At 44.8% G+C, this 72,089-nt stretch overlaps 4 non-coding genes and 1 pseudogene across 4 annotated transcripts; all 5 read left to right on the top strand.

Moving 5' to 3' along the window:
- The first annotated feature begins 11,617 nt into the window (after positions 1-11,617).
- Positions 11,618-14,881, top strand: LOC149157389 (25S ribosomal RNA). Its single transcript, XR_016262143.1, has one exon. It is a non-coding gene; the product is annotated as a 25S ribosomal RNA (ribosomal RNA).
- Positions 14,882-15,054: 173 nt separating this feature from the next.
- On the top strand, positions 15,055-18,385 carry LOC149157390 (25S ribosomal RNA). The gene has a single exon (XR_016262134.1). It is a non-coding gene; the product is annotated as a 25S ribosomal RNA (ribosomal RNA).
- A 23,369-nt stretch (positions 18,386-41,754) lies between these two features.
- Positions 41,755-43,564, top strand: LOC149157391 (18S ribosomal RNA; annotated as a pseudogene).
- A 10,598-nt stretch (positions 43,565-54,162) lies between these two features.
- On the top strand, positions 54,163-54,316 carry LOC149157392 (5.8S ribosomal RNA). The gene has a single exon (XR_016262175.1). It is a non-coding gene; the product is annotated as a 5.8S ribosomal RNA (ribosomal RNA).
- A 247-nt stretch (positions 54,317-54,563) lies between these two features.
- Positions 54,564-57,954, top strand: LOC149157393 (25S ribosomal RNA). The gene has a single exon (XR_016262123.1). It is a non-coding gene; the product is annotated as a 25S ribosomal RNA (ribosomal RNA).
- Positions 57,955-72,089: the final 14,135 nt, after the last annotated feature.

Below are 72,089 nucleotides of genomic sequence, written 5' to 3' on the forward strand. Positions count from 1 at the left end.
AGTCTTCGCCAACTCCAAAGTTTGCAGGGGAAAGCAAACTTTTTACGACGATTCATTCCTAACTACGCCGAGGTTACAAAGGGTTTTACACGGTTGTTGAAACAAAACGCTCAATTCTCTTGGGATGAGATAGCTCAGAAATCTTTTGATGCACTCAAGCACGCGTTGACCCATGCACCATTGCTGCATCCTCCCAACTACAACCAGGATTACCTTTTGTATCTCGCTGCCTCCCATTCCACCATTGGAATGGTCTTAGTTCAGGAAGATGAATTCGGAACAGAACATGTGATATATTACCTTAGTCGGATGTTAAATCCAACTGAGCTCAAATATTCACATGTGGAGAAATTGGCATTGGCAGCCGTTCAAGCTGTCCAACATTTTCGTCACTACATTTTACTCCGTAAAACTACAGTCATTTCGGATTGCAACCCTATGATCTACATTTTGACTAAACAATTGCTAGGGGGCAAGTAATCTAAATGGATTGTTATCCTGCAGGAGTTAGACTTGGAGTTTGAGAAATCTAAGTCTAAGAAATATTTAGCTTTTGCAGAGTTAATGTGTGACTTCCCGCGTGCTGACACGGAAACTGTGGCAGAGGAGCCCATTGCGGATGAATCTTTGTTTCTAATCAGCACTTTAGATCTGTGTTATGGGGATATCATTGTCTATCTCCAGACCCAATCCTTTCAGCCCGAAGTTTCAAAGCCGGAACATCAGAAAATTCGATTCCAGTCCCAACAATACAAAATTATTGGAGATACTCTTTATCGCCATGGGGCGGACTTGGTTTTTCGACGTTGATTAACACATGAGGAAGCTGAAAGGGTTTTGAATGACTGTCACTCTGGAGCGTGTGGCGGTCATATGTCAGGGTATGCCACAGCCCAAAAGATATTGCGCGCTGGCTACTTCTGGCCGTCCTTATCTAAAGATTGTATTACTGCGGTCCGAAAATGCCACAACTGTCAAGTGTTTGATCGAAAGATGCGTGCTCCACCTGCTCCTCTCCACCCTATAATTGTCGTTGGTCCTTTTGCCAAATGGGGTATCAATTTTATTACATGTTGTTATAGACATTTTTGTGCCTTACAGCTCTGAGCATGAAATGTCCATAAACCAAGGGATCCAAAGTCCCTAAAAGTGTTTTTCCTACCCCTAAAGGAACAAGTTCAGCAAACTACAGCTTCTCCCAGAAGTTCTCCACCAGAAACTGCTCAGAATCAGTCAAATCAGGATCATTTCAGTGGCTCCACTAGCTGCCTGCGTTGCATAGTACCCCAGTACACTAGCTAGGTGCGTTGCAAATGCACTACCAGCGTGCGCTGAGTGGGAAATGACAAATGGCAGTGCCATTCCGTGAGGTGTAAAGACAATGGAAGCTTCCAGAATCTTCCTCCATGACACTTGCCTCACTGAGTTCGACCAAGGATGAGTAAGAGGCTCTTAGCCTCCAAGTGGAAGCAAGAACTGACAGAGAGAAAGGACACTAGTCAGATGACAAGCTGACTCATCCTCTTTGCATACATCTATATATGGATCCCTCATCCTAGAGATCCGGAGGTTGGAATTTTGTACATTGCAGAGAATTGTTGTTGGTTTGAGATTGAGATTAGTGAATTGGGTGATTTATGCTTTGTTGGAGGTGAAGAAGGGATTCCTTTGCTGGGAGGTTGGTGCTGGATCGGGACTCACTTGGTTGTATCTCCTCCTGGATCTTCTTGTTATATCAATAAAACTATTTGAGTTTCTCCTACATGCTTATGTATCATTGATGTATGTCGCATTAGTATGTTTAGCTTAAATCTGATCCTAAGCTATTTATGAATATGAATCCATGTCTTTGTGTAGTTTTCCTCTTCTGTGATCTTGCAGGAACTTGGTGAAGCTGGGCAAGTAAGGGAGAAGGTAGCTGGAAGCTGTCAAAGAGAAGAGAAACCGGATCAAAATATTAGCGCAAGACACAGGTTGGTTCATCTCATCTCTCTTCATTTGTAATTCACAAAGAAGAATACACAAGTAGTTTTCTCTGTTTGTTTCTAAGGCACTATCACACCTTAGGTGGATAGGCTCGTCCTGAATAGGCACTTTTCCCCACAACACATGTAACCCTCACTCGGCCGGGGGGCATGTGTATATCATCCTTGCGGTAGATTATTTTACTAAGTGGGCCGAGGCGATGCCTACATTCGAGGCAGATTGCAAGACAGTTGCAATTTTCATGTTCAATCATATAATTGCTAGGTTTGGTGTCCCACAAGTGATAATTACTGATCATGGGCGCCATTTTCGAAACTTATGATGACAGAACTTACAGGCCAGCTTGGTTTGCATCACGATAGCTCAAATCCTTATTATCCACAAGCAAATGGTCTGGTTGAGTCCATCAACAAAGTTTTAGTTATCATGATCCGACGAATCATTGGTATTCATCGGTCGAATTGGCACAACATGTTATTTTCAGCGCTTTGGGCGTACCGAACCTCAGTGAAAACATCAACAGGGTTCACTCCTTTCCAACTAGTTTATGGTTTGGAAGCTGTGCTACCCATTGAATGCGAAATCCCGTCACTGCAAATGGCCATCGAGTTACTTCCAACTACTTCTGAAGAGGAAAAGCGTTTATTATACTTAGCTCAATTAGATGAGAATCGATGTGATGCTACATTGGCTATCGAGACTCACGCAAAACGTATGAAAGCTCAGTATGATCGAAATGTAACCCCTCGAAATTTTTCGGAAGGAGACCTAGTGTTATTATATGATCAAGCTAATGATAAATTAGGTGCTGGCAAATTCATTCCTATGTGGCATGGGCCCTATATTGTCAAGCGAAAGCTAGCAAAAGGGGCCTATGAGTTGGTAGACTTTGACGGGGACTCTTTGGGTAAACCTAGAAATGGACTTTACCTAAAGAGGTATTATGCTTAAAATATGGGTATGGAGATTTTTAGTTAGGTTAGTTTTTCTTTCTAGCTGGTGTGTTTGTTAGTTTAGACAGTGTGCTTAGCTCAGAGAGTGTGTTTTTCGTCGTTATTCTGGCTTATTTTGGTTTTACTCTTGATATTGCAGATGTCGATGCCTCTCCAAACATACATTGGTTTCGCTGATGGTGCTTGTCGTAGTACATGGAATATCTCTTCCGCAACTTGGGTTATCTATTCGCCCTCTGACGAGTTAGTTTCTATGCATGGGGTAAGCCTCGGTCAAACAACGAACAACATTGCTGAATACAGTGCAGTGATTGAGTTATTGTCTGAATCTATTTCATTTTGGATTCGGAGTTTGATAGTGAGGTTAGATTCTGAACTCGTTGTATTACAGCTTAATAGAGTGTATGCCATTAGAAATCCAGTGTTGTTAAGGTTATTTTTGAGAGTGTGTCTCTTGGAACGTGAATTTGATTACATTGAATATCAGCATATTCCAAGGTCTTTAAATACATTAGCAGATGCAATTTCTTCTCGAATGTTAAATAGACATTTGCAATAATCATACATGTAAATTTAAAATCATTTCATCACACATGTTTAACAAGATAAGCCTGTAATAATGATATATATATATAGGAGTGTGTCAAAAAATACATCGTCTTCGATCATAGGTTGAAAAACACCTTATGATCGGCAAAAATGATAAGTACAAAAAAACCAAAATGTCACATGTGTCTACAAAAATGACCATCCAATCACTGGTGATGATCTCTATATGACACCACTGCACGGGCCACCCTACACAAGAACCTCCTAAAAGGTCCTGGGACCCCGACTACATAGCGCTTAAGCCTGATAGGAATATCATCTATGGTAGTCTCCGGTATATCTGCTGTAAGACGCTCTAGGTCATGTTCCAACTCAGCTAAAGTCTTTGTGGCCTCGTCCGGTGGGGCTAGTGCTGCTGCAACTGGTAGTCTCCTCTCGAAAGGCCGGAGATTGGCTGGACGACGTGGGCCTACATCTGCATTTTGAAAATTATTACTATCAGTTTTGAGACGATATAAAAACAAACAAAAATATAGATAGTTTAAAAAATTTGTGGAAAATGAAGTTACTTGTATCATCCCATTGTTCTCCTGGTGGAAGAACCATGTCCGGATCTCCACGAAAATCAACTCCGGCATAAGGAAAATCCTGTATAGAAAAGACCTGGTCTTCTAACCAGTGAAAGTACTCCACAGTAAATCGAAAAACCTCCGTTCCCTCATCAGGATGATGGGCCATAACCGCAACCCATCGCATCAATTTGGGCTCTCGAGGAAGCCCAACACCAACAGTGAGCTGCTGTGGGATCAACATCGGAACCCTCTCTAAGCCAAAACTCACAACTAAAGGCCCATAACCAAAAGTCTTTACCTGTCCGTTTTTGGCTCTAGTCAGTTGGCCTTTTATATTGGCCAACACAGCATCACACCAGTTGAAAATGGTACCTCGATAGCAATCAATCGCCATCCGCATCTGGGATCCAGTGGCAATGTGTAAAGCGGCAGCCCCGCAAAGTCTGGTAACTATAAAGGCAATCACCATAAGTTCAAGATAGGATATAGTTTTGATCTCTATCCCCTTCTCCTGAGTCTGAGTGTTACACCATTCTTGTCGGAGACTAGCGATGGACTGGCCACCTGGCCTAGTCCCGAACAGAGTCAAGTGTTCACCTCTCTTGGGAAAACCAGTGAGAAAGTAAATATCTACGGGCTCCATCTCGAGCTGGTGCCCTCCAATATAAAAACACTGGTCCTGAACATTCCATCTTTCTACCAGCCATTCTAGAAATCTCACTTGGGCCCTCATGCCAGGTATGGCCCAGTATTTATAAAGGTCGCATGCCTTCAAAGCATCAATTGACGGTTGATGATTAATGGTGGCCAAATCGACATCTTCGTGCTCTCTCTCACGCCAATCAAGCATGGTGAACAATCTACACACCATAAAACATCCATTAGAGTCCGTAAAATAAAACATTTTTGGTCCATTTTGGAGAATTTGGGGTTTAAAAACTTGTTGTGCAGAGTACGCACCCTGCCTTTAGGGATAGAGCGTGGGTACGCAGGGTCCCTGAAGGCAAGGTGCGTACCCCTGACATTTTGCCAACTGAGAAAATGTCGGGGTACGCAGGTCCCTAGTGTGGTGCCTGCGTACGCCGAGAGGCGGTCTTTGAAACCCCAAAGCCTCCAAAAAATGAAATCTGGGGCCTAAAAAAGAATTCTAAATGGATGAAATTGAAGAGGAGGATGTTGAAGATTACCTGGAAGAGACGGCGTTCGGTTTCGACGGTCGGATTCTCCACAATGTCCACAGGAAGTTTCTTGCCAAAAGCCCTTTTTTCTCTCCTCAACAGTAAAATGGTAAAAATGAATTGGTAAAAGCCCTTTTTATAGGTTTTTTGGGTAAATAAATGGTAAATTTGTTTATTTTTCACCATGAAAAGGTATTTTTCAAAGTATTTTTATCTATCTTCAACAGGTATGAGTAATGTATTGGTTTTTGTGCAGGATAAAGGATTTTCAGGGAAAATTGTCATTTTTTACAAACAAAAACATCAGAGTCATCTTTAAGCCCTTTTCTGACTCCTAAAACATGAAAAGATTGCCAAGTGTTTCTTTCACACTCGTTAAAACGGAATTAAAAGATGGTCCTCTTACAACCCTTTTCTGACCGTAAAAACATGAAAAGATTGCCGGATTTTTGTCGTTTCAAATTCGATATTGGAAATAAAACGACGTGTCCTTGATCGCTTTTTACTTTTCAGGTCAAAGACACTAATCATGAAAGTACTCCTTGGTCGTAAAGATCAAGCAGTTCTCTCAATTATTATTTTATACTTTTTCGGGCTTGGGAGACACAAATTTACGAAAAAGGTCAACCCTAGAGTCTTCTTAAGTTTTTTCAGACTCTCTAAAATTGAAAAACGTCGAGTTTCTCCTATATTGGACTCGTTAAAATTTCACAGTAAAGGACCTGTTCGATTACAAATAGGAACGAACCACTCCTTCTTAGGGTTCGAATCTAAACTAAGTTGGACTCATCCGAAGGATGAACTTATAATCAAGCAAATGTTATCCTCCTCAAGCTTGTAAAAAATAAAGAGGTACTTGCCAGAAATGGTGAGGGAAAAGAGAGAGAAATGACCCTATTTGTTATCTTTTGTCTCAAAAAAAACCTTATCACCACTCTTGAACACGACACTTTTCATTCACCTGGGTTGGGAAATCCTTTGCCTAACAGTTGATCAAACCACATTGAAAATCTTCAACCGGTTTCTGGGTATTAACTTTGGGTCAATTATCACCAATCCATCTGTTGTGTCGTTATGTGTTCAAGAGGTCACTGCAAATAAACCATTCATCTACAAAATACCTGTCATCCATCTTGACCATCCCTGAGTCAGTCCTTACAGCTCCATTTCTTCAACTTGATTTATGATTTCGTGTTGTGGGCTTGCCTGCAACGGGTCGCTTTCTATCGACATCAGCACATTATCTAGAAAGATGATCTAGAAATTGTCAGTACCTTGAGATCTGCATGTCTCAATGGCAGGTTTCTCGCCTTTGAAGACAGTTTACATCATTGACTTTCGATCGAAGGATTCCGTGACATGTTCGACATCAACACATTTATTCACATCTCATGGATTGTACTGGGTACTTTGAGAGCCATTGACATCACTGGTGGTTTCTCTCACACTTGTTAACAGTTTACATCATTGACTGGTAATCAAGTGGTTTCTACCATGTTCGACATCAACTCATTTATTTGCATGGATAGAATCGTACTATTTTGGGAAGTAGAAATGAAGACCCTGGATCTAGTTTCTGCCATCCAGGCTGCAAGGAGTTTTGTATTCATTATATAGTAGACTAATCATAAATAGATGGCTGCGTCCATACTGTGTCTACATGTGTCTATGATTATGATGTATTGCGAAATCATTCCTATATCAGAGCAGTAGTTAGTTTGTTAGTTAAATTTTTTGATCTGAGTATGGGAATGCCTACCTGAGCGATGATATGATCTCATATATGTATTTTGTGTTGAATATTTGCAGGTTCCGACTGGGATCTCCACAATATAATCCTCGAAATGATAAAGTGATTCACCCTTCCTAGATGATATGAAACCCTAATCTACTACAGACTTCGCACTTTAGGGGGCAATCTGTTACACTAAAACTTGTCACCATGAATATTTGCAGTCAGTATGGCTCCATCAATAACCATACTGTCCTCCTTGGCAAGTCTTATACCTCTGCTCCTCATGTCAAACTCCAAAAAGAGAGAAAGCCTTTAAAAGTCAATATAACTCTGGTTACGCAATTTCTCTTACTCTTACCTGCGTGTACACACCTCAAGTACATAATACTTGCGTACTTGCACGCTCTGTCTGTAAAGGGGTGGGTGCATACTCCTGTAAAGGTCAAAAGGCGCAAGTTTTACTTCAAAAAAGTTACTTGTGGTCAATTCTAGAGCATTCTAGAAGATGGTTTGACGTGGATTGAGCGCCTCTAGATGGTTCATGCATCCCAAAGAAAGAGGAACTTATCCCATGAAGAGGGGAGCTATCCCTTTGAAAGAGGGGCTTATCCCATTCATGGTGGACCTATTTAACTTCCTCCAAAGCATTATAAATATAGGCATTGGGCCAGAGGGAGAGGAGGTTGAAAGCTGAACATTCCTAAGGGTAGATGCTGCTGAAATTAGGACTCCCTTATAGAGCTTGAGAGGAAAGATTCCAATCCTTTCTTAGCTTCATTTGGAAGTGGGTGAGCTGATCAAAGTAGAGGAGAACTCTTGCTGGACCCTGGGAGGAATTTGCACAACACCAAGGCACTGGCTGTAAGGTTTCTTTTGTTTCCAATTAATACAATTAAGTTCATTTTTCTCAACAAGTTGTTATATATAATTTGTTTCGTAAACGCCTTGGTCTTTATGATGAATATGTTTCATCATATGAGTTATTCAAGTGCTATGTAATCGTTTGCTTGTTAGTGAATGCAGGCTTCAAGGAAAAGGAGGAGCTCATCTGGATCGGAGAGGCTTGGCTTCTACAAACAGCGTTGGACTAAAGGTATGCCTTAAACACCTCGTTGCTTTTATTTTAAATGCATATTTAGGGAAAGATAGTGCTTGATTGTTTTATTTGTCACTAGAAAGCCTTAACTTCTAGGGAGGTCGGTTTTGTCCGCAAAATTGACTCTTTCCGCATGACAACAAGGTGGTGAAAAACTTAGACCCGGATTTTTTAAAAAGTTGGTCAACGAGATGTACCAAGCATCCCTCCTAGGTGGACTGTAAAATATTGATTCACGCTCCCTAAGTTCTAAAGTTGGTTGATTTTCAGGGATAGATATACCTTCTTCCGGACTAACAAGTTCTTCAATAGAAATAAGTCCAGAGGGAAGATTTTGGGTAATGATCCTTCCTACCCTGGGTGAACCAGGACCACTGGAAGTTGGAGAAGCAAATCCTGACGATGGAGTAGCAGCAGGTTCAATTTCAGGCTCAGAAATTTCAGGTTCTTCAACTAATTCACTAGTAGAAGAAAAACTGCCAGTAACTTCGAAAAATGAAATTGGTTCAGAAATATACTCTGTTGCTTGAACTTGATAATCGGGATGAACAACTAAATAAGATTCTCTTTCTTTCAGTGACCCAACTCTACTATCACTAGGAGTTACAAGAGCTCGTAGCCCTTCAAGCTGGCTTGGTGAATACTCGAGAGGGTGCCCCCGAAGTCTACGGGATTGTCTCGGTAACTCAGCCATGATTAAATATTTTAATTACTTCAAATGTAAACAAAGAAAAATCTCAATAAAACCACCTAAAGTCTCTAAAGAACCAAACAATTTGAATCACATGCCTAAAAAATCTAGGAGTTCAAACCACACACAAATAGTAACTTTCCGTACCGAAAACACTAGTTGGTGATGAAATCCAACATCGCAGAATTCAATACAGAAAGGGAAGTTGGAACAAATACCCCAAAAACCTGCTTAATGAAACAGACTAGCACAAGTTTCTTCACTAAACTGTCTCGAGTGAAGAGAACCCCACAGAGAGTCCAAGTGAGTCTAGTCGATGTCTGCTCAAGGTACAGTTGGATCTTCCCTCCACCGTCACCTTAGTAAAGAATCCTATAGATTATGGTCACTATGGTTACCAAAAGAAACAAATATACCTGGGGGAACAGTCTGTGATCCGATACACACGCAAGGTCAGAGTAACAAAGCTCAATCCCCTTGAAGGCTCCTTTACATAATCCAAGATTTACCAACAAGTGACCCCAGGCTCCTCGACAATGGTCAATCTGAGGTTTACCTTTTTCAATACGTGTATATCTTCTATCGTCCCCAACGAGGAAGGATTGATTACCCCACTGGTTCGGATATGATATCGTGCTTGACTCCTTTAAGAGGAGCTCCCCAGGGCATAGATGTAACAATTTGAATTTATATCCTACCGCAAGATATAGCTACTTTTTTGTTTTAACTATCTTGGAGAGTTAATTACTTCCTACTCCAAAATACTATACTAAGCCATGTTGGTGATAAAGAGCCCTAGAAATAAAAATATTGCTAGATAAATTTTACTTTAAGCATTATTTTTATGGTTGTTTCTTAAGTCAAAAGGTATGGAGATGAAATTTATGGTGTGAAGACTCGACTCCAAAACACTAAAAATGCACCTAAGATGATAAACAATTCTTTTTCTTCAATGAATTTCTAGCTAAAGAAAGAGTTGAGAATGCACTTCTTTGAAAACAAATATTTCTTCAACATCTAAATGAAAAGAAAATATTTTTTGTATTTTTCAATAAATTCAAAAATGAGACTACTAATTATGCTCACGAAAAATATCCCTTTCTTTTCAACACTCAAAAACTACAGAAAACAATTTATTTTTAAAAGAGATTTTAAAATTTCTAGAAAACACTCAAAACTATGAAAAATCTAATCTTGAGATCTACAAATTTCTAAAAACCTAGTTGAAGTAAAAGCTTACAAAATTTCTTTTCGAGGATGTTTTACTTAGTTATTCAGCAAACTAAGGACTAATTTGTTCAGAATAACAAATTAATCAAAAAACACCCAGCTATGTTTTCTTTTTTAAAAATGAAATTCAAAACTTTCAAACAAGTTCTTTCAAAGCTTTGCAAAGAGAAAACGAGATCTATTTCTCACCAAAGGAAGATTTCACAAATCGGTCAGACTCATCAAGAAGACCAAAAAGGCAAGGGTAATTTGAGGTTTCTTAGGCTTCTAATCTCTGAGTTACTACAAAGACCAAACAAAAATCAAACCAGGCACACAAAACTTCTAGAAAATCACCTAAAACCAAAATGCCAATGGAACTCACTAACAAGAAGTTTCTGACAAGACACATGCAGATCTAGGCAGAGGCTAAAAAATGTAAACAAATCCTAAGCTTAACTAGATGAATATATTTTAGGTTTTCAAACATTTGACAGGGTCCGCAGGCTTCCGGTATAACCAGATGCGATACTGCTATGTGTAGTAAAGCAACAGTGCGGGGATGTACGCACTATGGCGGGGATGTCCGCACTATGTTACAAACAGAACGTGCAGTCCTCTTTCAAAAATGTGAAAAAACAAAAAAAAACAATTCAAAATCTAAAAAATTACCCAATCCTGCACACATCAAGCAAAAACTAGAAACAAAGACAATGTTTCTCAAGTCAAAATAAAAGTAAAGGAAAAAACCAAAATTCAAGTCCCCAGTATGGTTTCCAATTTGTCAGCCAGATAAATCGTTCTTGCAGACAAGACTGATCTCCCTAGTATCTACAGATATCTAGCGACAAGCAGAACAAGCAAATCGACCTTTCTCTAAATATTGCGATTTATAAATAAAAACCAAGAGGTGTCTTTAGACCCTACCTTAAGTCCAACGCTAGTTTGTGGCAGCCACGCTTCGACCATCCAAATGAGTTTCCTTTTGAGAACTTGCAAACACAAACAAGAACACATCAAATAACACCTGCATAGCTAATATAATAAATCATATTCATCATGGTGATCAAGGAATTCATGAAATAAACCATAAAAGACAGCTTATTGAGAAAAATAAACTTGATTGTATTAACTTTGAACAAAGAAAAACTTTACAACCTTGGTGCCTTGATGTTGTACAAGCTCCTCCCAGGGTCCAAGCAAGAATCTTCTCTACTTTGACATCTTCCCAATGAGATCAAAAGGTATGTAATCTCTCCTCTCAAGCTCAATTAGGAAGTCTAAATTCCAACAACATTTACCCTCAAAATAATTCATCTTTCAACCTCCTTAGTAACCAACCCAATGCCTCATTTTATAGTGTAGAGGAAGGAAGTTACAGGTCCACGTATGAAGGGATAGAGTCCTCCTTCAAAGGGATAAGCTCCTCACATCAAGGGGTTAGCTCCTTTAGTTATTGGATACATGAACCACCAAGGAGCGAACATGCCACCTCAAGATTCCTTCTAGAAGCTTCTAGAAATAACCGAAAGTGAGTTTTTAAGAATATACTTGTGCCTTTTCTACTTTTACAGGGGTCCGCACCCATTACACAGAAACAGAGTGGGCAGGTCCATAGGGAACTAGATTTTTAGAGATTTTTTAAGGGCTTTCTCTTATTTTTCAAGGCTTGACATGAAGAGCTGAGATTTAAGACTTGCAAAGGAGGAAAGTATGAGTGGTGATAGACTCACACTGATTGCAGAATGTCCTGGTGACAATATTTTGTGCAACAGAAGCATCCTCAGTGGCGGACCTAGGCCAATTCCCTTAGAATGGGACGCTTGAGAGGGTGACAACCCCATTGTTTGGGAATGCAACCTTAATTGGGTGGTAAATTCTGTCCAAGGCTAAATATGGGAAAGAGACTGACAGCGAACAAGTACTGCGAGGGAAAGATGAAAATGACTTTGAAAAGAGAGTTAAAGAGTGCTTGAAATTACTAGGAGAGGAGTGGATGGAGGTTGTCAATGCGTCTCGGTCAGATGTGGAATGGCTCAGGCTGGTCTGCCGCTCAACTTGAGGTGCAAACCAACATGGGCTGCTGCATCATCACAAGCATAGGTGCATTACTACCTATCGTTTTGGTATTACGGTGGTTGAGGAATGAAGCGTGTGCCCTTGTGGTGGGCCGTGTGCACCTACGTGCTCGTGGTGTTGGTTGGCGGGCTTTCCATTCGACCCCTCTTGAAACATGGACCAAGGAGTCTAACATGTGTGCAAGTCGGTGGGTTTTAAAACCTGCGAGGCTCAAGGAAGCTGACGAGCGAGATCCCCTCTCTAGGGGGGTGCATCGTTGACCAAAATTGAGCTTATGTGAAGGGTTCGAGTGCAAACACACCTGTTGGGACCCGATACTAACATGCAAATCATTTGTCTGACTTGGGTATAGGGGCGAAAGACTAATCGAACCATTTAGAAGCTGGTTTCCTCTGAAGATTCCCTCAGGATAGCTGGAGCTCACGCGCAAGTTTTATCAGGTAAAGAAAATGATTAGAGGCATTAAGGGCGTAATGCCCTTGACCTATTCTCAAACTTTAAATAGGTAAGAGGGTGCAACTTCTCCATTGAGTTGCGCCATTGAATCGAGAGATCCAAGTGGGCCATTTTTGGTAGACAGAATTAGCAATGCGGGATGAACTAAAAGTGGAGTTACAGTGCCAAATTGTGCACTAACCTAGATCCCACAAAGGGTGTTGGTTGATTAAGACAGTAGGACGGTGGTCATGGAAGTCGAAATTTGCTAAGGAGTGTGTAATAACTCACCTACCGAATCAACTAGCCTTGAAAATGGATGGCGCTGAAGCACGCAACCTATACTCAACCTTCGGAGCAATTTCCTAGCTCCGATGAGTAGGAGGATAGGGGGGTCATTGAGAAACCTCAAGTGTGAGCTTGGGTGGATCAGCCCCTGGTGCAAATCTTGGTGGGAGTAGAAAATATTCAAATGAGAACTTTGAAGATTGAAGTGGGGAAAGGTTCTATGTCAACAACACTTGGACATGGGTTAGTTGATACTAAGAGATGGGGAAGCCTTGTATCAAGGGTGCACTCTACATGAGCATCGAAAGGGAATTAGGTTAATATTCCCCAACTAGGACATGGCGGCGGGTAGCAACCTTAGGAAATCTGGAGACGTCGTCGGGCCCTGGGAAGAGTTATCTTTTCTTTTTAACAGCTTACCTACCGTGGAATTGTTTCACCCAGAGATAGGGTCCAATAGCTAGAAGATCACCACATTTCTTTCAGTGTTCAGTGTGCCCTCGGCAGCCCTTGAAAATCTAGAGGACTGAGTACCATTCATGCCTGGTCATACTCATAACCGCATTAGGTCTCTAAGGTGAACAACCTCTGGTCAATAAAACAATGTAGGTAAGGGAAGTCGACAAAACGGATCTGTAACTTGAGGAAAAGGATTGGCTCTAAGGCCTAGGCCTAGGTATCTGCACCCTCAACTCGAGGCTATCGGCAGTCTGCCCGAGCTACTCTCATGGCAAGGGTAGGCAGTTGCGTGCCAATTAGGCTATGGGCATGGAATGCCCCCTGCTGGGGGCTTTTCCCTAGGCATTGAACAGTCAATTCAAAACTGGTACGGACAAGGGGAATCCAACTTTTTAATTAAAACAAAGCATTACAATGGTCCCTGTGGATGCTGACACAATGTGATTTCTACCTAGTGCTCTGAATGTAGTGAAGAAATTCAACCAAGTGCGGGTAAACGACGGGAGTAACTATGACTCTCTTAAGGTAGCCAAATGCCTCGCCATCTAATTATTGATGCACATGAATGGATTAAAAAGATTACCATTGTCCCTATCTACTATCTAGTGAAACCATAGCCAAGGGAATGGGCTTGGCATGATCAGTGGGGAAAGAAGACCCCGTTGAGCTTGACTCTAGTCCAACTTTGTGAAATGACTTGAGAGGTGCAGAATAAGTGGGAGTCATTTTCAGCGCAAGTGAAATACCACTACTTTTAATGTTATTTTACTTATTCCATGGGGCAGAGATGGGGCACTGCCCCTATTTTTGGCCTTAAGGCACGTTTCAGCTTGTCGATCCAGGTGGAAGACATTGTCAGGTGGGGAGTTTGGTTGGGGAAACACATTTGTTAAAAGATAGCACGTGTCCTAAGAAGATCTCAATGAAAAGAGAAATCTCAAGTGGAACAAAAGGGTGAAAGCTCATTTGATTTTTATTTTCAGTACAAATACAAACCGTGAAAGCATGGCCTATCGATCCTTTGGATTTTTGGAATTTGAAGCTAGAGGTGTCAGAAAAGTTACCACAGGGGTAACTGGCTTGTGGCAGCCAAGCGTTCATAGCAAAGTTGCTTTTCTATCCTTCGATGTCAGCTCTTTCTATCATTGTGAAGCAAAATTCACCAAGTGTTGGATTGTTCACCCACCAATAGGGAACGTGAGCTAGGTTTAGACCGTCGTGAGACAGGTTAGCTTTACCCTACTGATGAACCACACCACAATAGTAATTCAACTTAGTACGAAAGGAACCATTGATTCACACAATTGGTCATCGTGCCTGGTTGAAAATCCTATGGCGCGAAGCTACCGTGTGTCATATTATGGCTGAATGCCTCTAAGTTAGAATCCATGATAGAAGTAGTGCATGTGACTCTTCGACTGTATCTTGACCCGTAGTAGGGGTGTGGCTTTGTCACCCCCAATGGCCCGTGTCATTTGCAAACCACGACCGTGAAGCATCTCGGTCGGGGAAAATTTGAAGTTCAATTCCAAATGGTTGTTGAGAACAATCCTTTGTAGACAACTTAAATACGCAAAGGGGTATTGTAAGTGGCAGAGTGGCCTTGCTACCATGATCCACTGAGATTCAGCCCTTGGTCACCTCGATTCAGAGCTTTGCTCTTGTCACAAACAAATCCAGACAACCCTCCCACTCTTGTACCTTTTCCTCTTCCTCTAGATGACAATTTTTTATTGCTTGGGGGTGAGAAATTTTGGGTTTCCATTACACGATGGAAAAGGTGTCGAAGCCCAGGAAAATTGGGGTTTCCATGTTGCCCTCCAATGCCCAAAATTTTGGGGTTTCCATGTCGAGCCCCGACATGCAAAATTTGGGGTTTCCACGTTGGGACAAATTGTAGTCTGTAGAAGCATCCTCAGCAATGGACCTAGGCCAAGTTCCTTGGAAGGGGGCACTTGAGAGAGTGACAGCCTCGTCGGGACGGGACCCTGCCGCATCATGAGGCATTGTTGGCGAGTCGGATTGTGTTGTAATGTAGCCCTAATTGGGTGGTAAATTATGTCTAAGGCTAAATACAGGCAAGAGACTGATAGCGAACAAGTACCATGAGGGAAAGATGAAAAGTACTTTGAAAAGAGAGTTAAAGAGTGCTTGAAATTACCGGGAGGGAAGAAGATGGAGGTTGTCGATCTGTCTCGGTTGGATGTGGAATGACTCAAGCTGGTCTACCACTCGACTTGAGGTGCAAACCCACATAGGCTGCTACATCTTCACAAGCATAGGTGGATTACTGCATGTCGGTTTGCTGTTGTGGTGGTGGAGGAACGAAGTGTGCCCCCTTGTGGTCGGCCATGTGTATCTACATGCTCATGGTGTTGGTTGGCAAAATTTCCATTCGACCCGTCTTGAAACATGGACCAAGGAGTCTAACATGTGTGCGAGTCGACGGGTTTGAAAACTTGCGAGGCACAAGGAAGTTGGCAGGCGAGATTCCCTCTTTGGGGGGGTGCATCGTCGATTGACCTTGAGCTTATGCGAAGGGTTTGAGAGCGCGCACACCTATTGGGACCCAAAATATGGTGAACTATGCTTGAGCAGGGCAAAAGCCAGAGGAAACTCTGGTGGAGGCTCATAGCAATACTAACGTACATATCATTCGTCTAACTTGGGTATAGGGCTGAAAGACTAATCGAACCATCTAGTAGTTGGTTTCCTCAAAAGTTTCCCTTAGGATAGTTGGAGGTCACGCACAATTTTTTTCAAGTAAAGCAAATGATTAGAGGCATCAGGGGTGTAATGCCCTCGACCTATTCTCAAACTTTAAATAGGTAAGAGGGTGCAGCTACTCCATTGAGCTGCACTGTGGAATCGAGAGCTCCAAGTGGGCCATTTTTGGTAAGTAGAACTGGCGATGCGGGATGAACCGAAAGTCAAGTTACAGTGTGGAATTTTGCACTAAACTAGATCCCACAAAGGGTGTTAGTTGATTAAGACAATAAGACATGGAAGTTGAAATCCACTAAGGAGTGTGTAACAACTCACCTGCCAAATCAACTAGCCCTGAAAATGGATGGAACTGAAGTGCGCAACCTATACTCGATCGTCAGAGAAATTTCCTGCTTCTGATGAGTAGGAGGACATAGGGGTCGTTGAGAAACCTCGGGCATGAGCTTGGGTGGATCAACCCCCGGTGCAGATCTTGGTGGTAGTAGCAAATATTCAAATGAGAACTTTGAAGACTGAAGTGGGGAAAGGTTCCATGTGAATAGCACTTGGACATGGGTTAGTTGATCCTAAGAGATGGGGAAGCCTTGTATTAAGGGTGCGCTCTGCATGAGCATCGAAAGGGAATCATGTTAATATTCCTAAAATGGGACATGGTGACGGGCGGCAACGTTAGGAAATCTGGAGGCGTCGTCGGGGGCCCCAAGAAGAGTTATGTTTTCTTTTTAATATCTTGCCCACCTTGGAATTAGTTCACTCAGAGATAGGGTCCAGCAGCTAGAAGAGCACCTCACATCTTGCAGTATGTAGTGCACCCTTGATAGCCCTCGAAAATATAGAGTACCGAGTACCATTCATGCCCAGTCATACTCATAACCACATCAGGTCTCCAAGGTGAATAGCCTTTGGTCAATAGAATAATGTAGGTAATGGAAGTCGACAAAACAGATCTGTAACTTCGAGAAAAGGATTGGCTCTGAAGGCTGGGCCTAGGGGTCTGCGCCCCCAACTCATGGGTTGTCAATAGTCTACCTAAGCTACTCTCATGGTCAGGGTAGGAAGTCGTGTGCCGATTGGGCTATGGGTGTAGAATGCCCCATGTCGAGGGATTTTCCCTAGGCATTGAACAGTCTACTCCAAACTGGTACGGACAAGGGGAATCTTACTATTTAATTAAAAAAAAGCATTGTGATGGTCCCTATGGATCATGACGCAATGTGATTTCTACCCAGTGCTCTTAATGTCAAAGTGAATAAATTCAACCAAGCGCGGGTAAATGATGGGAGTAACTATCACTCTCTTAATGTAGTCAAATGCCTCATCATCTAATTAGTGACGTGCATGAATGGATTAACGAGATTCCCACTATCCCTATCTACTATCTAGTGAAACCACAACCAAGGGAATGGGTTTTCCAGAATCAACAAGGAAAGAAGACCCTGTTGAGCTTCACTCTAGTCCGACTTTGTGAAATGACTTGAGAGGTGTAGAATAAGTGGGTGGCATTTTCAGCACAAGTGAAATACCACTAATTTTAACATTATTTTACTTATTTCGTGGGGTGGAGACGGGCACTGCCCCTGTTTTTGGCCTTAAGGCATGTTTCAGCGAGTTAATCTGGGCAGAAGACATTGTCAGGTGGGGAGTTTGGCTAGGGCGACACATTTGCTAAAAGATAATGTAGGTTTCCTAAGATGAGATCAACGAGAACAGAAATATCGTGTGGAACAAAAGGGTAAAAGCTCATTTTATTTTGATTTTCAGTACGAATACAAACTGTGAAAGCGTGGCCTATCGATCCTTTAGATTTTTGGAATTTGAAGCTAGAGGTGTTAGAAAAGTTACCACAATGCTAACTGGCTTGTGTCATCCAAGCGTTCATAGCAACGTTACATTTTGATCCTTTGATGTCGGCTCTTCCTATCATTGTGAAGCAGAATTCACCAAGTGTTGGATTATTCACCCACCAATAGGGAACGTGAGCTGGGTTTAGACCGTTGTGAGATAGGTTAGTTTTACCCTACTAATGAACTGCACCGCGATATTAATTCAACTTAGTATGAGAGGAACTGTTGATTCACACAATTGGTCATCGAACTTGGTTGAAAAGCCAGTGGCACGAAGCTACCATGTGTCAGATTATGACTGAATTCCTCTAAGTCAGAATCCACACTAGAAGCGGTGCATGTCACTCTTCGAGTGTATCTCAACCTGTAGTAGGGGCATCGCTTTGTCTCCCCCAGGGTCCCGTGTCATTTGCAAACCACGACTGTGAAGAATCTCGGTTGGGGAACCTTGAAGTTAAATTCCAAACCGTCATTGAGAAGAATCCTTTGCAAACAACTTAAATACGTGATGGGGTATTGTAAGTGGCAGAGTGGTCTTGCTGCCACAATCCACTGAGATTCAGCCCTTGGTCATCTCAATTCAGAGCTTTTCTCTTGTCACAAACAAATCCGGACAACCCTCCCACTCTCGCGCCTTTGCCTCTTCCTCTAGAAGACAATTTTTTATTGCTTGGGGGCAGGAAATTTGGGGTTTCCATGCCATGATGGAAAAGGTGCCGAAGCTCGAGAAAATTGGGGTTTCCATGCCACACTCCGGCGCCCAAAATTTTGGGGTTTCCATGTCACGCCCTAGTGCCCAAAATTTGGGATTTCCACGTTGTGATGAAATAGGCACTCAAGCATGGGCAAAATTTGGGTTTCCATGCCGCGCCCTAGCATCCAAGCATGGGAAAAATTGGGGTTTCCACCCCGTGCCTAAAATTTGGGCCTTCTGCCTGACGCAAAAAAATTTGGGGTTTCCATGTCACGCCCAAAATTTTGGGTTCCCATGTTGCACCCAAAATTTGGGGTTCCACCCAGTGCCTATTTGGGGCTTCCACCTGGCACAAAAATATTGGGGTTTCCATGTTGTGCCCAAAATTTGGGGTTTCCAAGTCACGCACTGGCAGCCAAACTTGTGGAACCTTGGGGTTTCCATGTCACGCCATGACTGAAACTGATGGTGCCCAAGCCTAGGGAAACTTGGGGTTTCTGTGTCGCACCACGGCTGAAACTGGTGGTGCCCAAGTATGGGGAAACTTGGGGTTTCCATGTCCTGCCTTTGATGGAACCATGGGTTTCAATATTTTACAGCACGATGGAAATGCAAGGTTTTCAACAATGCCCCAATGCAGGGAACATGGGGTTTCCATGATGATGCAAACCAGCTCACAAGTCTGGGGAACTTGGGGTGTTTCGCAACCACTGCCCAAGTCTGGGGAACTCGCAGTTTCCATGTTGCGTCGTGACTGGAACCACCTATGGAAACCACCCAATTTTGGGAAACATGGGGTTTCCATGTCACAACACACCCTGAATCGCCCAAGAGTCTATGGAACTTCGAATTTCCATATCATGGGGTGAGGAAAAGCTGCCAAAGTCTAGGGAACTCAGGGTGTCCATTTTGCGGCGCGATGGAAACTGCTACCCAAGTTAGTGGACACATGGGGTTTCCATTTTTCATCATGACAAAAATTGCTAACCAAGTCTAGGAAACGAGGGGTTCCCATGTCGCTCGTGTCGCTGCTGAAACTATCACCCAAGTATGGGGAGCTTTGGGTTTGCATGTCATCGCGTGACAAGGAACAACTACCCAAGTTTGAAGAGCTTCAGGTTTCCATGTCATCGCGCGATAGGGAACGACTATCCAAGTCTACCGAACATGGGGCTTTCCATTCTGTGGCATGATGAAAACCACCCAATTATGGGAAAATCGAGGTCTTAGATGTTCTGCCATGATAGAAACCATGACCTCGGTGTACGGAACTCGAGTTTCCATGCCGTGAAATGAAAAAGAACCGCCCAAGCCCACAGAACCTGGGGGCTTCTGTTTCATGGCATGAGGGAAACTGCCTAATTCCAGGAACCTCTGGGCTCTCCATCTCCCACCCAAGCAAAAACCGCGGCCCTGGTGTGAGGAACTTGGGTTTCCATTTCAAAACACGACCAAAATCACCCAAGTTTAGGGAACTCATGGTTTCCATGTTGCAGAATGATGAAGAATTGCCCAAGCCTTGTGAACTTTGGGTTCCCATTTCATGGTAGGGTGGAAACTGCTTGCCTGGTCTGTCTCTAGAACATGGGGTTTCCATGTGTCATTGCTACGGGAGCGTTCCAACTGTAGGGAAAGCGGGGTTTCCCTACCCCTCCATGATGATAGCTGCCCAAGTGTGCGAAATCTAGGGTTTCCATGTCCAATCGCATTGGAAACCTCTAGCACGTATAGGGGGGATGTCAGATATTCGATTCGGGAGCACCTGAGAGAGTCAAAAGACTGAACCCATAGTACGGGTGATCGCATTCGGTTATATGTGACTCAAGTGAGCGTTCGGTTATATGCGAAGACTTGGCATGACATTTGCTTATGCACGATGGTGATGGGCGCACTCATAGCGGGGCACCGTGTTGGGCAGGGCACACACCTGTTGATACGTGCACGATGGGTGAGTCACTGGGGAAGGCGCAAGGGACACCCTTGTTGGGTGCCTGGATGAAAGAGGTGACCATGTGTACATGAGATAGGATGCGGGCAGGTGTGCAATGTGTGGAGACGGGTGTAATCAGCTAAGTGTTGGAGTTGACCCATGGGTGCGATGATGCACACGAAGGGACGCAATGGTTCATTGGAATGGGGTGTGTCAAGGTTACGTGGTAGGTTGGACAGGCATGCATGTTGATGGAGCTGATCCTTGTTATCCTTGAGAGACATGACCCTTGGCCAAAAGGATGTGTATAAGTAAAGATGATGGTGTTCAATGAAGGGACATCGAACTGAGACTTCCACGCAGGCAGGCCGCACTACATGCGGGCCATGTGCCCTCACTATGGACTGCACTGATGGGCAGAGTTTGGGCATCGTGGAATGGAAAGTCCAGTGGACAGGTTTGCAGTTCAGGCATGGAGTTGTGTCGTGCAGGCCATGGGCAATGCAGCATGACCACACGACACGATGGGTTGAAAGAATAATTAAATAAGATAAATTGATGGTAAGTTATTTTCGCTGCATTGTTAAGAACACTTATTGGAAAATTGACTAAGTGTTGAAGTAGGCGCAGATCGTGTACTCAAGTATTGGTAGAAGGAAAAAGTACGGAGGTGCCACACTTGCTTATGTGTGGTTGAAATACTATCACTAGGATAGGAGCGTGACATGGGTCTCCTAGTCCCTCCTTGACAAAAGTCTCCAAATTGTGTGGAACCCAGGGATTCCATGTCCCACCTTGTCGAAAGCCTCCCAAGTGCAGGAAATTTGGCGTTTCCATGTCTCTTCATGATAGAAATCACCCCAGGTGTAGTAAAATTGGTGTACATCAAGTCTGAAACCTCACATCAAGAAAAAGGCTCGGTTGGTCAAGACAATGAAGGTTTCTTCATTAGTAAAGGATCTCGCTAAGGATCAAATGTTGGAGTCTCTTCTAGAGCTAGTCCACCAAGGACTATTAAAAGTTGGAAGAAGGACATAGTGCTGGGGAACGAAGTGCCAAAGAAACAAAGTGCAGAGAGGAGGAAGGACTTGACTTGTGCTTGGAGTATATTCTTGTCAATGATCTAGGGCTTCACAATGACCAATAAGAAGCTTCAATAAGAGAAATTTGCGAAAGGTTTTTCCTCTCTGAGAGAGAGAGGTTTTGTCCTGGTAGAGAGCCAACGTCTTGTGTTCTTGTTCTTATTTTTTTGGCACCATTTTGATGAAGTAAACACACATGCATTAATAAGAAGGTGTACCATCTATCATTCATCATGGAAGACTACAAAGCAAGAAGAAACGCCTTGTATAAAGGAACCTAGAATAAGAACAAATCAAAGAGGGACTTACATCAAGCTACACCATATTGAAAAATGAAAGGCACTACGAGTCAAGTCATCAAGCAAGTCCATTTTAAGAAAGCAACTTGAAGAACGTCAAGATCTAAGGAAGGCAAGCCATCAAGTCTTCAATAAGAAAGCAAGTTCACTACATCTCCAACTCTATCAAGTAAGTATATGCCCCCTTCTGAGTATACCTCAATGTCTTTTTGCAAGGAAAGTAACAAATTGGTTGGGACCACTACATGTCCAAAGTCTAACGATTTGGATACCAAGAATATGGATGCTACAAAAGGGAATTTCATAAACTTAAGAAGGACAAAAACAAGAGAAAAAGGGAAGAATCTCATGTAACTCAAGAAGTGAAAGAAGACGACAAGAAGAAAAAGAAGGAAGATCCTCCCATGACTAAGTCAACCTCTTTACTTAAAGTCTTCTTTCAAAGTTTTGAGTAGTATAGGAGAATATAGAAATAGAAAAAATTGCATGGTTAAAGATGTATTCTAGAATATTGGAGCATGGTGTAGATATAGCTCAAGATATTCACATAGAAGGAGCATACCTATTATAGGGTCTCATCCACAATGAAAAAATGATTGATCATGATCAAAATTCTTAGAAGGCCTCCATCATCAAAGGAAGAAACATTTGCAAGGTAAGGGTCTTCAAGATCCTTTGATAGAATCTTCAAAATAAGGTTCGTACATAAGGGGGTAGATGTCTCATTGGGAGTCCCATTTATGGGATTCAAGAAAGGATGATATACAGGCGAGAGCAGATGAAGCAAGAAAGGCTACACCAATCAAGGAGAACTATCAAATAAGGCCAAGATGATAAAAGCATAATAAAGATGAGGTATGTATGCATCAAAGTTTAAGTCATGTCATCATATATATTGGGTCATGGGAAAATTTCTAGAATCATGATCAAGAATAAAATGATTTATTTTTCCAATGATATGCTCAGAGGCATGTACTACAATGGAGTAAAGTTCAACACGAAGAAGTGCTATCATAAGGAGTATAAGTGGCTGAGTAATCAATCCAAGAAGAAGCAAATTAAGAAAGAGATCAAGCATGTGAAGAACATCATGGTCACAAAGAATAACTATTTGACAAGATTCCTCAACATCTCTCGAAAGAAGCCATGAAAACTCTGACAAAGGAAGAAAAAGATCAAAGGACCCTTGACACCTATGAAGGCCTTGGGGATAGTAAGGTGTAGATAACTGATTCAACTCTACAAATATGTCATGATGAAGAGGTCACCCAACAAAAGAACCATTTGATGTTGAAGAAATATCACGATGAAGTCATGAAGGGCCACTAAATCAAAGTATGGGAACAAGTAAGTACAACTAAGCATCCATGTGATAAGTATTATGAAGGATAGAAAAGATGACAAAGGAGTAGCTAGATGACAAAAAGGACCTGATATATATCAAGAAGGCCACTTTCCACGAAGGGAGCAATGAAATTACAAACCAGGAGGGAAAGTGATCGATGGTTGGTAACCTACCAAGAAGAAGTTCAAACAAAGACTTCATGACATCAAAGGAAAGAAAGAGATCAAGCAGTTGAAGGACTCACAAAGAAGATGTTGTTGATGAATGGACAACTCCCTAAATAAGGGGGAGTTCTAACAAGTTCCCAATTACAAAGGAGCTTGGGAAAGTTCCTTGTCAGAGGAAACTTGGGCATGTCTTCCACAATCAAGGGGAAGAGATAAACACAACATTCTTGTCTTTACTTGGAAAGAAATAATGGGAGGATTGGGTAATCATCTGGCATCTGATGCTCTTTGAGGATGTGTAGGGCATCCAAGGCAAGAGTAGGCAAGAGGAGAAATATTCTTTGAGGGCTAGTAACCCAAGACAAGAATTGTCCTAGAAGGTCATACTCAGGGATCACCTGGGTGGGTATGTACCTTGAGAGACAATGACTAAGGTGTTTATAAGCCATTGGCCTGACCAACATTGTGCTCTGATCTTATGAGAGATAAAGCTGTTAGTCAAGGCCTTGGTATGAACAATGTTAGCTAATATGATGCTATAACAGATGGGTTGCCAATCTAGTTTGTCTTATGTGAATTATTCAAGATTGAAAAATAGCCAAACACCTTGTAATGATTTATGAATACCTCCCTAGTTAAGAGGGGGTGTTGAAGAAAGTGTAACTGAGTTCGATCTTCATAAATGTACTTTTGATATTTGTATTTATTCAAGAATATATATATATATATATATATATATATATATATATATATATATATATATATATATATATATATTATATTTATCATTAAGTTTCTTGCTCATTGAAATCGGCCTAGCGCATGTTAAAGTGTTATTGGTGAGTTGAAGAGTCAAAAGAAAATGTTGAATACCTTAAGCGCATGTTACACTAGGTATATTTATGAATTAGGGTCAGAGATATTCCTACCCTCGTGCCTTCGTTCGGGTCATGCGCCCATTCAAACCGCAAATTTTGTTCGGGGGGGTTGGATCATGTCGTGCCATGTGTGGGTGCCCGGGCACACATGGCCATGATGAAAATGCTAAGTCGTAACTGCCCGTGTGTCTTCTGCACGTTTGTGTGGCTCATTTTCCTGACGCTCCCTCATGCCTTTGCTTGGGTCGTGCACCCATGGAAACCCCAAATTTCATTCGAGCGGGTTGGGTCGGCTCACCCAGGGTGAGTCGTGTTATGTCGTGCCATGTGTGGGTGCCTTGGCACACATGGCCGTGCCAAAAATTCTAAGTTGTCACTACCCATGTGTCTTCTGTACGTTCATGTGGCCTATTTTCCTGGCGCTCCTTCGTGCCTTCGTTCGACTCATGAACCCATGGAAACCCCAAATTTCGTTCGGGCTGTGCAGATGTGGAAACCCCAAATTTCATTTAGGCGGGTCAAGTCATGTCATGTGTGGGTGCCAGTGCAAACGTGTTTGGGCAAGTTGGGTCAGGTCATACTGTGCCATGTGTAGGTGCTCGGGAACAAGTGGTCGTGCAAAAAATGCTAATACATGACCACTCGTGTGCCTTCTGCATGTTCGTTCGACCCGTTTGCTCGACGCCCCCTCGTGCCTTCGTTCAGGTCGTGCATAGATGGAAACTCCAAATTCATTCAGGCAAGTCAGGTCGTGCCATGCATGGGTTCTCGAGCACACATGAAAGTGCCCAAAATGATAATTCTTGACCCCTTGTGTGCCTTCTACACATTCGTGTGGCCCATTTGCCCGATGCTCCCTTGTGCCTTCGTTTGGGTTGTGCACCCATGGGAACTCCAAATTTCATTCGAGTTGTGCACCCATGGAAACCCCAAATTTTGTTCAGGTCGAGTCGTGTCTTGTCTTGTGTGGGTGCTTGTGCAAACATGTTCGGGTGGGTCGGGTCAGCGCACCCAGGGCTAGTTGGGTAGTGTCGTGCCATGCGCAAGGGCCCGGGCACACGTGGCCATGCCAAAAATGCTAAGTCGTGACTGCTTATGTGTCTTCTACACATTCATGCAGCTCGTTTGCCCGACATTGCCTCATACCTTCATTTGGGTCATGCACCCATGAAAATCCCAAATTTCATTTGGGTCATGCACCCATGGAAACCTCAAATTTCATTCAGGTAGTTCAGGACATGTCATGTGTGAGTGCTCGTGCAAATGCATTGGGGTAGGTCTGGTTGGGTCGGGTCATGTCATGTCATGTGAGGACACCCAGGGAACATGTGGCCATATCAAAAATGCTAAGTTGTGAATGGGGGTGGGCTTTGTGCAAGTTCATGTAGCCGTTTGCCCAACTCTTCCTTGTGCCTTCATTTCAGTCATGTGTTAGACCCCATGTAAACTCGTTCGGGTAGGTCATTTGACATGTAAACTCATTCAGGAAAGTCATTTGCCCATGTAAAATCATTTAGGTGGGTTGTTTACCCATGTAAACTCATTCGAGCAGGTCATTTTCTATGTAAACTTGTTCAAGCGAGTCATTTGAGGGTACCCGTGTAAACTTGTTTGGGCGATTCGTTTGCATGTAAAATCGTTAGGGCGGGTAGTTTGAGGACACCCATGTAAAGTCATTTGGGAGGGTCATTTTCCATGTAAAATCATTCTGGTGGGTCGTTTGAGGGTTTTTTGCTGTGTAAACTCATTTGAGCAGGTCATTTGCCATGTAAACTCATTCCGGTAGCTCATTTGAGGGCGCCTGTGTAAACTCGTTCGAGCGGGTTGTTTGAGGGCGCCCATGTAAACTCGTTCAGGCGGGTCATTTGAGGGTTCCCGTGTAAACTCGTTCAAGCAGGTCATTTGAGGGCGCCCATGTAAAATCGTTCAGGCAGGTCGTTTGAGGGAAACTATGTAAACTCATTCGAGCAAGTAGTTTGCCATGTAAACTCGTTCAGGCGGGAAGTTTTCCATGTAAAATCGTTTGGGAGGGTCATTTAAGGGTGCTTGCGTAAACTCGTTCGGTCATGTTGTTCGGTGTGAGGGCGCACCCGGGCAAACGAGCCTGTATCAAAAATGCTAAGTTGTGACCCGAGGTGGGCTTTGTGCATGTTCTTGTAGCTCATTTTCCTGGCTGTCCCTTGTGCCTTTGTTTCGGTAGTGTGGGTGCCCATGTAAACCAGTTCAGGTGGGTCATTTGAGGGTGTTTGTGTAAACTCGTTTGGGCATGTCACTTGAGGGCATATGTGTAAACTCATTTGGGTGGGTCGTTCGAGGGTGTTCGTGTAAACTCATTCTGGTGGGTTGTTTGATGGCATCTATGTAAACTCATTCGGGCAGGTCATTTGAAGGCGTCTGTGTCAACTCATTCGGGCGGGTCATTCAAGGGAATTCATGTAAACTCATTCAGGTGGGTCATTTGAGGGCGTCCGTGTAAACTCGTTCAGGCAAGCCAGGCGGGTCAAGTGAGGGTGTCCATGTAAGCTCATTCGTTTGGGTCATTCAGTGTGAGGGCACGCCCAAGCACATGAGCCCGTATCAAAAATGCTAAGTTGTGACCTGGGGTGGACTTTGTTCACGTTCGTGCAGCTCATTTGCCCGATTCTCCCTTATCATTTCATTTCGGTTGTGTGGGCGCCCATGTAAACTCATTCAGGTAGGTCATGTGAGGGCATTCGTGTCAACTCGTTTGAGTGGGTCATTTGAGGGTGTCCGTGTAAACTCGTTCTTGCAGTTCGTTTGGTTGGGTCGGGCGAGGCCATTAGTGTAAATGCATTCAGGCGGGTCGGGCGAGGGCGTTTGTGTAAACTTGTTCGGTCAGGTCGTTCAGTGTGAGGGTGCACCTGGGCACACAAGCCCATATCAAAAATCCTAAGTTGAGACCTGAGGTGGCCTTTGTACACATTCGTGCAGGTCATTTGCCATGATCTCCCTTGTCCCTTCATTTCGGTCGTGTGGGCATCAATGTAAACTCATTCGGGTAGGTCATTTGAGGGCGTCTGTTTCAACTTGTTCGGGTGGGTCGTTTAAGGGCATCTGTGTAAACTCGTTCGGGTGGGTCATTTGAGGGCTTCCATGCAAACTCGCTTGGGTGGGTTGGGCGAGGGTGTCCATGTCAACTCATTGGGCAGGTCAGGTGAGGGCATCTGTGTAAACTTGTTCAGTGTGAGGGCGTGCCCAGGCACATGAGCCCATATCAAAAATGGTAACTTGTGACCCGAGGTGGGCTTTGTGCACGTTCATGTAGCTCGCTTGCCTGGCTCTCCCTTATCCTTTCGTTTTGGTTGTGTGGGTGCCCATGTAAACTCGTTCGGGTGTGTCGTTTGCGGGCATCCATGTCAACTCATTTAGGAGGGTGATTCAGGCAGGTCATTTGAGGGCATCCATGTAAACTCGTTCGGGTGGGTCGGGAGAGGGCGTCCATGTAAAATCGTTCGGGGGGTAGAGCGAGGGTGTCCATGTAAACTCATTCGGTGGAGTCGTTTAGTGTGAGGGCGTGCCCGGGCACACGAGCTTGTACCAAAAATTTTAAGTTGTGAGCTAAGGCGGGCTTTGTGCACATTCATGTAGCTCATTTGCCCGGCTCTCCTTTGTGCCTTCGTTTTGGTCATGTGGGCACCCATGTAATATCATTCAGGTAGGTCATTTTACGACATCTACATCAACTCATTCGAGCAGGTCCTTCGGGTGGGTCGCTTGAGGAAGTTCATGTAAACTTGTTCGGGTGGGTCATTCGGCCGGGTCGAGCGAGGGTGTCCGTGTAAACTCATTCGGGTGGGTCGGGTGAGGGTGTCCATTTAAACTCATTTGGTGGGGTCATTTAGTGTGAGGGCGCACTCGGGCACACGAGCCCATATCAAAATTGCTAAGTTGTGACTAGAGGTGGGCTTTGTGCACGTTTGTGCAGCTCATTTGCCCAAATCTCCCTTGTGCCTTCATTTCGGTCATGTGGGCACCCATGTTAACTCATTCATGTGGGTCATTTGAGGGCGTCTGTGTCAACTCGTTGAGGCGAGTCATTTGGGCGGGTCATTTGAGGGTGTCCATGTAAACTCGTTCGGGCAGCTCATTCGAGAAAGTTGTTTGAGGGCATCCATGTAAATTCATTTGAGCGGGTCGTTCAGGCGGGTCCGGCGAGGGCATCTGTGTAAACTCGTTCAGGCGGGTCGGGCAAGGGTGTCCGTCTACACTTGTTTGGTCGGATCATTCAGTATGAGGGCATGCCCAAGCACACAAGCCCATATCAAAGATGCTAAGTTGTGACCTAGGGTGGGCTTTGTGCACGTTCGTGTAGCTCATTTGCCTGACTCTCCCTTGTCCCTTCGTTTCAGTCATGTGGATGCCCATGTAAACTCATTCGGGCAGGTTGTTTAAGGGTGTCCATGTCAACTCGTTCGGGCGAGTCAGGCGAGGGCATCCATGTAAACTCGTTCAGGCGGGTTGGGTGAGGGTGTCCGTGTAAACTCATTCAGTTAGGTTGTTCAGTGTGAGGGTGCACCCGAATACACGAGCTCGTACAAAAATGCTAAGTTGTGACCGAGGGTGGGCTTTGTGCACATTCATGCAGCTCATTTTCCTGGCTCTCCCTTATGCCTTCATTTTGGTCGTGTGGGTGCCCATGTAAACTCATTCAGGTGGGTCATTTGAGGGTGTTCGTGTCAACTCGTTTGGGTGGTCATTTGAGTGCGTGCTTGTAAACTCATTCGGGCGAGTTGTTTGAGGCCATCCATGTAAACTCGTTCGGGTGGGTCAGACGAGGGTGTCCATGTAAATTTGTTCGGGAGGGTTGGGCAAGGGTGTCCATGTAAATTCGTTTGGGCGGGTCAGGTGGGTCGAGCGAGGGAATCTATGTAAACTCATTCGGTCGAGTCATTCAATGTGAGGTCGCACACGGGCACACGAAGCCATATCAAAAATGCTAAGTTGTGACCCATGGTGACCTTTGTGCACATTCGTGCAGCTCATTTGTAGAAATCTACCTCGTGCTTTCATTTTGTTCATGTGTGCGCGTCCATGTAAACTCGTTTGGGCCGGTCATTTGAGGGTGCCCATGTAAACTCATTTGGGCGGGTCATTTGAGGGCGTTCATGTAAACTCGTTCAGGCAGGTCATTTGTGGGCAGTCATGTAAAATCGTTCGGGCGGGTCGTTTTAGGGTGTTTGTGTTAACTCGTTTGGGCAGGTTGTTTGAGGGCGCCCATGTAAACAAGTTTGGGCGGGTCGTTTGAGGGCGTTCCTATAAACTTGTTCAGGGGGGTCATTTGAGGGTGCCCATGTAAACTAGTTTCATTAGGTTTTTCACCATGAGGGTGCACCCAGGCACATGAGCCCATGTCAAATTTGCTAAGTTGTGGCCCAAGGTGGGCTTTGTGCACGCTCGTGTAGCTCGTTTGCCTAGCTCTCCCTTGTGCCTTTGTTTCAGTCATGTGTGGGCGACCAAGTAAAATTGGCTGTGTCGGGTCGTGTCATGTCCTATGATGGAACCCATGAAAACTCGTTCAGTTGGGTTGGGTCGGGTCATGTGAGGGTGCCCATGTAAACTCATTTTGCCGCGGTCTTGCTTTTCGTGTGAAAAGTGGGCTGGTAATTGAGATGTTTGTTTTTTTTTTCCTGAAGGATAGCCTTGGGTCATTTGTAGGGTGGTTGATTCTCATCTACTCTCCATCCCCACTCAGTAGCAAATGATCGGTAATGTTGGCCATGCTCATCTTTGTCCCTCGGTCAGCTTTTCGTGTGAAAGGTGGCTTGGTAATTGAGTTGTTTTTTTGGGCAGGTCGTTTGAAGGCACCAGTGTAAATTCATTCGGGAGGGTTGTTTTCCATGTAAAATCATTTGGGCAGGTTTTTTTAGGGTTTTTTGCCATGTAAACTCATTTTGGCAGGTCATTTTCCATGTAAACTCATTCGGGCGGGTCGTTTGAGGGCGCCCGTGTAAACTCGTTCGGGCGGGTAGTTTGACGACGCCCATGTAAACTCGTTCAGGCGGGTCGTTTGAGGGCACCTGTGTAAACTCATTTGGGCGGGTCATTTAAGGGCGCCCATGTAAACTTGTTTTGGTGGGTCATTTTTGGGCACCCGTGTAAACTCGTTCGAGAGGGTCATTTGAGGGTGGCCGTGTAAAATTATTCGAGCAAGTCATTTTCCATTTAAACTCATTCAGGCGAGTCGTTGTCCATGTAAAATCATTCGGGAGGGTCATTTGAGGGTGCCTGTGTAAACTTGTTCGGTTATGTCGTTTAGTGTGAGGGCATGCCCGGGCACGCAAGCCCATATCAAAATTGCTAAGTTGTGACCCGGGGTGAGCTTTGTGCACGTTATTGCAGCTCATTTGCCCGGATCTCCCTTGTGCCTTTGTTTTGGTAGTGTGGGTGCCCATGTAAACTCATTTAGGTGGGTCATTTAACGGCTTCTGTGTAAACTCATTCGAGCGGGTCGTTTGAGGGCATCTTTGTAAACTTGTTCAGGCGGGTTGTTCTATGGAATTCGTGTAAACTCATTCGGGTGGGTTGTTTGAGTGCATCTATGTAAACTCATTCAGGTGGGTCGTTCGGGCGGGTCGTTTGAGGGTGTCTGTGTCAACTCATTCGAGCGGATCATTTGAGGGTGTCTGTGTAAACTCATTTGGGTGGGTTGGGTGAGGGCGTCTGTGTAAACTCATTTGGTCGGGTTGTTCAGTGTGAAGGCGTGACTGGGCACACAAGCCCATATCAAAAATACTAAGTTGTGTCCCGGGGTGGACTTTGTGCACGTTCGTGCAGCTCGTTTGCCTGGCTCACCCTTGTCCCTTCGTTTTGGTCATTTAGGCACCCATGTAAACTCATTTGGGTGGGTCATTTATGAGCATCCGTGTCAACTCATTCGGGCAGGTCATTTGAGGGCGTCCGTGTAAACTTGTTCGAGCAGGTTGTTTGGCGGGTTGGGTGAGGGCATCTGTGTAAACGTGTTCGGGTGGGTCGGGTGAGGAAGTCCATGTAAACTCGTCTGATCGGATCATTCAATGTGAGGCCATGCCTGGGCACACAAGCCTGTATCAAAAATGCTAAGTTTTGAGGGCATCCATATCAACTTGTTCGCACAGGTCGTTCATGCGGGTCATTTGAGGGCGTCCGTGTAAACTCATTCGGGCGGGTCATTTGAGGGCGTCTATGTAAACTCACTTGGGCGGGTCGGGTGAGGGCATCCATGTAAACTCATTGGGCGGGTCAGGCGAGGGTGTTTGTGTAAACGCGTTTAGGCGGGTCAAGCGAGGGTGTTCATGTAAATTCATTTAGTCTGGTCTTTAAGTGTAAGGGCATGCCCAGGCACATGAACCCATATAAAAAATGCTAAGTTGCGACCCGGGGTGGACTTTGTGCATGTTCGTGCAGCTTGTTTGCCTGGCTCTCCCTTGTCCCTTCGTTTTGGTCGTTTGGGTGCCAATCTATACTTGTTCAGGTAGGTTGTTTGAGGGCGTCTGTGTCAACTCGTTTGGGCAGGTCATTTGGGTAGATCATTTGAGGGCACACATGTAAACTCATTAGTGTGGGTCATTTGGGTGGGTCAGGCAAGGGAGTCCATGTAAACTTGTTCGGGTGGGTCAGGTGATGGTGTTTATAAACTTGTTTGGTTGGGTCATTCAATGTGAGGACGTGCCCGGGTTCATAAGCCCATATCAAAAATGTTAAGTTATGACCCGGGGTGGGCTTTGTGCATGTTCATGTAGCTCGTTTTCCTGGCTCTCCCTTGTGCCTTCATTTTGATTGTGTGGGCGCCCATGTTAAATTGTTCAGGTGGGTCATTTGAGGGTATCCATTTCAACTTGTTTGGGCGGGTCATTCGAGCGAGTCATTTGAGGGCATCCGTGTCAACTCATTTGGGTGGGTTGTTTGAGTGGGTTGTTTGAGGATGTTCATGTAAACTTGTTTAGGCGGGTCGGGTAAGGGCATCCGTGTAAACTAATTTGAGCGGGTCAGGCAAGGGAATTTGTGTAAACTTGTTTGGGTGGGTTGTTCAGCATGAGGGTGCACCCAGGCACATGAGCCCGTATAAAAAATGCTAACTTATGACCCAGGCTAGGCTTTGTGCACATTCATGCAGCTTGTTTGCCGAGCTCTCCCTTGTCCCTTCATTTTGGTTGTGTGGGTGCCCATGTAAACGCGTTCGTGGGTCGTTTGAGGGTGTCCTTGTCAACTCATTCGAGAGGGTCATTCGGGCGGTTCATTTGAGGGCATCCATGTAAACTCATTCAGCTGAGTCATTTGGGCGGGTTGGGTGAGGGTGACCGTGTAAACTCATTTGGGCGGGTCAGGCGAGGGTGTCCGTGTAAACTCGTTTTGTCAGGTCGTTTAGTGTGGGGGTGCGCTCGGGCGCATGAGCCTGTATTGAAAATGCTAAGTTGTGACCTAGGGTGGACTTTATGCATGGTCGTGCAACTTGTTTGCCTGACTCTCCTTTGTGCCTTCATTTATGTCGTGTGGGAGCCCCTGTAAACCCGTTCGGTTGGGTCGTTTGAGGGCATCCGTGTCAGTTCATTCGGGTGGGTCCTTCGAGCAGGTCATTTGAGGGTGTCTGTGTAAACTCGTTCAGGCAGGTCAGGCAAGGGTGTTTGTGTAAACTCGGTCAGGTGAGGGTGTCCGTGTAAAATCATTCGGGTCGTTCAGTGTGAGGGCACGCCTGTGCACACAAGCCTCTATCAAAAATGCTAAGTTGTGACCATAGGTGGGCTTTGTGCACGTTCATGTAGATTTTTTTCTCAGCTCTCCCTTGTGCCTTCATTTCGGTCATGTGGGCACCCACGTTAACTCGTTCAGGTGAGCCATTTGAGGGCGTCCGTGTCAACGCGTTCGGGCGGGTCATTTGAGGTTGTCTGTGTAAACTCGTTCAGGCGGCTCATTCGGGTGGGTTGTTTGAGGGCATCCATGTAAACTCTTTTGAGCAAGTCATTTGGATAGGTCGGGAAAGGGCATCTGTGTAAACTCATTCAGGCGGGTCGAGCGAGGGTGTCCATGTAAACTTGTTTGGTTAGGTCATTTAGTGTGAGGGCACACTCAGGCACACGAGCCCATATCAAAGATGCTAAGTTGTGACCTAGGGTGGGATTTATGCACGTTCGTGCAGCTCATTTTCCCAGCTCATCTTTTTCCCTTTGTTTTGGTCGTGTGAACTCCCATGTAAACTGATTCAGGTGGGTAGTTTGAGGGCATATGTGTCAACTCGTTCGGGTGCGTTGTTCGAGTAGGTCGAGCAAGGGCGTTTGCATTAAGTTGTTCAGGTGGGTTGGGTGAGGGTGTCCATGTAAACTCGTTTGGTCGAGTTGTTTAGTGTGAGGGTGCACCAGGGCACACGAGCTCGTATCAAAAATGCTAAGTTGTGATTAGGGGTGGGCTTTGTGCACATTCATGTAGCTCATTTGCCCGACTCTCCCTTGTGCCTTTGTTTCGGTCATGTGGGAGCCCATGTAAACTCATTTGGGTGGGTCGTTTGAGAGCGTCTGCGTCAACTCGTTCGGGTGGGTTGTTTGAGGGCATCTGTGTAAAGTCATTTGGGTGTGTATTTTGATGGCATCCGTGTAAACTCATTCGGGTGGGTCGGGCAAGGGCATCCATGTAAATTTGTTTGGGCAGGTTGGGTGAGGGCGTCTATGTAAACTTGTTCAAACGGGTTGGGTTGGTCGAGCGAGGGCGTATGTGTAAACTCGTTTGGTTGGGTTGTTCAGTGTGAGGTCACACATGGGCACACGAGCTCATTTCAATAGTGCTAAGTTGTGACCCATGGTGAGCTTTGTGCACGTTCGTGCAGCTCATTTGCCTGACTCTACCTTGTGCCTTCATTTCGGTCATGTGTGGGCATCCATGTAAACTCGTTCGGGCCGGTCGTTTAAGGGTGCCTGTGTAAACCTATTCGGGCGGGTCATTTGAGGGGGTTGATGTAAATTAGTTCGGGTGGTCCTTTGTGGGTGGTCATGTAAACTCGTTCGGGCAGGTCGTTTGAGGGCGTTTGTGTTAACTCGTTCAAGCAGGTCATTTGAGGGCGCTGGTGTTAACTCATTTGGGTGGGTTGTTTGAGGGCGTTCATGTAAACTCGTTTGGGTAGGTTGTTTGAGGGTGCCCGTGTAAACTTGTTTGGTCAGTTTTTTCAGTGTGATGGCATGCCCAGGCACATCAACCCGTATCAAAATTGCTAAATTGTGACCCGAGGTGGGCTTTGTGCACATTCGTGTACCTCGTTTGCCTGGCTCTCCCTTGTGCGCTCGTTTCAGTTGTGTGTGGGCGGCCATGTAAACTCATTCAGGCGGGTCGGGCGAGGGTGTCCATGTAAACTTGTTTGGTTAGGTCATTCATTGTGAGGGCACACTCAGGCACACGAGCCCATATCAAAGATGCTAAGTTGTGACCTAGGGTGGGCTTTATGCACGTTCGTGCAGCTCATTTTCCCAGCTCATCTTTTTCCCTTTGTTTTGGTCGTGTGAACTCCCATGTAAACTGATTCAGGTGGGTAGTTTGAGGGCATATGTGTCAACTCATTCGGGTGCGTTGTTCGAGTAGGTCGAGCAAGGGCATCTGCATTAACTTGTTCAGGTGGGTTGGGTGAGGGTGTCCATGTAAACTCGTTTGGTTGAGTTGTTTAGTGTGAGGGTGCACCATGGCACACGAGCTCGTATCAAAAATGCTAAGTTGTGATTAGGGGTGGGCTTTGTGCACATTCATGTAGCTCATTTGCCCGACTCTCCCTTGTGCCTTTGTTTCGGTCATGTGGGAGCCCATGTAAACTCATTTGGGTGGGTCGTTTGAGGGCGTCTGCGTCAACTCGTTCGGGTGGGTTGTTTGAGGGCATATGTGTAAAGTCATTTGGGTGTGTATTTTGATGGCATCCATGTAAACTCATTCGGGTGGGTCGGGCAAGGGCGTCCATGTAAATTTGTTTCGGCAGGTTGGGCGAGGGCGTCTATGTAAACTTGTTCAAGCGGGTTGGGTGGGTCGAGCGAGGGCGTATGTGTAAACTCGTTTGGTTGGGTTGTTCAGTGTGAGGTCACACATGGGCACACGAGCTCATTTAAATAGTGCTAATTTGTGACCCATGGTGAGCTTTGTGCATGTTCGTGCAGCTCATTTGCCTGACTCTATCTTGTGCCTTCATTTCGGTCATGTGTGGGCATCCATGTAAACTCGTTCGGGCCAGTCGTTTAAGGGTGCCTGTGTAAACCTATTCAGGTGGGTCATTTGAGGGGGTTGATGTAAATTAGTTCGGGTGGGTCCTTTGTGGGTGGTCATGTAAACTCGTTCGGGCAGGTCGTTTGAGTGCGTCTGTGTTAACTCGTTCAACCAGGTCGTTTGAGGGCGCTGGTGTTAACTCATTTGGGTGGGTTATTTGAGGGCGTTCGTGTAAACTCGTTTGGGTAGGTTGTTTGAGGGTGCCCGTGTAAACTTGTTTGGTCAGTTTTTTCAGTGTGATGGTGTTCCCAGGCACATCAACCCGTATCAAAATTGCTAAGTTGTGACCCGAGGTGGGCTTTGTGCACATTCGTGTACCTCGTTTGCCTCGCTCTCCCTTGTGCGCTCGTTTCAGTTGTGTGTGGGTGGCCATGTAAACTCAGTCAGGTCAGGTCGCATTATGTCCTATGAGGGAACCCATGAAAACTCATTCAGTTGGGTCGGGTCAGGTAGTGTGAGGACGCCCATGTAAACTTGTTTGGGCATGGTCTTGCTTTTCGTGTGAAAAGTGGGCTAGTGGTTGAGATGTTTGATCGGTTTTGCCTGAAGGATGGCCTTGGGTCATTTGTAGGGTGCTTGATTCTCATCTACTCTCCAACCCCACTCAGTAACACATGAGCAGTAATGTTGGCCATGCTCATCTTTGTCCATACGTCATTTTTTTGTGTGAAAGGTGGGTTTGTAATTGAGTTGTTTTTTCAGGCGGGTCGTTTGAGGGTACCCATGTAAACTCATTCGGGAGGGTCATTTTCCATGTAAAATAATTCAAGCAGGTTGTTTGAGGGTTGTTTTCCATGTAAACTCGTTTGGACAGGTCATTTTCCATGTAAACTCTTTCGGGCGGGTCATTTGAGGGCACCCATGTAAACTCGTTCGGGTGGGTCATTTGAGGGTGCCCATGTAAAGTCCTTCGGGCGGGTCGTTTGAGGGCACCCGTGTAAACTCGTATGGGCGAGTCATTTGAGGGCACCCATGTAAACTCATTCAGGCAGGTAATTTGAGGGCACCCATGTAAACTCGTTCATGCGGGTTTTTTGCCATGTAAAATCATTCGAGAGGGTCGTTTGAGGGTGACTACATAAAATTGTTCGGTCATGTCATTTAGTGTGAGGGCGCACTCGGGCACATGAGCCTGTATAAAAAATGCTAAGTTTTGACCTAGGGTGGGCTTTGTGCAAGTTCATGCAGCTCATTTGCCTGGTTCTCCCTTGTGCCATCGTTTCGGTAGTGTGGGTGCCCATGTAAACTCGTTTGAGCGGGTCATTCGAGGACGTCTTTGTAAACGCGTTCAGGTGGGTCATTCGAGGGCGTTCATGTAAACTTGTTCAGGCGAGTCGTTTGAGGGCATCTATGTAAACTCGTTCGGGTGGGTCATTTGAGGGTGTTCGTGTCAACTCGTTCGGGCAGGTCATTTAGGTGGGTCGTTTGAGGGCGTCCACGTAAACTCATTTGGGCGGGTCGTTTGAGGGCGTCCGTGTAAACTCGTTTGGGTGGGTCATTTGAGGGTGTCCTTGTAAACACTTTAGGGCGGGTCATTTGCGCCTGGTGAGGGAATTCATGTAAACTCATTTGGCTGGGTCGTTGGAGTGGGTCAGGCAAGAGCATCAGTGTAAACTCATTCGGGCGAGCTGGGCAAGGGTGTTCATGTAAACTCATTCGGTTGAGTCGTTCAATGTGAGGGCATGCCCAGGCACACGAGCCCATATCAAAAATGCTATGTTGTGACCTGGGGTGGGCTTTGTGCATGTTCGTGTAGCTCGTTTGCCTGGCTCTCCCTTGTCTCTTGATTTCAGTTGTGTGGGTGCCCATGTAAACTCATTCAAGTGGGTCATTTCAAGGTGTCCATGTCAACTCGTTCAGGTGGGTCATTTGACGGCATCTGTGTAAACTCGTTCGGGCGGGTCATTTGGGTGGGTCAAGTGAGGGCGTCTGTGTAACTTATTCGATCGGGTTGTTCAGTGTGAGGGCGCACCTGGGCAAATGAACCCATATTAAAAATGCTAAGTTATGACCTAGAGTGTGCTTTGTGCATGTTTGTGTAGCTTTTTTGCCCGTCTCTCCCTTGTCCCTTCATTTCGGTCATGTGGCACCCATGTAAACTCATTCGGGTAGGTCGTTTGAGGGCATCTATGTCAACTTGTTCAGGCACATCATTAGGGCAGGTCATTTGAGGGCATCTATGTAAACTCGTTAGAGCGGGTCATTTGAGGGCATCCATGTAAACTTGCTCAGGCGAGTCAGGCGAGGGCATCCATGTAAACTCATTGGGTGGGTTAGGATAGGGCATCCGTGTAAAATCGTTTAGGTGGGTTAGGCGAGTGTGTCTATGTAAACTCATTCAGTTGGGTTGTTAATTATGTGGGTGTGCCCAAGAACATGAGCCCATATCAAAAATGCTAAATTGTGACCCGAGGTTGGCTTTGTGTACATTCGTGTAGCTCGTTTTCCGAGATCTCCCTTGTCCCTTCCTTACAGTTGTGTGGGAACCCACGTAAGCACGTTCAGGAGGGTCATTTGAGAGTTTCTGTGTCAACTTGTTTGGGTAGGTCATTCAAGCAGATCATTTGAGGGCATCCATGTAAACTCGTTCGTGCGGGTCATTTGGGCGGGTTGGGTGAGGGCGTCCGTGTAAACTCGTTCAGGTGGGTCGGGTGAGGGTGTCTGTAAGCTTGTTTGGTTGGGTCGTTTAGTGTGAGGGCGTGCTCAAGCACACGAGCTCATATAAAAAATGCTAAGTTATGACTTGGGGTGGGATTTGTGGATGTTCATGTAGCTCATTTTCCTGACTCTCCCTTGTGCCTTCATTTCGATCGTGTCGACGCCTATGTTAACTCATTCGGGAAAGTCGTTTGAGGGCGTTCATGTCAACTCATTTGGGCGGGTCGTTTAGGTAGGTCGTTTGAGGGCATCCGTGTCAACTCGTTTAGGCAAGTCATTTGATGGCGTCCGCGTAAACTCATTTGGGTGGGTCGTTCGGGCGGGTCGGGCGAGGGCATCTATGTAAACTCGTTCGAGCGGGTCTGGAGGGTTAGGCGAGGGCATTCATGTAAACTCGTTCGGGTGAATTTTTCAATGTGAGGGCACAATAGGGCACATGAGCTCGTATCAAAAATTCTAACTTGTGACCCGGGGTGGGCTTTGTGCACGTTCGTGTAGCTTGTTTTCTCAGCTCTCCCTTATCCCTTAGTTTCGGTCATGTGGGTGCCCATGTAAACTCGTTCAAACGGGTCGTTTGATGATGTCCATGTCAACTCATTCAAGTGGGTTGTTTGGGTTCATCCGTGTAAACTCTTTTGGGCGGGTCATTTGGGTGGGTCGGGCGAGGACGTCCATGTAAACTCGTTTGGGTGTGTCACACTCCCAAGCCGGCGGTAGTCTTTCAACCACTCTTAGTGAGGTGCGGCACGACCGAACACTTTCTTTTCACCAATACTTATGTTCGTGCACTACACCTAACCACTTACTCCTACTTAGTTTGTGTTTCGCAACCAAGTATTATTATGTTATCCTTTTTACCAATGAACACCCATACACATTCATTATCAACAACAATTATAAATGAACACAATTGCATAGTATAAAGGGAGGAGCAACTCCCTGAACAATGAGTCTGCCCGAATAATATATTATACAACAGTTTACAAAGCTTTACAAGTATACTTGGAAACCCCAAGTTTCATACTTAGCCAAATTTACAATCTTCAGAAAACTCGGTTGCCCAGCTCGTCGACGCCTCTGCATGGTCACCGCATGACTCACCAACCCTTCGTTCACCCTGTCACACGATCATGTTGTTTTCCCAACTTGGGCACGCCTCCAAGTCACCACACACGGGCGCCTCTACCCGAGACACACCTCTTTTCACAATCTCAACACTTCAACAAGTCACCGTGCACACTTGCACGCCGGGCGGGTGTTCACCCGAGTCGCCAAGACACCCGCGCCAAGTCGTCGCACAAACCGGGTGCCACACACCCGTGCACGCCTTAACCATCCATCGGGCGGCACACACCCGTGCAAGTCCTCACCCAACCACTGGGAATTCCTGTCCACACCTTCACCCAAAACCAAGAAGAACACCTAACTCTGTGCGACCTTTCCCAAGAACGGGCACATCCTCTAAATCTGCGCCTTCCCTCTCTTGTGAGTCCACCTTGTACTTCTACGCCTCTTCTACATGAGGGAATGATGTTGAGTGATTGTGAGATGCTAGAATGAGCTCCATGCTCATCCAATATATACCAAGTGTGGGGCGTAGTCCTGGCTACCCAAACAACTCGCCCAAAGCCCCTTCTCCATCGCAACTCCTTCAAAACGCATGTCGGCTCCCTCATAAACATAGGTCAGCCTCCATACAAGTTAACACATGCTCTCATGCATATAAGTAACTCACCCACCTTTCATTATGCACCTAACACATCACACAACCAAGTCATGAGCTCATCCTCCAACCGAACCGCAGTCACACTGTCCATCCGGATGCACGCATCGTCTGCCCGCGCGCCCAGGAACCGCAGGTTGTTACACCCTGGGTCGGGTGAGGGTGTCTGTGTAAACTCATTCAGTTAGGTCGTTTGGTGTGAGAGCGTGCCCGGGCACACGAGCTGTATAAAAAATGCTAAGTTGTGAACTCGAGTGGGCTCTGTGCATGTTCGTGTAGCTCGTTTGCCCAAATCTCCTTTGTACCTTCATTTCGATCATGTGGAAGCCCATGTGAACTTGTTCGGCTGGGTCGTTTGAGGGAATCTCTATCAACTCGTTTGGGCTGGTCATTCAGGTGGGTCATTTGAGGGAATCCGTGTAAACTCGTTCGAGCGAGTCGTTCAGGCTGGTCGAGCAAGGGTGTCTATGTAAACTCATTCGGGAGGGTCGGGCAAGGGTGTCCGTGTAAACTCATTTGGTCAAGTCATTCAGTGTGAGGGTGTGCCTGGGCACACAATCCCGTATAAAAAAATGCTAAGTTGTGACGGCTTTGTGCATGTTCGTGCAACTCATTTTCCCGGCTCTCCCTTGTGATGTCTTTTCAGTCGTGTGGGTGCCCATGTTAACTTGTTCAGGTGGGTCGTTTGAGGGCGTCCTTGTCAACACATTCGGGCGGGTCATTCAGGCGGGTAGTTTGAGGGTATTTGTGTAAACTCGTTCGGGCGGGTTGTTTGAGGGAACCCATGTAAACTCATTCAAGTTGGTCGTTCAGGCAGGTCGGGTGAGGAATCTATGTAAACTTGTTCAGGCGGGTCGAGCGAGGGTGTCTGTGTAAACTTGTTTGGTCGGGTCATTGAGTGTGAGGGCACGCCCAAGCACATGAGCCTATATCAAGATGCTAAGTTGTGACCTAGGGTGGGCTTTGTGCACATTCATGCAACTCATTTCCCTAGCTCTCCCTTGTGCCTTCTTTTCGGTCATATGGGTGCCCATGTAAACTCATTCGAGCGGGTCATTTAAGGGCGTCCATGTCAACTCGCTCGAGTGGGTCATTTAGGCGGGTCGGGCGAGGGCGTCCATGTAAACTTGTTCGGGTGGGTCAGGCAAGGGTGTCCGTGTAAACTCGTTCGGTTGAGTTGTTCAGTGTGAGGGTGTGCCCAGGCACATGAGCCCGTATCAAAAATGCTAAGTTGTGACTGGGGGTGGGATTTGTGCACATTCATGCGGCTTGTTTTCCCGACTCTCCCTTGTGCCTTCATTTTAGTCGTGTGGGTGCCCATGTAAACTCATTCAGGCGGGTCATTTGAGGGCATGGAGGGGAGGGTTGGGGGGCATTTCTAGGGGAGGTTGTGGGCTCAGTTTGTCTTGTATTATTTCCTTCCCTTGCCTTCTTGTCGAGGCTGCCATAGGCAATCATTTGATCGAGGTCCACTGTTGCCACTCTCTAAGTGGACTCCTAGGTGGCATCAGTGCGGGGCGGGGGGGTTCGAATATAGAGGTTGCATGGTTGGTCATTCTCCATTTACTTCCTTTGCATCAAGGCTGTTGCAGGTGATTGGGATTTCGAGGTCCACCGTTGCTGCTATCCCAGTGGATTCCTAGGTGGCCTCAGTGCGGGGCATGGAGGCTTTTGGAGGAATTTCTAAGAGAGTGGGTGAGTGATCACTCATTTTCTTGTTGGTTGGCACATGGTTGCAAACTCTAAAATGGCTTTGGTTCGTTGTGGCTCGGCATGTCTACCCATTTGTTCTCCATGTGCTTATTATGTTGCGTGTGCTTCCTTCTTGGGATGCAAGAGGTGCAAGGCATAAAAGTTTTACATGATATTTTGATATCTCTTTGACTTGATGGGTGTTTAGGTTGGCTCTTGGTAAGAGGCGCCTAGAATGCCCTTTGAAGTGGGAGGGTGCTACCTGGTTGATATTACTAGTAGTCATATGCTTGTCTCAAAGATTAAGTCATGCATTTATAAGTATGAACTAATCCAGACTGTGAAACTGTGGATGGCTCATTAAATCAGTGATAAATTTTTTGATGGTACCATACTACTCGGATAACTGTAGTAATTCTAGAGCTAATACGTGCACCAAGTCCCGACTCTTTGCAAGGGATACACTTTTTAGATAAAAGGCAAGCGCGGGCTTGCCCACTTCTCTGGTAAATCATGATAACTCGACGAATCGCATAGCCCTTGTGCTGGTGATGCTTCATTCAAATTTCTACCTTATCAACTTTCGATGGTAGGATAGAGGCATACCATGGTGGTGAGGGGTGACGAAGAATTAGGGTTCGATTCCAGAGAGGGAGCCTGAGAAACGGCTGCCACATCCAAGGAAGGCAGTAGGCGCACAAATTACCAATCCTGACATGGGGAGGTAGTGACAATAAATAACAACACTGGGCTCATCAAATCGGGTAATTCAAATGAGTACAATCTAAATCCCTTAATAAGGATCCATTGGGGGGCAAGTCTGATGCTAGTAGCCATGGTAATTCCAGCTCCAATAGCGTATATTTAAGTTGTTGCAGTTAAAAGCTCATAGTTGGATCTTGGGTTGTAAAGGTTGGTCCGGCTACTTGGTGTGCACCTGCCCTTCCGTAGCTTTTGTCGATGGCAAGCTCCTAGCCTTAATTGGCTGTGTCGCGGTTTCGGCGTTGTTACTTTGAAAAAATTAGAGTGCTCAAAGTAAGCTTATGCTCTGAATACATTAGCATGGAATAACGTGATAGGAGTCTAGTCCTATTGTGTTGGCCTTTGGGACCAGAGTAATGATTAATAGGGACTGTCGGGGGAATTCGTATTTCATTGTTAGAGGTGAAATTCTTTGATTTATGAATGATGGACCACTACGAAAGCATTTTCTAAGGATGTTTTCATTAATCAAGAATGAAATTTGGGGGCTTGAAGATGATCAGATACCATCCTAGTCTCAACTGTAAATGATGCTGACCAAGGATCAACGGATGTTGCTCTAAGGACTTTGCTAGCACCTTCTAAGAAATTAGAGCGTTTGGGTTCCAGGGGGAGTACGGTCGCAAGGATGAAACTTAAAGGAATTGATGGAAGGGCACCACCAAGAGTGGAGCCTGCGGCTTAATTTGACTCAACACAAGGAAAATTACCAGGTCCAGACATAGTAAGGATGACAGATTGAGAGCTCTTTCTTGATTCTATGGGTGGTGGTGCATGGCCGTTATTACATGGTGGAGCGATTTGTATGTTTAATTCTAATAACGAACGAGACCTCAGCTTGCTAACTAGCTATGTGGAGGCTCCTCTTCGTGACCAGCTTCTGAGAGTGACTATGGCTGTTTAGGCCATGGAAGTTTGAGGCAATAACAGGTCCGTGATGACGTTAGATGTTTTGGGCCACACGCACGCTACGCTGACGTAGCCAACAAGTTTGTTTTCCTAGTTCTAGAGCATCGGGAAATCTTCTCAAATTACATTGTGATGGGGATAGACCATTGCAATTATTAGTCTTCAATGAGGAATTCCTAGTAAGCACGTGTCATCAACTCGTGTTGACTATGCCCCTGCCCTTTGTACACACCGCCCATCGCTCCTACTAATTGACTGATCCGATGAAGTGTTCGGATTGCGTCGATGATGGTGGTTCGCCACCATCAATGTCATGAGAAGTTCATTGAACCTTACCATTTAGAGGAAGGAGAAGTCATAACTAGGTTACTGTAGGTGAACCTACGGTAGGATCATTGATAGCAGGGTTTTCTTTTTTGGTTCTGGTTGGCTGGGTTTTGATTGCAATGTGGGACTATGTGGTGTGTCTCTAGGGGAGCGGGTTTGGTGTTTGGTAGGAACATTGTCGGTTGCTTATCTTGAGGTAATACTTGTTTTTTCGTGTGTGTGCTTGCAAGCTATGATTGTGCTTGTCCCACCCATCCTTTGTTTTTCTTTCACCCAATGTGTTTCTGTAGGGGGTTCAGAAGCTTGTTTCTTGGGAGCCCTTTCGACAATCTCTTTGGCCAGGCATGGTTGCTGCAGTTGAGGTGCTTGGGAAATATGATGGATAAAATTAGACTCATTCATAGTGGTGATGCTCAGTATTTTGTTTGTTGGAAGGCATGGGCTAAGGGTGCAGGCTTCCATAGTTGGTTCTCTCAAAAATGCAGTGGTGGTTGATGTGTTTGCTTGGGTGAGCTTTTTTGCTAGTGGTTGGGTCAAGGGAGTGGTTGCGCGTGCACCTGGTAGCTCAAACCTTCAGTGAGGGGAAATTATTAGGGTAAGTATGGGATGGATGAAGAGTGGCTCAACCCATTGGGTTGGCCACTGTTCTCCTCCCAACTATTCCTCGATATGCCCTTGCAGAAGTGTTGGGTGTCCAGGTAATGAAAAAACCCTCCCTCAGTCTGAGCTCCATCGAGATTGCATTTTCCTCGCCAATGGGTATGAGGGTCGCAATCTTATCTCATGCCTTTGCCATCAAGGGAATTCCTAGTCCTCTCATGAGCCACTCCCCTTCTAAGGAAAAAAGAAGTAGCAGGTTGTGTCTTTGTTCCTCCCTTTGTATTGTGGGTTTTTTGTAGGACTTGGTCATTTCTTTGTTTCGTGGGGTGAGCTTAGAGGACGTCCCTCTCTTTAGTGGTCTTGCACCATCGATGTATTTGTGGCCCATGGATTTCTCCAACATTGAGTGTTGTCCTGTGACAACTCCTTTTTGGAGTTTGATTCTTGACCCCCGTTGACTTTCTCACTGGAAAGGTTGTTAGGTGTTTTGTACACGGAGGGGTGCAATAGTGGGGTGGGTTTGTTATTAGTATTCTATTTGTCATTTGAAGCCTTGTGACATCTACTTGGCATGTTGTTGAGCTTCTTTCTTTTCTTGGGATCTTTGTTTCTTAGGTGTTGTTTTCTTCCCTTCTTCCTTTAGCCCCTAGCTTTATGGAGAAGAAGTGGGATTGTTCTAGATTGGTGTCTAGGAAGGACAAAAAGCAGTGGGAGTTCCTGGGGTGGCCACCCTAGTCCTTATCGATCGTTGTCCCCTATAGTTTGCCCCTTTTTGTGAAGGCATGGGGTTTGGGAAGCTTGTTCTCTCTTTGAGCCTCCTCTTGTGAGCTGGTAACCACATTTGATATCTCTTGCTTTCATGTTGTTTTCTTCTCTTCTTGCTTTTGGCCCCTAACTTTACGGAGAAAAGGTGGGATTGTTGTGAATTTGTGTTGAGGAAGGATGAAAAGTAGTGTGAGTTCTGGGGGTGGCCACCCTAGTCCTTGTCAATCGTCGTCCCCTGTAGTTCCCCCCTTTTTGTGAAGGCATGGGGTTGGGGAAGCTTGTTCTCTGTTTGAGCCTCCCCTTATGAGCTGGTAGAAACATTTGATATTTCTCCTTCTTTCATGTTGTTTTATTTGCTTCTTCCTTTTTGCCCCTAGCTTTATAGAGAAAAGGTTGGATTGTTGTGGATTGATGTTTAGGAAGGACAAAACACAGTGTGAGCTCCTAGGGTGGCCACCCTAGTCCTTCTCAATCTTCCTCCCCTGCAATTCCCCCCTTTTGCCAAGACACGGGGTTGGGGAAGCTTATTCTCTATTTGAAGCCTCTTGTTGTGAGCCGGTAACCACGGTTGATATCCCTTTCATTCACGTTGTTTTCTTCCCTTCTTCCTTCTAGCCCCTAGCTTTATGGAGAAAAGGTTGGATTGTTGTGGATTGGTGTTAAGCAAGGACAAGACGTAGTGCGAGCTCCCGGGGTGGCCACCCTAGTCCTTCTCGATCATCATCCCCTTCAATTCCCCCCTTTTTGTGAAGGCACGGGGATTGGGAGGCTTTTTATTTGTTTGAGCCTCCTCTTGTGAGCCAGTAGCCATATTTGAGCTCTATTTCCTTCACCTTGTTTTCTTCCCTTCTTACTTTCGGTCCTTAGCTTTACGAAGAAAAGGGGGAATTGTTGTGGAATAGTGTTCAGGAAGTATTAAAAGCAGTGTGAGCTCCAGGTGTTACATAGTAATTTGCCACTGTCTTCACTCCAGTCCTCCTATTGTGTCATGTTTCCAAGTTAAACATGCTCATATTGAACAAATGCTCTCTTGTGTTTCCAAATGACCCACTTTTCCTAAGCGCGACTGTGGCCTTAATATACGTGCTGAAGGGCACTCATAAATGGTCTAGCTATGCTGCCAGCGCGGAAATACATCTGATTCCCGTGATGGTCTGATTTCATGCTTCGTCGCAAGGTTACTTATTATGTTTAGCGATGATCTAACTGGCTACATTGATCACTAGCGATGTTAGCACTATAGCTCAGCTATGCCCCTGCGATGATCCAGATTGGATGAACTTGTTCCAATAGTCGGCCTTCCAGATGACTCCAGGCCTAATTGTTGGCATAGTTTGTATCACCCTCCTTTCTCTGGCACAACAGTTCCATCAATTTTGCCACCTTCCTTTGGGATAATCTCATTATTCAACCTTTCATGGAGACTCCTTCTCCTATTTAAACTCTCACCATTGCTATGCACTACTAGTTTGGATAGTTTCTGATAGTTGGCTAGTTAAGCAGTGCTGTTAGTGTTTGTGAGTTTGCTAGATAGCTGGTGTGAGTGTGACAAGTGTGGGATTTTTGATAGCTTGTGGAAGGTTGTGAAGTGCCCTTAACCTTACGTAAAACTTATGAGTGAGAGAGACTTGTATGTTGGGAGATGCATCTTCAAAGAGTGAATGATCGAGGAACATGGTAGCTAGATCCCTCTGAGAAGGCTTGTGACGTCAAGACTTTGGTTGTAAGCTTACTCTTATTTCATTATTAATACAATCAATGATGTTTTCTTATGTCTTATATGTAATGTACTTGATAGCTCATGATTTCTTGACTTTGTGAGTAAACAGATCATTGTTGTTTTCCAGTTACGTGCTTTGTTGTATTTATTTTTCATTGTTTGAGGTTGATCACTCATTAGGAGAAGGAAGCGGAAGCTGGAGCAGTGCAACAAAACTCCATCGACCATTGGTTGAGGTAGGCCTCCAACTATGACTATTTAGGGAAAGCTGTTGTTGATCTGTCCTTGTTTGTGACTAGACCCACTCTAGGGCTAGAGGGGTTGCCTCTGTCCTCAGATGGAACACTTTCCTACATCACAAATTGGCGACTCCACTAGGGAGCTTGGCCTTTGTTCTTCCTTTGTTTTCTCTTGTTTTGATTTTTGATTTGATCTCTTTTGAAGTTTGGGGATTAGTTATCAGTCTTTTGAGTTTCCTGGCTTGATTTGGGAAGTACCTCTTTTTGATTGAAGGATTGACTACTTTTTATTTGGGAGTTTTGTTTCACCTGTCATTGTTTTGAACATCATCGCAGATTTAAATTTAACAGTCACACTGTCATCACGCTCACCCTTTTGTAATATCCTCTGCATCGTGTAATTACGCCTCATAGTTGCGACAGTTCTGAAAATCCAACCATCGTGGGAAAGTCGTGTACTTCCGTGCTGACATCACTCTGTTGCTGCAGTTAGTTCTTTATTAGCGCTAGTTGCTTGTGTTTTACCCGCGCTGATTGCTGTAGAATTGATTTTCTCAATTTTACCTCTTGAGTCCATCATTCCTGCTGGTCCCTTACTTTTCTCGCCTACTTAGTAGCTTGCTTTTCATTGTTTATGGTTAAGGCACTCTTTTGTCAGCTTTATTGAATGAATCTTGCTTTTTTCCCTGTGTGACCTAATTCATTATTTCAAGTTTCTTGAATCAGTTGGCTTGATTACTTGTTTTCTCAAGGTTCGTTTGTAGCTTTTTGTTGGTTTGATTGAGCCTTCCCCTTTTCTTGTTTTTGGTTGATTGTTTAGTGACGGTTATTGAACCAATATTAGGCGTTGATTCGATTTCTCTTTGCTACTGAACATAGATCACAATTGTTTGGATCAACCAGTGTTTCCCACACTTGCTTGTTGCTTATTTGTTTCTTCTAGATTTAAAGACATCAAAATCAAAAGGATTACATTCATTTAGTATACGAAAGTGAAAGTAAATTTTCATTTCAAGTTTGCATATTAGAAAGTGAATGATAAGATCTCTCATTAGTAGTATCCATGCACTTTAGGAATTGATATCTGTATGCATTGAGTGGCTGTCTTTGTTGTCTTGGTTTTTTTGGTTTGGGAATGAACTCTCTACCCTCCTGTAGGCAGGTGTTCATTGAAGAAAAAGGATATTTTTGCTCATTCTAGCTGCATCCTATGATTTGTTGTATACATACAGTAAATCCTGAAAATTGAAACATAATTCAAGATCAACTTTAGAAGGAACAGAATAAACCTAATAACGCATTGGAACATAACGCTCATTATTTAGAGGTCTAGGCTAGAGATGTGCTCCGACATCGTTAAACCTAGTTGCTATTGCTTTCACTCAAGGTTGGGTGATTCTTCCTTCTGTGACCTAGTAGTGGTCTAGCACGGAATTGTGCTCCTAGTACCGTCAAGTATATGTTGGGAGACCCCACTAGGTTATCATCCTATATCCCTAGGAAGCCGTGTCTGCCGCCTTGCAAACCGTAACGTACCGAACACAGCATTTGAGAAGATGGACTGCCATACAAAAAGTCTTTGGTTTTCATATGATCGCCAAGGTGTATATGCAGTTTTACGGGATGTTTGGTAAACCTTTTGCCTAGTTTCTCTAGAGTAGTCACTTTTGTTCCTTTTCAGACTCCCTAAAAGAAAAGATCCATCTAAGCACTTATCCTTTCAGGCTCATTAAACCTCGAAAGAGATACAGTCACCTTTTCATCATTTTATCGATTCTTGAAACATGAAAAGGTCAAGTTTTGTTCCTGTGTCATAAAATTTACTACCCACAAAATATTCTTGGTAACAGTTAGAGTTCTTCATTATAGTTCGAGTGTTTTCAAGATCGTTCCTGATGGCAAAATTCCCTGAGTCTACTAGCCAAGGTCTTTCCCCAGATGGGAATCCTAGTCCATTTCCTTCTTTTGGAAATGCCAGTGCTACATATATGGAAACACTGTCCTTGCTTGGGTTAACCATCAGTTTACACATTTGGTTGTTTTCAATCTCAGTGGTCTTGAGTGCCATGACTCATATTCCACCATCTCCTTTATCCGAACCATGACATGTTGACTCCAAGGTTGAGCCTATGCCTTCTTCCCATGTTTCTTCCTCTTCCTCTCCTCCTTTTCCTGGTGAAAGTTTCACATCTAGTAACCAGGAGAATAAGAAGAAGAAGATGAAAATGAAGAAGAAGAAGAAGTCCAATAAATGTGAGACCACCTGTGCAGCTATTTCTCTGAGTACATCTCAGGTCAGAACACCTTCTTCTCCTCTGCAGAAGGTTAAGTTGCCTTGTAAATTGTGCAAGGGTGACCATATTCTTCGTGATTGTCCTAGTATTCCTAGGATCTTAGAAGTATGGTCTCATGATCTAGCTCGTCCCTCATCATCCTCTGAAGCTCATGATGATGCCACCCTATCAACTGGAAGTGGTAAGAAGAAAGGGAAGATTCGATTCCCCTGTAGGCTATGTGAAGGCCACCATCCCCTTCACCTTTGTCTGCTCATGGATCAAGCTTCTGCCGTTTTGGAAAGTCTTACAGCTTCTTCCCCCAAACTTCCCGTTGGCTATCAGAGGCTCTCTTCAGACCCTCTCCCCATTGACAAAGAGATTGACTTAAATTCTTCTCTTGTCTGTCCTCCTCCTTCCGAGCCTGGCTGTGCTAAGCCTGTTCCAGACCAACCATTGGTTGGAGAGAGTTTCGACTTGGGTTCACCACCTGTTGATCACTCTATTTTGGAAGAGAATCATGCTCATGTTCTCCTCATCTCATCATATTCTCCAGGGCCTGAAAACAAACCTCCTATCCCTGCTAATCATGAGAGTCCTTCTTTGGTTCCTGTAGAGCAGGGGGGAAATCATACGATTCCCCCACCAAGTAGTTCGGTCGTTTCCTTCAACTAGAGTCATTTGACTGCATTCCACCTTCCATCCTATGTGCTTTTCCAGATTACAGTACATGCCTATGATAAGGCAGTACCTAGCACTATCTTGGATGAGGGTGGGTTTGTTAGTCTTATGCCTTCCACTACTTCGCAAGCTTTGGGCTCCCCACAGCTTGTGCCAGTCACACAGAATCTGTTGGCGTTTGACAGAGGAACCAGTAAACCTTTAGGGAACCTCCCAAAGCTTCATGTTACTTTGGGGGGAAAAACCATCTATATAGACATCATGGTTGTCCAAGGTGCTTTGGATTTTAGTCTTCTCCTTTGTCGTGACTATGTTTATGCCATGGGGGCCCTCGTCTCTTCACTTTTCTGTGTGGTTTTTTTTCCACACAACAGAAGAATGGTGACCGTAGATCAATTATCATTCTTTAGTTCCCTGGTGACTCCTGTGCAGCCATCGTCCCCTATTGGTTCTTGCTCGCAAGAAGTACCTTCTTTGCCACAAGTCAATTATGTGGCTACTCGTTCCATCTCCACCTTTGCTGAGGATTATGTAGATGGTCATGTACATCTCGTACTGGGGTCATTGGAACCTGATCTATCATTAGAGCCTCATGACATGTATTCCTCCCAAAGTGCATTCCTTCCATCCTGCGACAACCTCTTGGGAGCCATGTTCTCATATGGCAAATGAAACTGGGTGTATGAGGATAGTTTGTTCCTGTCTCAACTTCATTAAAAAATGAAATCGGGTGTCACGAGCATCGTTCCTTGTCTTATGTTAAGATCATTAAAAAATGAAACAAGGAGTCCCGAGGATGGTTCATTTCCTGTGTCAACCTCGTTAAAAAATGAAGCAAGAGTTATGAGGATAGTTCTTTCACTATGTCAACCCCATTAAAAAATGAAACAACTCCCTTTCCAAATTGAGTCTTTGATTAAGATCTCGTAAAATCCAAGTCAAGTATTTCCAAGATCTTGAGAGTGAACATTCATTCCATCCACCTCATTGAATGCAATGAAGCTTGGGGGCCATGTACCTCAAATTGCGTCATTATGCTGGGAGCATGCAAACTAATAACAAGCATAGTTTTTCATTTCAAGCTTTTGTAAACATTAAACAGAATCCAAGTAGGATTCTCCATGGTTCAAGATTGTGTAAAAATGAACCTATACCTGATTTACATCTCATGATTTTCGTTTTTATCCACTAAATTTCTGCTAGATGAGCCTTGGTTGTTTCATTCCATTGCCACCATCTCTTTGGCTGATCATATGCTTTCACTTGATTGTTTATCCTTTCCTGAGGAACCACAACGATGAGTGGTTTTATTAGCCAGCCTCTTGACCATTACATGTTTGAGCAATTCCACCATTGTCAGAACCAGTTGCTACCCTTTATACCACTCGTTCCTCTAGGATGAGTCAGCTTTAAGCCCTTTTCTGACTAGTAAAAAATAAAAAGATTGTCGAGTATTTTTTTTCCCTTTTTTGACTCGTTAAAGAGAATAAAAATGGTGGTCTACTTTAAGCTCTTTTCTGACTGTATAAACGTGAAAATATTGCTGAGCTTTTGTCATTTCAAGCTTGTTATTGGTTACAAAATGACGTGATTTTGATGCTTTTCTACTCTTTCAGGTCGAGACCACTAATCACGAAAAGTACTCCTTGAGCATAATGGTCAAGTGGTTCTTTCAAGTATCATTTTATACTTTTTCGGGCTCGAGAGACAAAAATATACGAAAAAGGACCCCCCTAGAGTTTTATTTTCTGTGTCTTTTTCAAACTCTATAAACATGAAAAAGACTCTGAGTTTTACCTATGTCGGACTCGTTAAACCCTGACGACATTGGACTCATCACCATGATGAGACTCGAGCTTCTCCTCCCTAGGGCTCGTTAAACTATTACTAGGTTGGATTTGACCAGTAGTCAAACTTATATTACAAGCATATGCTATCCCCTTTAAGCTTGTTTTCAAAAATAACTGCGATACTCACCAGTAATGGTGGGGGAAACTTTGGAAATCATCATTGGCAGCTAGTCACTCTTGAACATCGAAACTTTTGCTTCTTGTCAGGTTGGGACATCTGTACGTTGTCATTTGGCCTTCTGTGGGTTTGGGTTGCCCTTTAGCCTCATTCCATCCGATTCACGCCATCTCCATCGAGCCTCTGATCCCTTGGTACCTAAATGCTACCACCCTCCAGAGTCATGTCGTCGACATGTTCAAGAGTATAATCCTTCTGTAGTTTACATCCTTGCCTCTTCCTCTGATACTTTGTTTCACCATCTACCACTTGTTCCTGATCTCATGTCGTTGATGGGGGAAACATTATGGCCCTCCTGCGATGGGTCGTCTCCTGTCGACATCAACTCTTTATCCAGGAGATTGATCTAGAGGTTCCCTTTGGTACCTCAGAGCTTGCATGCCTCAATGGAAAGTTCTTCGCACCTAACGATTGACTTTCATCATTGGTTGTTGATTGGGTGATTCCACGAGTGTTCGACTTCAGCTCCTTCTTCACACTTCGTGGACTGTACTAAACAGTACCTTGAGATCCATTGACATCATTGGTGGTTTCTCTCACGCTTGTTAATGGTTTTCATCATTAACCAGTAATCAAGCGACTTTCTATCATGATCGACCTCAGCACATCTATTCTCGTGCTAGAATTTGTACTATGATCAGTTGCATTCAAGACCCCGAACTCAAATTACATATGTTCGGACTACGTGGATTGGTTCATGATTACATTACTCATTGATGGATGGTTGCGACCATACCTTTATCATTATCATGGTCTTATTAGCTGGATGGTTGCGTCCATAACATAGACCTAGTTTGTATGTCTTTTGGATGGCTGCGCCCATGCCTAGACTACATGTATTTCATCATCAGAGATATCAGTTGTACTTGCATGCAGGTTGTTCCAGATGGTGTTCCAGCTCAGTCAGTTTCGTAAAGCATTTCACCCTCCCACTCTCTTGGGCTTCATACTTTATGGGGCATCTATTACATAGTAATTTTTCACTGTCTTCAGTCTAGTCCTCCTACTATGTCATGTGTCCGAGTTAAACAAGCTCATATTGAACAAATGCTCTCTTGTGTTGCCAAATGACCCACTTTTCATAAGTTATTTGCCTCATCATAATTGTGGTCTTAATGTACACACTGAAGGGTGCTCATAAATGGTCCAGCTGCACTGCCAGCATGGAAATACATCTGATTCCCACGATGGTCCGATTTCATGTTCCAGTGCGAGGTTACTTATTATCTTTAGCGATGATCTGACTGGCTACATTGATCACTAGCGATTCAGCGCAATAGCTCAGTTATGCCCCCATGATGATCCAGATTGGGTGAATTTGTTCCAACAGTCAGCCTTCTAGATGACTCCAGACCTAGTTGTTGGCATAGTTTGTATCGCCCTCCTTTCTCTGGCATGGTAGTTCCATCAATTGTGCTACCTTCCTTTGGGATAAGATCACTCTTCCACCTTTCATGGAGACTCCTTCTCCTATTTAAACTCTCACCATTGCTATGCACTGCTAGTTTGGATAGTTTATGATAGTTGGCTAGTTGAGCAGTGCTGTTAGTGTTTGTAAGTTTGTTAAATAGCTGGTGTGAGTGTGATAAGTGTGGGATTGTTGATAGCTTGTGGAAGGTTGTGAAGTGCCCTTAATCTTGTGTAAAACTTATGAGTGAGAGAGACTTGTATGTTGGGAGATCCATCTTCAAGGAGTGAATGCTTGAGGAACATACTGGTTGGATCCCTCTGAGAAGGCTTGTGACATCAAGACTTCGGTTGTAAGCTTACTCTTATTTCATTATTAATACAATAAATGATGTTTTCCTATGTCTTGTATGTAATGTTCTTGATAGCTCATGAAATCTTGACTTTGTGAGTAAACAGATCATTGTTGTTTTTTGGTTATGTGCTTTGTTTTATTTCCTTTGCATTGTTTCAGGTTGATCACTCATTAGGAGAAGGAAGCATAAGCTAGATCATCGCAACGAAACTCCATCGACCATCGGTTGAGGTAGGCCTCAAACTATGATTGTTTAAGGAAAGCTATTGTTGATCTGTCCTTGTTTGTGACTAAACCCACTCTAGGGCTAGAGGGGTTGCCTCTGTCTGCAGAGGGAACACTTTCTTGCATCACACTAGGGGTGGCCACCCTAGTCGTTCTTGATTGCTATTCCATGCATTCCCCCCCTTTTTATGAGGGTGTGGGGCTTGGGGAGATTGTTCTCTGCTTGAGCCTCATCTTATGAGGGGGTAGACACCTTTGTTTCTCTTTCTTTCATGCGTTTTTCTTCCTTTCCTCCTTTCAGCCCTTAGCCTTACATTTGTTGTGGGGGGTGCACCTATTTAGTATTGTGGCAAATTTTTTAGTAATACATGGAAATGACTCTCGACAATGGATATCTCGACTCTTGTTACGATGAAGAACGTAGCGAAATGCGATACTTAGTGTAAATTGCATAATCTCGTGAATCATCGAGTTTTTGAATGCAATTTGCACTCGAGGCCTTGGTCGAGGGCATGTCTATTTGGGTGTCGCATCCCATTCAAACACACTCCATGCAATATGTTAGGGAGCAACGAAGTTGTTCGTCTGTGACTAATGTGGTGCAGTTGGGTGAAATACCTCAAGCGATGTTTCATGGCATGCGTCATCGAGGAGTGATCTTGTCCCCTTGGATGGGTAGTCAGTGTTAGCTAACGCAGGCTTTGTGTGGCATCGCTTGAACTTGATTTTCTTTCTCTTGTCCTCCCATCAGGTATGGGGGATTTAGCTCCAAATTTGCGACCTCAGCTCAGGCGAGAACACCCCTTGAGTTTAAGCATATAATTAAGTGGAGTAAAAGAAACTTATAAGGTCGAGCGAACTGGGAATAGCCCAACATGAAAATCGGGCGGCAGCATCACCTGAATTGTAGTCTGTAGAAGCCTCCTTAGTGGTGGACCTAGGCCAAGTCCCTTAGAAGCGGGCGCCTGAGAAGGTGACAGCTCTGTCAGGCAAGGACCCTATTGCATCACGAGGCATTGTCAGTGAGTTGGGTTATTTGGGAATGTAGCCCTAATTGGGCAGTAAATTCCGTCCAATGCTAAATACGGGCGAGAGACCGATAGCAAACAAGTACCATGAGGGAAAGATGAAAAGGACTTTGAAAAGAGAGTTAAATACTGCTTGAAATTTTTGGGAGGGAAGCAGATCGAGGCTATCGATGCATCTCGATTGGATGTGGAACAACTGAAGCCAGTCTGCCACTCGACTTGAGGTGCAAACCAACATGGGCTGCTGCATCGTCACAAGCGTGGGTGGATTAAGTTTTGTCCATTTGTCGTTGTGGTGGTTTAGGAATGAAGCATGCACCCTTGTGGCAGGCTTTGTTCACCTTCACACTCATGGTGTTGGTTGGGGGATTTCCATTCAACCCGTCTTAAAAGAAGAACCAAGGAGAACATTTGTGCGAGTTGGCAGATTTGAAAACTTGCGAGGCACAAGGAAGCTGACGGGAAAGATCCTCTCTTTGGGGGCTACATCATCGATTGAACTCGAGCTTATGCTAAGGGTTTGAGTGTGAGCACACCTGTTGGGACCCAAAAGATGGTGAACCATGCCTGAGCAAGGCAAAGCCAGAGGAAACTCTGGTGGAGGCTTGTAGCGATACTAAGGTGCAAATCATTCATCTGACTCAGGTATAGGGGCGAAAGACTAATTGAACCATCTAGTAGCTGGTTTCATTAGAAGTTTCCCTCAAGATAGATGGAGCTCACGCAAGATTTTTATCAGGTAAAGCAAATGATTAGAGGCATTGGGGGCATAACTCCCTCGACCTATTCTCAAACTTTAAATAGGTAAGAGGGTGCGGCTGCTCCATTGAGCCACACCATGGAATCGAGAGCTCCAAGTGGGCCATTTTTGGTAAGTAGAACTAGCAATGAGAGATGAACCGAAAGTTGAGTTACAGTGTTGAATTGCCAGCTAACCTAGATCCCACAAAGGGTGTTGGTTGATTAAGATTATAGGACAGTGGTCATGGAAGTCGAAATTTGTTGAGGAGTGTGTAACAACTCACCTGTCGAATCAACTAGCCCTGAAAATGGATGGCACTAAAGCGTGCAACTTATACTCGACTGTCGGAGCAATTACCTAGCTCTGATGAGTAGGATGATGTGGGGGTCATTGAGAAACCTTAGGTGTGAGCTTGGGTGGATTGGCCCCCAGTGCAGATATTGGTGGTAGTAGCAAAGATTCAAATGAGAACTTTGAAGACTGAAGTGGGGAAAGGTTCCATGTGAAAAACACTTGGACATGGGTTAGTCGATCCTAAGAGATGGGGAAGCCTTGTATCAAGGGTGCACTCTGCACGAGCATCGAAAGGGAATCAGGTTAATATTCCTAAACCAGGACATTATGGCGGGCAGCAACATTAGGAAATCTGGAGACGTCATCTGGGGCCCTGGGAAGAGTTATCTTTTCTTTTTAATAGCTTTCCCACCATGGAATCAGTTCACCCAGAGATAGGGTCCAGTAGCTAAAAGAGAACCACATGTCTTGCAGTGTCTGGTGCGCACTCAGTGGCCCTTGAAAATCTGGAGGACCGAGTACCCTTCATGCCAGGTCATACTCATAACTACATCAAGTCTCCAAGGTGAACAACCTCTGGTCAATAGAATAATTTAGGTAAGGGAATTTGGCAAAACGGATCCATAACTTCAGGAAAAGGATTGGCTCTGAGAGCTGGGCCTAAGGGTATGCACCCTCAACTCATGGGCTATCGGCAGTCTGCCCGAGCTACTCTCATAGCAAGGGCGAGTAGTCACGTGCTGATTGGGCTACAAGCGTAGAATGCCCCCTGCTGGGGGATTTTCCCTAGTCATTGAACAGTCGACTCAGAATTGGTATGAACAAGAGGAATCTGACTGTTTAATTAAAACAAAGCATTGTGACAGTCCCTGTGGATGTTGACGCAATGTGATTTCTACCCAGTGCTTTGAATGTTAAAGTGAATAAATTCAACCAAGCGCGGGTAAACGGTGGGAGTAACTATGACTCTCTTAAGGTAGCCAAATGCCTTGTCATCTAATTAGTGACATGCACGAATGGATTAACGAGATTCCCACTATCCCTATCTACTATCTAGCGAAACCACAACCAAGGGAATGGGCTTGGCAAAATTAGTGGAGAAAGAAGACCCTGTTGAGCTTGACTCTAGTCTAACTTCGTGAAATGAATTGAGAGGTGTAGAATAAGTTAGAGCCATTTTCACTGCAAGTGAAATACCACTACTTTTAATGTTATTTTACTTATTTTGTGGTGCAGAGATGGGGAACTGCCCTTATTTTTGGCCTTAAGGCACATTTCCGTGGGTCAATCTGGGCAGAAGACATTGTCAGGTGGGGAGTTTGGCTAGGGCATCACATTTGTTAAAAGATAACGCAGGTGTCCTAAAATGAGGTCAACAAGAACAGAAATCTCGTGTGGAACAAAAGGGTAAAATCTCATTTGATTTTGATTTTCAGTATGAATACAAACTGTGAAAGTGTGGCCTAGCAATCCTTTACATTTTTGGAATTTGGAGCTAGAGGTGTCAGAAAAGTTACCACAGGGATAAATGGCTTGTGGCTGTTAAGCGTTCATAGAGACATTGATTTTTTATCCTTCGATGTCAGCTCTTCCTATCATTGTGAAGTAGAATTCACCAAGTGTTGGATTGTTCACCCACCAATAGGTAATGTGAGCAGGGTTTAGACCATCGTGAGATAGGTTAGTTTTACCCTACTGATGAACTGCACCACAATAGTAATTCAACTTAGTACAAGAGGAACCATTGATTCACACAGTTGGTCATCACGCTTGGTTGAAAAGCTAGTGGCGAGAAGCTACTGTGTGTCGGATTATGACTGATTTCCCCTAAGTTAGAATCCACGCTAAAAGCAATGCATGTCACTCTTCGACTGTATCTCGATGTGCAGTAGGGGTGGCGCTTTGTCTCCCCCAAGGGCCCATGTCATTTGCAAACCGTGACAATGAAGCATCTCGGTTGAGGCAGCTTTGAAGTTCAATTCCAAACGGTCGTTGAGAAGAATCCTTTGCACACGAGTTAAATATGCAACGGGGTATTGTAAGTGGAAGAGTGGCCTTGTTGACATGATCCACTTAGTTTGAGCCCTTGTTCGCCTCGATTTAGAGCTTCATTCTTGTCACAAATAAATCTGGAAAGCCCTCCCACTCTCGCACCTTTGCCTCTTCCTCTAGATGAAAATTTTTTATTTCTTGGTGGTGGGAAATTTGGGGTTTCCACACCATGATGGAAAAGGCACAGAAGCCCACAAAAATTGGGGTTTCCATGTCACGCTCTGTCGCTCAAAATTTTTGGGTTTCCATGTCGTGCCCCGACGCCCAAAATTTTGGGTTTCCACGTTACGACGAAAAAGGCACCCAAGCATCCAAAAAATTGTGGTTTCCATGTCACACCCCGGTGCCCAAGCATGGGAAAATTTGGGGTTTCCATGTCGCGCCCTGTCGCCTGAAATTTGGGGTTTCCTCCCGGTGCTAAAATTTGGGGCTTCTGCCCAGCACAAAAAAATTTGGGGTTTCCGTTTCGCACCCAAAATTTGGGCTTTCCACCCAGCACCCAAAATTTGGGGCTTCTTCTTGGCACAAAAAAAATTGGTTTTTCCATGTCACGCCCAAAATTTGAGGTTTCCATGTCACACCCAAAATTTGGGGTTTCCACCAGGCACCTAAAATTTTGGGCTTCCACCTGGTGCAAAAAACTTTGGGTTTCCATGTCACGCCCAAAATTTGGGGTTTCCAAGCCATGCATGAGCACCTAAACCTAGGGAAACTTGGGGTTTCCATGTCACGCCATGACCAAAACCAGCGACGCCCAAGCTGGGGGAAACTTGGGATTTGGTCGCACCAGGCGCCCAAGCCTGGGAAACCTGGGGTTTCCATGTCGTGTCGTGGCCGAAATTTGTGGTGCCGAAGTTTTGGGAAACTTGGGGTTTCCATGTCCCACCCTTAATGGAACCGCAAGTTTCCACATTTTATGGCATGATGGAAATGCAAAGTTTTCAACAATGCCCCAACATGGGGAACTTGGGGTTTCCATGATGATCCAAACTAGCTTGCAAGTCTGGGGAACTTGGGGTGTTTCAAAACCGTTGTCAAAGTCTGGGGAACTCGCGGTTTCCATGTCACGACATGGCAAGAACCACTGATGGAAACCACCCAAGTCTAGGAAACCTGGGGTTTCCATGTCATGGCACACCATGAATCGCCCGAGAGTCTGTGGAACTTCGGATTTCCATGTCATTGCATGACAAGGAACAACAACCCAAGTTTGGAGAGCTTCAGGTTTCCATGTCATCATGTGATAGGGAACGACTAACCAAGGCTACCAAACAAGGGGGCTTCCATTTCATTGCATGATGGAAACCACCCAGTTATTGGAAACTTGGGGTCTTCCATGTCCCTCCATGACAGAAACTGTGACCTCGGTGCAGGGAAATCGAGTTTCCATGCTGCAGAATGACAGAGAATTGCCCAAGCCCACGGAACCTAGGGGCTTCTGTTTTGTGGCATGAGGGAAACTGCCTAATTCTGGGAACCTATAGGTCTCCATCTCCCACCCAAGCAAAAACTGCAGCCCCAATGTGGAGAAATTGGGTTTCCATGTCGCAACACAACTGAAATCGCCCAAGTTTACGGAACTCATGGTTTCCATGCTGCGGAACGATGAAGAACCACCCAAGTCTTGCGAACTCGGGGTTTCCATTTTATGGAGAGGTGGAAACCACTTGCCTGGTCTGTCTCTAGAACTTTGGGTTTCCATGCCTCGTTGCAATGGGAGCCATTGAAGTGCAAAGAAAGCAGGGTTTCCCTACCCCACCGTAATGATAGCTACCCAAGTGCATGAAATTTAGGGTTTCAATGTCCCATCACGCTAGAAACCTCTACCACATACTGGGGGGGGGTCCTGGGGTGTCAGTTATTCAAGTCGAGAGCACCTGAGAGAGTCAAAAGACTAAACCCATAGTATGGGCACCTGCATTTGGTTATATGCGACTTGAGTGAGCGTTCGGTTATATGAGAATTATTCACACGGCATTCGCTTATCCGTGACGGTGATGGGAAAACTCATAGTGGGAGTGTTGTGTTGGGTAGGGTGCACACCCCTTGATACATGCACGATGGGTGAGTCACTGGCAGAAGGCGTGCGGGCGACCCTTGTTGGGTGCCCGGATGAAAGAGGTGACCATGTGCAGACGAGTTCGGACGCGGGTAGTTGTGCGACGTGCGGCAACGAGTGTAATCGGCTAAGTTTTGGAGCTGAGCCATGGGTGCGACGATGCACATGAAGGAATGTGGTGGTTCATTGGAATGGGGTGTGTGTTACATAGTAATTTGTCACTGTCTTCCTACCAATCTTCCTACTGTGTCATGAGTTCAAATCATCCATGGTCATGCTCTCTAATGTTGCCAAATGACCCACTTTTCCAAAGTTTTGCTATCATCGTGACTGTTGTAAAAATAAACGCGCTGATGAGCGCTCCAAAACAGATCGAATGTGCTACCAGCGCGGAAGTACACGTGATTCCCACGCTGGTCGAATTTCATGAGATAGCACGAATATTGCTTATGTTTGATTGCGCTAACATGACTTTCTTCGTTGTTCAGTGGTGATGTCAGCGCTCCAACGTAGTTACGCACCCGCGATGATCCAATCTGGGTGAGTTTGGTCTAACAGCCGGCCTTCCAGATGACTCCAAACCTAGTTGTTGGCCTTGTATATGTCGCCCTCCCTTCTCTGGCATGTCTGTTTTGTCATTTGAGCCACCTTCCTTGGAGATAAGCTCATCCTCCCACCATTCATGGAGACTCCTTCGCCTATTTAAGCCTCCACCATTTCCATGAGCTACTAGTTTGGAATTCATAGTGTTTGGAGTGTTGCTGATAGTGTGTGAGCTTGATAGGTAGCTGGTGTGACAAGTGTGGGATTGTTAGAGAGCTTAAGGAAGGTTGTGAAGTGTTTTGATCTTGTGTAAACTTGTGTGAGAGAGAATTTTGTCTTGGGAGATCTACCTTCAAGGGTGAATGCTTGAGGGACTTGCTGGCTGGACCCTCTTGAGAAGGATTTGATGTCAGAACTATGGTTGTATTCTTCTTTGTTTATCAATAATAGATGACTATCATTATGGTTCCACTCTTATTGTCTTTATGATGGTGTTTGAGTTATATCCTTTCTGACTGACATATAGTTGCATCTATTGTATTTTATGCTTGTGTTTGTATCGTTCTTTGCATGTGCAGGTGTCTGTGCACGAGGATCGTGAGGATTGTGACCAGCCGCGGCAAAGGAACGGGAGCATCAACTCTTCTACAAGTACTAGCGTTGGAATCCAGGTAGGCCTTCATCATTGGTCTTTCATTTGCAATCAGGAACCTGCGTGTTAGTGTTGTTTGATTGTTGCTAGACCCTATTTGGACTAGTAGGGATCGCCTCTATCCGTAGAGGGGATTTACCTCCACCACAAGCCACCTCATCGTATTTTGACTCGCTTGTGGCTCACCCACTCCTCGGGTCGCCCGGGACCACCCACAAGATATAACCAAGTCTTCACCAAGACTCCATCGCATCTTATCCTCTTCACTTTGCATGCATATGTGGTTACTCCAACTTGCCCGTGTGTCTCGTCTACCGCAGCTTGTCTGCTCATTCGGTCAATCACCCATCCGTCGCACAAATCTTAGGGCGTTACATCCTCCCCCACCTAAAATCATTGTCATCCTCGACAATATCCCATCTTAGTAAACATATGTGTTACACAACAATTTGTCACCATTTGTCACCGTCCCCGTTACCCCTCACCCGCACACTGGAGGACTCATTCTGGGACATGTGAGAAGTGACATGACCTGAAACCACTCGCATCATATTCCTCTAAGTATGAGCTTCATATTCCCTGAAGACATCTCCTGCAAAATACCCATGAAAATAGCTCTTTTTGCATTAGCGTGGGTCCACCGTTCACTGCCCGCGCCAATGAGGGAAATCCTCTAAAAAGGGTGCGCCATTGGTGCTCTATCTCAGAGTCGCACTCGCACCAACCGAATTGAGTAAATTTTTTAACCAACAAGCTCCCCAAGGTTCTCTTCAACCCATTCACCAACTGAATCTATGTTGAGCTAGGATGGTTTGGCTTCGAATATCCATAGAAGGGAAAGTGGCTTGCCACCTTTCATGGAAGTTTCCAAGTGATAAAGCCAATCCCATGAATAATGTGGTTGATCCTATCTCTTTCTTCTCTATCTATAAAAGCTTGCCTCTATGCCTTGAGCAAGCTAGTCATAGTTACAATAGTTCTAGTTCTAGCATAGTGATAGAGAGTTTGAAGCTACAAGAGCCTTCTTTGCACCCATAAGGCCAAATCTAAGTAAGGATATTCTTGTCACCCAAAGAGAGAGAGGCTTGTTCCTCATCCCAACAAGCTTTGCAAGACTTGTGTAGCTGACTACCCAGCCAAAGGAGGATTTGACGTCAGAACAATGGTTGTATTCTTCTTTGTTATTTATTAATAATAGATGACTATCATTATGGTTCCACTCTCATTGTCTTATGTTTGATGTTGAGTTATATCTTTTCTGACTAATATATAATTGCATCTACTAGATTTTATGCTTGTTTTCGTGTTATTCTTTGCATGTGCAGGTGTCCAATCATGGAGATCGTGGGGATTGTGACTGGCCAAGGCAAAGGAACGAGGGTGATATCTCTTCTACGAACACTAGCATTGGAATCCAAGTAGGTTCTCACCATCCACTTCTTATTTGAAATTAGGAACTTGCGTGATAGCATTGTGTGATTGTTGCTAGACCCGGTCTGGGCTAGTAGGGATCGTCTTTGTCCGCAGAGAGGATTTACCTCCACAATCTCAATCCTATCGGATCATAGGGGACAACCTGTACCGCCTCGGCATTGACTCCATTCTCCGCCGATGTCTTACCCTCGAGGAAGCTGAGAGAGTCCTACATGACTGCCACTCTGGCACCTGTGGTGGCCACATGTCCGGATATGCCACAGCTCAAAAAATCCTTCGCGCTGGTTATTTCTGGCCCTCCATTTTTAAGGATTGCATTCTTGCTGTCCGTTCATGTCATGCATGCTAGATATACCAGCAGAAGATGCATGCGCCACCAGACCCACTGTACCCTATAGTGACCATAGGCCCTTTTGCAAAATGGGGCATTGATTATACAACCTGTAAGCTTCGCTCAGCCGGGGGGCATGGGTTTATTATCGTTGTCGTCAATTACTTTACAAAATGGGCTGAGGCGATGCCCACATTAACTGAAGACGGTCATACAGCGGAGCAGTTTTTGTTCAATCATGTTATTACACAGTTTGGAGTTCCACAGGCCATTGTCACAGATCACGGAAAGCATTTCTGTAATCACATGATGACCGAGCTGACAACCCAACTAGGCTTACGGCACGATAGTTCAACCCCGTACTATCCTCAGTCTAACGGTCAGGTTGAAGCCGTTAACAAGATTTTGGTTACGATGCTTCAACGTACTGTCGACATGCATAAGTCTAATTGGCATCTGATGTTGTTTCCCGCCTTGTGGGCCTACCGAACCTCTGTGAAGGACGCCACCGGTTTCACTCCATTTCAACTAGTTTATGGACTGGAGGCCACCCTTCCTATAGAATGTGAAATTCCTTCGTTGAAAATAGTCGTCGAGTTGCTTCCCAACACTACTCCGGTAGAGGAACGGCTTCTTTATCTAGAACAGTTAGACGAGACCCGTCGTTTAGCCTCTCTAGCCATCGAAGCTCAAAAGAAGAGAGTCAAAACTCATTTTGACCATACCATTCATCCTCGTTCCTTTGTTGAGGGAGACCTTGTCCTGCTATACGACCAAGCCAATGACAAGATGGGGGCAGGCAAACTCGAGCCCATGTGGCTAGGCCCTTATATTGTAAAGAGAGTATTGCAAAAAGGGGCGTACAAGCTAGTTGACTACGAAGGCAATCCTCTTGATAAGCCCCGCAATGGGCTGTACTTGAAAAAGTACTATGCATGAATCATGCGCTTTGATTTGTACATGCATGTGTGTGTGTGTGTGAGTTTTCATGTTTTTGGTTTGGTGTGAAAGCGTAATTGCCCCTTATTGTGTCTTTTTGCTTCTTGTGCAGATGTCGGGTGCACCTTACATTGGTTTCGCTAATGGTGCCTACCGCAGCACTCGTAATTTATCCTCTGCGGCGTGGGTGATCTACGATCCTCACGGTGAGTTGATAGCTCTTCAAGGTGTCTGTTTAGGCTGTACTACAAACAATGTTGCTAAATATAGCGCTGTTATTGAATTATTAGCCGAGGCAATTAATCTCGGTATTCGTACATTTCTTGTTAACCTAGACTCTCAACTTGTCGTCCATCAGCTCAATGGGCGATATTCCGTCAGAGACCGTCGCATTTTAAGGTTGTACTTACGTGTTAAATTGTTAGAAAGGAATTTTGACTTTATCGCATATCAACATATTCCACGACGATTAAACACATTATCTGATGCATTGGCCAATCATGTATTAGATAGACATTTGCGTAATTTATAATCAAAACATCATACAAGCAAGCACATAAAATCATAGTAATAAACCATAGGCATATGTATATATATATGTGTGTCATAATGTTTGCACCGCATGCGTTACAAAACCCAAAAAATAATACATGTTCATCCTGATACATCCTCGGACAACATGTCCCTCAAAAAATATGCGTGAAAGAAGCCTAGGAGTCTATTCGTGGTGGTGCTCATGATAGCACACCACCACGTGCACCAAGCGTCTCAACAGATGATGGATGCGGGTCGGTACCCCCACTCTGTGCCTGTGGTATGCAAAGGGCACGTCCGCCAATCTAGCGTAGCCTGGAATCCCTTGGGTAAGTCTCTCGAGATTCTGCACCAACTCTTCCCCCACGGCACCCCTTGCCTGAGGGTCAGCTGTAGGTTGGTCCCTCCGCACTATAGGAGACAAGCCGGCTGGTCACTTTGGGCCCACATCTGCATATACATACAACTGTCATCAGAACATGCATGTATTGACAAAAAAAAATGAAAATACATAAAACACCAAAAAGAGAAGATCATACCTAACTCCTCTTCCCACTCCTCTCCCTCTGGCAGTGGGAGGTCTGGGTCCCCCATGAAGTTGGTTCCCGCGTATGGCCAATCCTCTACCACGATCAGCTGACAGCGAAGCCATATGAAGAACTCGGGCCGCCAAGACATCTGCTAGCCCCCTCCTCCTCTGGTCATCAATGCTGCCCAGCGAGCCATCCTAGGCTCTCGCGGCAATGGGTCCGCCACTATAGCTCCCTGGTACTGGAAGAGGGGTAATCGTTCCAAGAAGAACGACACCACAATCGAGCCATACCCGAACTGTTTCACTCCCCCGCGCTTACACTTTGTAAGCTGCCGTTTGATATTTGTAGTCACCGCTGTAGCCCAGTCAAAAATGGTGGGGCTAAGGCATTTTGTCGCTAGTAACAGATGATTCTTGCTTGCCTCATGGGGTGCCTGTACCCCAGCTGCACGCGTGATAGTGAACAGTATCACCCTAAGAGCCAAGTCATGGATGGTGGCGATATCCACCTTAGCACTGTTTCTCCCAAATTGTGCCTCTAGGCACACACAAGCCTTCACTTCACCTATCTTCTCCTTGGAAGGCCTTCTTCCAATCAAAATAGGGCTCGCCCCTCTCTGTGACAGCCCAGTAATGAAGTACACATCAGATACACCCAGCTCTAAGGTCTGATCCCGTAAGCGGAATACTTGGTCATCGACATCCCAAGCATCCACTATGAATTGTAATAGCTCCGGTTGAGCTCGCAGATAAGAGGTGAGGAAGAACTTCTTGAGACCACAGTCTCTCAAAGCATTCATACATCCCTCATCCGCTATGGCCAAGGAATCTACGCCATCATGCTCCCGTTCTTTCCATTCCACCACCATTTTTGCTTGTTTCCTGCACCCTCAAGGATGAATAAATCATTAATGAAACCCTGTTAGGCTTACACACCGGACAAATTTCAAAAATGATGAAAAAATTTAAGTAAAAAGTTAGGTCGCGCGGTTGGCGCGACTGTTTCTAAAATAGTCGCGCCAATAGCGCGGCACCTTTGGGTAAATCACCCCATTGGCGCGGACCCGTGCCGGATACCCGCACCAATGGGGCACAACCCTAAATTTTAAAATCCTCCTTGCGGAGGCTTAATCAGGGAACAAAATGCATAAAAAGAGTATGAAAATGGAGCTAAGGGAAGCGCCTCTTACCTGGAACTTGCAGAATCTCAAATGGTTGCACGGATTGGCAGTAATCACTGCTCGAAGTTTGCTCCCCAAATGGACCACTACTACTATGCAAGAGGTAAAAAGTAAAAGTAATTTTATTTTTTACATTTTCACCATATTTATAGACTTTTTGACTTGTAATTAGGGTTAAAGAGTTCTTTTTTGAATATTTTAATATATTTTTGGTCGAAAATGGATTTTACACTTGCTTTTGGTGCTATGACAGGTCCTTTTTGCAACTTCGATGGCAAAACAAGTTGTATCTTATACTTTTTCAGACTCGGTAAATACATGCAAAAGTCACTATGGAGTCATCTTTCAGCTCTTTTCTGACTCGCTAAAAATGAAAAGATTGCTGGGTTTCCCCTCTTGACTCGTTAAACATAAATAAGAGGCGGTCGTCTTTAAACCCTTTTCCGACTGTGTAAAAACGAAAAGATCGTCGGACCCTTGTCATTTTAGGTTCGTTAATGGTTACGAAACGACATGATGTTGATCACTTTTTACTTTTTCAGATCGATATCACTACTCATGAAAAGTACTCCTCGATCGTAATGGTTGCGCGGTTCTTTCGAGCATTGTTTTATACTTTTTTGGGCTCGGGAGACACAACTTTACGAAAAAGGACCCCCCTGGAGTTTACTTTTCTGCTCTCTTTTCAAACTCTCTAAACAGGAAAAGACACCGAGTTCTTCCTTTGTCAGACTCGTTAAAACTTGATGACATCGGATTCCGTCGTAATGACGCCCACAAGCATATGCTATCCCCGTCAAGCTTGCTAAAAATAACTGGGGTACTCTCCAGAAATAGTGTGGAAAATGTACCCATAATTATTGTCATGTCAGCAGTATGTCACTCTTGAACATGGCACTAGTCTGCATTCGTGTCTGGGTGGGAACATCTCATCTTGTTTTACACTAGCCTCCGTGGGTTTGGGTGATCCTATTTGACCTCTCATCTGCTCATTGCCTTGTCACCATGACCTCTGCTCATTTGATGTCAAATACTGCCAAGTCCACTATCGTGCCACCGATATGTTCAAGAGAAGTTGACCTCTGCAGAATTACAACCTCCCTCTGATACCTCACATAATTCTGAATCACCACAACTTCTTTCCTCTGTCTCGTGTCAATGATGTGGGAAACACTATGGCCCACCTTTGATAAAGGTTCCTTCCTGTCGACTTCAGCTCATTTTCTAGGAAGTTGATCTAGAGACTCCCTTCGGTGCCTTGGAGCCTGCATGCCTCAATGGCAGGTTCTTCGTGTTCGAAGAGAGGTTTTCATCATTAGCCTCTGATCGAATGATTCTACGGGTGTTCGACCCCAGCTCATTGATTCACACGCCGTAGATTGTACCTATAGTACCTTGAGGACCATTGTCATTATTGGTGGTACCTCTCACGTCTGTTAATAGTTTTCATCATTGACTGGTAATCAGACGATGTTCATGCATGTTCGACTTCAACTCATGCATTCGCATGCTTGAACTTGTACTCTATTCAGGTCGAGATGGAGCGCAAGACCCTAGATTTTGTTTGTTGGAATCCAGGCTGCGATTTGTGGCTTATTATGATCATTACATGACTCATTCACTGGATGGCTGCGACCATGCCTGAGTCTATTTATCGATCCTCTCTGGATGGCTGCGTCTGTACCTTGGATCTAGATTTTTATGTACTCTATTATGGATGGCTGCGCCCATACCACATACATCATGTATTTGAGATATCAGTTGTACTTCTTTATGCAGGTTCTCTGGCGACCGTGTTTTTAGTCACGCATGTTCTTGTAAAGAATTTCACCCCTCTCTCTCTCGGGCCTCATTCTTTAGGGGGCATCTGTTACACAGCAATTTGTCACCGTCCCCGTTACCCCTCACCCGCACACTGGAGGACTCATTCCGGGACCTGTGAGAAGTGACATGACCTGAAACCACTTGCATCATATTCCTCTAAGTATGAGCTTCATATGCCCTGAAGACATCTCCTGCAAAATACCCATGAAAACAGCTCTTTTTGCATTAGCGCAGGTCCATCGTTCACTGCCCGCGCCAATGAGGGAAATCCTCTAAAAAGGGCGTGCCATTGGCACTCTGTCTCAGAGTCGCACTCGCGCCAACCGAATTGAGTAAAGTTTTTAACCAACAAGCTCCCGAAGGTTCTCTTCAACCCATTCACCAACTGAATCTATGTTGAGCTAGGATGGTTTGGCTTCGAATCTCCATAGAAGGGAAAGTGGTTTGCCACCTTTCATGGAAGTTTCCAAGTGATAAAGCCAATCCCATGAATAATGTGGTTGATCCTATCTCTTTCTTCTCTATCTATAAAAGCTTGCCTCTATGCCTTGAGCAAGCTAGTCATAGTTACAATAGTTCCAGTTCTAGCATAGTGATAGAGAGTTTGAAGCTGCAAGAGCCTTCTTTGTACCCATAAGGCCAAATCTAAGTAAGGAGATTCTTGTCACCCAAAGAGAGAGAGGCTTGTTCCTCATCCCAACAAGCTTTGCAAGACTTGTGTAGCTGACTACCCAGCCGAAGGAGGATTTGACGTCAGAACAATGGTTGTATTCTTCTTTGTTATTTATTAATAATAGATGACTATCATTATGGTTCCACTCTCATTGTCTTATGTTTGATGTTGAGTTATATCTTTTCTGACTGATATATAATTGCATCTACTAGATTTTATGCTTGTTTTCGTGTTGTTCTTTGCATGTGCAGGTGTCCAATCATAGAGATCGTGGGGATCATGACCGGCCAAGGCAAAGGAACGAGGGCGATATCTCTTCTACGAACATTAGCATTGGAATCCAAGTAGGTTCTCACCATCCACTTCTTATTTGCAATTAGGAACTTGCGTGATAGCATTGTGTGATTGTTGCTAGACCCGATCTGGGCTAGTAGGGATCGTCTCTGTCCGCAGAGAGGATTTACCTCCACAACAATATGTCACCAAGATAACATCCATATCCTTGATCCATGATATCAACTAGTCCATACATTGCAAACATCCCTGCAACATATGAAAAATGACCATCTACACCATGTGTCGTTCCATCCTGTGAACTATCATCATGATACTCCAACATAATGCTAACACATCTCTGCAAACTACAAGAGCCCCGTAATCTGAGCTAGTTGGGTAGTTAATCCAATTGTCACACTCAAACCATAAGAATGCACATCCTCATGCCACCATCAGTCTTTTCTCAGTCTCTGCCACAATCTGAACTCATCAAGAATCTACTCCAAACCCATGCTCAAGTCCATGGAAACTCCATCCCATCTTTAACATGTCATGATGCTAATTCCAAACCATTCCTACATCATATGTCTATCATACCTAATCAACCTATTTAAAGGACTCACTGCCATGAGGAGCTAATAATGAGCCCCATCTTCTAAGTCATTTAAGAATATGTGGAGGGAGTAGAGGAGTAGAGCCTGAAGGCTCTCCCTCATTAATCAGCTCAATCCACCTGTCTGGATCCTCTATCTCCATCCTCTATAGATATGCAACCCGATCCTCCTCCTGGGAATTCAGTTTCACATAAACATCATCGTCGTCATCATCATCCTAAACTTCTTCTAGCCTCCTAGACAAATCCAAGATGCTATCGGACAATGTCTTGATAACCTGTGATTGTTCCGCAAGCTTTTTCTCAACAGTCGACAATGGCTTACATGCCTCATCCATATGTTTCTCATCCTCCATCTGCATGATCCGGATTTAAACAAGAACGCAAAAAAATACAGAGATAACCATATACAAAAAGATACAACGGAAATAATACTTCATTTCATTAATGGAAAATATTGAAATATGCTTACAATCAGAAATGCAAATAAACCAGCTAGGGTGATGGTAGCTTATCTCTGAGAAGAGATGTGGCGGCTACATGCCTCTGAACCGTGTTACAATGAGGCTCAAAGGATTATTTATTGTTGAGAAACAATGTAAAACCCTTCACATCCCAAAACCTAACCCTGGAAGATGAAACGCCAAATTGTGGGCCCCGTTTGGGTAAATTGGTACATCAATTTCCCGAGATTGTAACTTTGGCATGCAATCTCCGTTTGACGTGTATAATAGCTCGTTAGAAAGATCTATCCAAGCGCTACATATTCGAAAAGGGAAACATCGGTCCATGGACCCATGTTGCCCCCATATTTCCAAAAAAACATCGTTTAGGGCCTAAAAATTGCTTCGAAAGTTCAGGACCCGAAAAACTACTAAAAATAGTAAACTGTGCTACAATTTGGGAAATTGAAAAATTGAAAGAGACAGTTGTGGCGGTCCAAATGGGATAGGTGGGTGGCCACCAACATCCACCTAGATCATTCCTCCCCCCTTAGGAATCAATGGTCCCCATTACGTTGAGTTTCTTTCTGAGATAAGAAAGCTTCTGTTGAGCTGGGTCTCTGGTGCTGTTCTACAATCTCTGATGTGTCCAGTAAAGGTGGGAAGCATGGTCAACGACGGTCCACATTGAACACTCAGTGCAAGTGAAGGAATGGAGGAATGTTATGCTTCAAAGCATTGTTTCCCGTAGCCTTGGTACTGGTGTAAGGACCATGTCGGAGTGGTCTGAGTTTCTGATGGGTTCTGGTAAGGCATTCACTCTGCAGATGTAACCAAACTTTGACACCCACCTGAAACTTGTGTGACCCCTGTGGGTGACGAGAAGTTGTTCCTATGTTTTGTCACGACCATATCCCTTTGATGTTGCTGCTGCATGGAGGAACCCTTTGCGGGGGTCATGTATGTGGTGATAATCTTCCCCTTACTTTGGGAGTGAACCATACAGATGAATTTCCTAGTTTGGGAGATGAGCTTGCTGCCTTTCTTAGTAGAGATCAAAGAGGTGGCGGTAGGTGGGGCTACCTCTGGTATCCTTATAATGAATTATCCAAAGAAATAAATACTGCGTGAGGCCTTGACTCATACATAGCATGTCACCTCCACAAGTATGGCTGGTCTAATAATACATCACAAACATCCAGAGATGTAACATCACACAATACCTCATCTATGAAGGGCTTGATGTTGTAGGGAAGGCGGAACTGCTGGAAAAATTTGAGATCTTGTCCTTCACGAAGCCACCCGATACTATACGGCTACAGGTGTGGTGTAGTCAGTAGGCCCAACCGCTTCACAACCTCCACTGGAATTAGGTTCTTCTGGCTGCCACTATCGACAATGAATTGTAGTGGCGAACCCTTCACCCACATCTGTGAGTGGAAAAGACTCTCCCCCTCTTCTGGGTCTTCAGGCTCATTCTCCTGGATCTTGGCGGTGGCAAAAGTGATGCTGGGCTCTGCATCAATGATCTACTTCCCTTTTCCATTCCCCTTGTCAGGTTTTGACAATGGGTTGGAACATGCATTTCATTCTGAAGCCTTCAACTCAGCCACTAGCGACTACTTGGTCCGACAGTCACTTGTCTTATGAGTAGGACTCTTGTGGAACTCACACCACCTTCCTATGTCCTTCTTCAACTTCGTGGTGTTGTTATTTTCTTGCGGCTTCAATGGGTTGTCTTGGGTCACCCTGCCTTGGCTTTGTCCTTTGGGCTTCGGATTTGCAGATCCAAAGTCTCGCTTCTTTTGTTTGAACTTTTGCTCGATTTCGTCAGTGTATCAATATGCAGTGCCGAGCGAGGAGATGTTCAGGAACTCCATCTCTTCTTGGATGTATCTATGTAGGTAGTTGCGGTATTTGAGTACCAGCTATAGATCAGAATCTTTGATACCCAACTGTGTGCGAAGGGTATGAAAAATGTTGGTGAACTCTGGCACATCTTGGTCCCTTCGCTACCGCAGCATGGTCCACTTTATGTATTTGTCCTCGTATCTTTTGACAGGGTAGTACTACTCCTTGATGACATCCCGGAATGAATCCCAAGTGGGTGCAGCTAAAAATAGTGAGCTTGTGCTTTCATTCTTCTGCTTGCA

The sequence above is a fragment of the Pinus tabuliformis genome, chromosome 5_2 (assembly GCF_031772625.1).
Source record: "Pinus tabuliformis cultivar Carrire ecotype Pingquan chromosome 5_2, CPIR1, whole genome shotgun sequence".
Lineage (NCBI taxonomy): Eukaryota > Viridiplantae > Streptophyta > Pinopsida > Pinales > Pinaceae > Pinus > Pinus tabuliformis.